Source organism: Cupressus sempervirens, chromosome 3, assembly GCF_028749045.1.
Source record: "Cupressus sempervirens isolate cs-2001-9-10 chromosome 3, ASM2874904v1, whole genome shotgun sequence".
Taxonomy (NCBI): domain Eukaryota; kingdom Viridiplantae; phylum Streptophyta; class Pinopsida; order Cupressales; family Cupressaceae; genus Cupressus; species Cupressus sempervirens.
The window spans coordinates 24624042-24696130 of record NC_143120.1 but is presented as its reverse complement, the minus strand read 5'-3'; the positions used below and the strand labels follow the sequence as shown (position 1 = coordinate 24696130).

Here is a 72089-nt window from a genome sequence, read left to right as displayed (position 1 = left end):
ATCATCCACTGTACAAGTCACAGGGTATGAAAGGCTTAAAAGAATATACATATGTAAAGATCAAGATACAACATCCTCAAATCCATGATACAAAGTACAGTAAAAATATATGAAACTATTCACCATACATGATACATCCATACATCCATAATGATAAAACATCTATCATAAAATCTAACCATCCATCATAATAATCCAAGAACATAGTGAAGATAAATGCCAATCATGAAAACTCCAACCATGGTGACCACGGAACGGATCTCAATGGGAAGAGTAAAAGCACTACCACCCGACCGCGTGGAACCTAAATGGTCCACTCCCACCGCGCTGAGGAGATAGTCTCAAGTTCCAAATAGGATAACAAAACCTATAATCATAAATACTCTCTAAGTCCAAGAAATCCTATAAGTATGCTAACTCAAGGGTTCCTAAAAAGATCGACATCTAAATCCCAGAGGTACCACAAGACACGTAGGAAACCTAATATGCAAGCGAAAAAGTGTCATCGCAAAAGTCATGTAGAAGTTACCCGAGCAATCCCTTAGGAATCCCGAGTCCCTACTGATCCTGCGGCCACTAGTATCCTCTCGTACTGACGAGGCATACTATGGAGTGCAAGGTCGTAACCAAGCGTTCTCTCTACCCCATCCTAGTCTATACTAGCACTCAAGGCATGGGAGAGAACATACAATTATCTTGTTAGGTTCATTTTCTCTCATTTAGTGTAAATGTTTTCACTTATTAAAAATGACTTACAATGGGTTTCTCAAGGCAGCCTCTTAGGGCTCCGACCCCCATTGCAAGCCACTTCCCGACTCTACACATAGATAACCTACCCTAGCTCATGAACTCGTAAATCAAAGAATCATAATAAAACCACCTCAGTCCTATACAAGCAACTGAAAAACATCATAAAAAGATAATCCACAAAATTACATCAGTTCTTCATGAGAAACAGATAATATCAAATAGTAATCATGTAATCACGACAGTTCTCTATCAGCAACTGAAGGCATCAATGATAAGTCACAAAATCCAATGGTTCTCTAATGAGCAACCAGAAAGTAATACAAGTATAACTGATCGAGACTCAGAAATGGTTATCAAATATAACTGATCGAGACTCAAAAATGGTTAAGTTAGGTATTCTCAAATACATACACCTCAGCTTCAAACAAGGAAACTGGAAAGCAGTAACAAACAGTAAACACAATCATGTCATAGAGCACTTCATCACATTACCATGGTCGGGTTAAGAAAGATCGAGACCAATTCATCATGACATCACATTTACAACCCCGAGCCTCTGGTAACAACCTAAACTGGTCAACGCTAAACCAACCCCAAAACATTCAAAGTACAAAGACAACATCAAAGTCTCAGAGATTGGATCGGAACGTATATTATTTGAGTTAAGGTAAGGTTTATGTTTCAGTTTAATGTCGAATTCAAGTAACTAGGTTTTCACAACTACCCTTTACGATTAATCCATTTCTATAATAACTTTCATTAAATCAATAATCCAAATCTATAATTTAGTCAAATAATATTCATTATTAATTAACTTAATTAAACTAATTTTAAATTAAATTAATCAATAATTGCCTGTTCTACTTACTTATCTTAATCTAATCACTAATTGTTAATTTATTAATTTTATACCAAAATTAATAAATTAATATTTACAACTATGTTTATGCATTTAATATTTATTTATTAAATATTAATAAAGTTAAAACTATTATTAATTTAAAATATATTATAATTTTATTAATTAAAAATTTTAAATAATAAAATTTGTTTTTAAAAAAATTAAAATTATATATAAAAACAAAAGCGAAATTAACAAAGTTTTATTTTTATTCAATCAACGTTTATAGCCCGTCGGCTTGGCCGCAGGCCTGCGGTCGTAGGGCCTGCGGCGGCAGGTACTCTGTACCTGTCATCGCAGTACCTGCGACGCAGGTACTATCAGCCCGCCGACCGTGGGGGTGGGCACAGGATAATTCCAATTAATTAATTAAATAGAATTAAATTTGGAGATTAAAATTCAAAGATAAATTTAGAACAGGATAATATTTATTTAATTTAATAATAATATATTTGGAGTTCATTTTTAAATAAATGCTAAATATTATTGTTATTTAAATTAATTAAATATGTTATCAATTAAGTTCTAAAATAAATTAAAAGTTGAAAGATATTAAATTATTAAGAATTCTAGATCGCATGATCTAAGCATGAGTTTAAATATGAGAATTAAATTAAAAGATTAAATTATAGAAATTAATAATATTATTTTAATTTCTTAAAAGTGCACATAAGATTAAAGTAATAAATTAATTTAAAATAGAAGTCAAGTGAAATATTAAATAAAGTTATTTAATAATTCAACTTAATGTGCATGAAAGTTGAATGCAAAAGAATAAGAAAAGATAATAAAGGTTAATTTGGAGTTAACTGAGTTGTGCAAAGAGTCTTCTCGGGTAAACGCAAAATTAGTGCCCTGAATTGAGGAGAAATTGCTTATCACAACTTTGGGGGTTCATTTTTGAGATATACGAAGTTGGACGGGAATTTTTGGGGGAAGACAATTTTTGGAAGCGAATTTCAGAAAGCTGATACCAAGAAAGTTTTCCAGAGGAAGGTTATTGAGAGGAGCGATTTCTTTTACAGTTTCTGGAGATTGCATAATAGCATCAGGATCAGGTAGGGTCTTGTGTTTTTTATTATCGATTTATTACGCAATTATCCTTTCCTATCTTCTTCGTGTCTGGGGTTTGTAAATCTGGAATTCTCTGTGATGAATGTTAAAACATTACGATATTGGAATTTATCAGATGCTTGTCAATAAACTTCTGTATACATAAGATTTAAATGGGAAGGGTTGAATCTAATACCGAAATTCTAAATTAGAAGTTCGTTTGGTTGACTATATTTTCTATATCAATTTAAAGAAGGGAACCAATTTTTCAATGCTTATATATATATATATATTCTTAATTAATTTGTTTATTAATAAAAGTCTTATTAATAACGAAATGGTATTCTTTTGTTTTAAAAATATAAAATATTATATATAAAACAAAAAGAAAAAAAATTATTATAAATTTATTTATATGTTATTAGTGGGGGGGAGGGAATTATCCCGTGCCCACCCCCACGGTCGGCGGGCCGACAGTACCTGCGTCGCAGGTACTGTGACGGCAGGTACAGAGTACCTGCCGCCGCAGGCCTGCGGCCAAGCCGACGGGCTATAAACGTTGATTGAATAAAACTAAAACTTTGTTAATTTCACTTTTGTTTTTATATATAATTTTAATTTTTTTTAAAACAAATTTTATTATTTAAAATTTTTAATTAATAAAATTATAATATATTTTAAATTAATAATAGTTTTAACTTTATTAATATTTAATAAATAAATATTAAATGCATAAACATAGTTGTAAATATTAATTTATTAATTTTGGTATAAAATTAATAAATTAACAATTAGTGATTAGATTAAGATAAGTAAGTAGAACATGCAATTATTGATTAATTTAATTTAAAATTAGTTTAATTAAGTTAATTAATAATGAATATTATTTGACTAAATTATAGATTTGGATTATTGATTTAATGAAAGTTATTATAGAAATGGGTTAATCGTAAAGGGTAGTTGTGAAAACCTAGTTACTTGAATTCGACATTAAACTGAAACATAAACCTTACCTTAACTCAAATAATATACTTTCCGATCCAATCTCTGAGACTTTGATGTTGTCTTTGTACTTTGAATGTTTTGGGGTTGGTTTAGCGTTGACCAGTTTAGGTTGTTACCAGAGGCTCGGGGTTGTGAATGTGATGTCATGATGAATTGGTCTCGATCTTTCTTAACCCGACCATGGTAATGTGATGAAGTGCTCTATGACATGATTGTGTTTACTGTTTGTTATTGCTTTCCAGTTTCCTTGTGTGAAGCTGAGGTGTATGTATTTGAGAATACCTAACTTAACCATTTTTGAGTCTCGATCAGTTATATTTGATAACCATTTCTGAGTCTCGATCAGTTATACTTGTATTACTTTCTGGTTGCTCATTGGAGAACCATTGGATTTTGTGACTTATCATTGATGCCTTCAGTTGCTGATAGAGAACTGTCGTGATTACATGATTACTATTTGATATTATCTGTTGCTCATGAAGAACTGATGTAATTTTGTGGATTATCTTTTTATGATGTTTTTCAGTTGCTTGTATAGGACTGAGGTGGTTTTATTATGATTCTTTGATTTACGAGTTCATGAGCTAGGGTAGGTTATCTATGTGTAGAGTCGGGAAGTGGCTTGCAATGGGGGTCGGAGCCCTAAGAGGCTGCCTTGAGAAACCCATTGTAAGTTGTTTTTAATAAGTGAAAACATTTACACTAAATGAGAGAAAATGAACCTAACAAGATAATTGTATGTTCTCTCCCATGCCTTGAGTGCTAGTATAGACTAGGATGGGGTAGAGAGAACGCTTGGTTATGACCTTGCACTCCATAGTATGCCTCGTCAGTACGAGAGGATACTAGTGGCCGCAGGATCAGTAGGGACCCGGGATTCCTAAGGGATTGCTCGGGTAACTTCTACATGACTTTTGCGATGACACTTTTCCGCTTGCATATTAGGTTTCCTACGTGTCTTGTGGTACCTCTGGGATTTAGATGTCGATCTTTTTAGGAACCCTTGAGTTAGCATACTTATAGGATTTCTTGGACTTAGAGAGTATTTATGATTATAGGTTTTGTTATCCTATTTGGGACTTGAGACTATCTCCTCAGCGCGGTGGGTGTGGACCATTTAGGTTCCACGCGGTCGAGTGGTAGTGCTTTTACTCTTACCATTGAGATCCGTTCCGTGGTCACTGTGGCTGGAGTTTTCGTGATTGGCATTTACCTTCACTATGTTCTTGGATTATTATGATGGATGGTTAGATTTTATGATAGATGTTTTATCATTATGGATGTATGGATGTATCATGTATGGTGAATAGTTTCATATATTTTTACTGTACTTTGTATCATGGATTTGAGGATGTTGTATCTTGATCTTTACATATGTATATTCTTTTAAGCCTTTCATAACCTGTGACTTGTACAGTGGATGATTGGGCATTCCGAATTAATTTGCCGAGAGGCATTCGGAACAAATGTATATTATGGACATGGGACTTTCTGATTATTCTTTCATATGTATGTGATAGTTGTTAGACTTAGAATTAATTAAATTTTAAACGTGACTCAACGTCTTGGGATCTTTAAGAAATGTAACTTACAATGTATGTTTGTCGATGATTACATGTTATTGCTTCCGCTACTATGTGTTTGATGTGTATGTTATACTTTCTTACTTTAAAAAAAAAATGTTTAGCAAACTTAGTAAAACTTTACGCTAATTCTTTTGGATCCCTTGGCGGGGTGTTACAGGATAAATGATAGAACCATCATTGCCCAAATTAATGAATATATAGAACAAATGGGAGAAAATTTTGATACCTTGATGACAAGCTATTTTGAGGATTTCAAGAAATCCATGAAGCAAAGATCGAGGATACCAACTTCCTTAGTGGAAAAACATACTAATGATATATGTTTCTTAGTTGACATTGATTTTACCTACATTCAAGTAGTAATACCAAGGGTAAGATGGCTAAGGCCATTTGGATATGAAATTAATATTGATGAGGCATCTGCAACAATAACTGCATTATTGGCAGAAGAAACAGATAAAAGTGCTCCACATTTTGGCACTTATGATGTGGTAAGATCAAAGATAAACATGGAATTAAAAACTGCTTCCACATTGAAGAAGAAAGACAAATTAATAAAAAAAATTAAGAAGAAGTTTCGTAAAGAAATTGAGGCTGGAGCATAAGAAGAAGAAGATGATAGTGATGATGAAGATGAGCAAGAACAAGGGCCAATGGAACTAACTCAAGGTCTTGGAGAAGACAAGGAGGAAGGTGCAGAGGAAGAAGAAGCCAATGAAGCACCAATTGAAGCTGAGCCAAAGAAGAGAAAGGCAACAGAACAACCTTCAGCTAAGCCCAGATCAAAGAAAGCTGCCACGTCATCACCTCAAAAGCCAACAACACGAGCATCAACAAGGGCCTCCACTCAAAAGGCCAAAGAGGAAGTTACCAAGAAGAAACAAATCAAGGAAACACAAGAAGAGCCGAGGAAAAGAAGAAGATATGTGGCTCAACCTGACATTGATGAAGAAGATCAATCTGAAAAGGTAAGCAATTCATCAGTTGATACCTTGTGTAAAAAGATTGGAAGTGGTGACTTAAATAATTTAAATAACGTTGATTTTAGTAAATTTACTAAAGAAGAATAGAATAAGATAGAAGAAATAGTTTATGGAATGATGACACAATTCAAGTACACTCCACTTGAACTAGATGGACAATTGCCAAAAGAACTGTCAAAAATTGTAGAAGACAAATGGCATTTTTGTTTGAAAATGGAGAAGGAGATGAGGGAATCAACCCTAGCAAGTGTATTGCCGGATTTGACTAGGGAACAAGTAAGGAAGGCAGTCAAAAGGCATAATAACAAGTTTACACCTAAATACAAGGTATTCTTCATATTCCAAAACAGAATGGAAGAGATTGTTCAAAGAACAATGAAATCATGGAAGAACTTGTACAAAAAGATTGAAGATTTTATTGAGGAAGAATACAAGGAAGAAGTTGTTGTACCGATAGAGGAGAGGAGAAAAAGGAAAGAAGAAGAAGAAAAGAAAAGAGAAGAAGAGAAGAAGGAAGAAGAAAAGAAAGATGAAGAGAAGGAAGAGACACAAAAATAGGATATAATGGCAACAACTGAGCAAGAGTAGCAACCAGATCAGAGTGTGCAAGACACACAATTGCCACCCCCTAGCCCTCCTCAAGCATCCATCTCACCTGCAGACACTATAACTATTACTGATGTTACAGATACTTCTGGTCAGAATATCAATCCATTAACTGTAGAAGATCTTAAAAGAATTCTTGACCAATCTACACAACAAACAATATTGTGTATAGATCCAGTATTGGTCGGTATAGATGAATTGCAAAAACTAGTAGAAAACATAGTCAAAGATAAGGTGAATCCACAAGAACCACCTACTATCATCTCTACAACTACTACTAGTCAATTCCAAATACCAACAAGCATAATTGATGCTACAAGACAGAAGCCAAGTGCAGTTGTAGAAAAAGGAACAGAACAAACAGGACAAACTATTACATCTCGTCCTACAACACAAACACAAGGTGCACTTCCACAGATTACAATAATTGATCATGGTAGACAGAAGGAGGAGGAAACAGTGAAAACCCCTAAAGAACAGGAGGCAATACAAACATTAATAAATTTGCCTACCTCAGGAACTCCTTCACGCCAGCCATTGCAAATATCTGTACTAACATCTAGTACTACCAGAGTTGCAAGGGTACTTCACTATGGAGACCCTGAATTAGATGAGGAGATAGTCATATTGAGATATGACTCAAAATCAATAACCATTGATCAAATCAATGAGGTGTAGGAAGCACTGAATAGGAGAAAAAGATAGGAGATACTCAGGAAGGAGTATAAACATAAGCAAACACTATATGAGATTAAGGACATCTTTATGGATGCCTTCAGTTTACAATCACCAGATGAGTCAAAGCATATCATAGAGCAATTAACAAATATTGTTGACCAGGTGACAAATGAAGACCTAGAAACAAATGCAAAACTTATGGAATGGTCAGAAAGAAAATTTCAACGGAAAGTGAATGAGAAAATATCAAGTCAAATTACACTTTCACAAGTTGAATTGGCAAAACTTATTGACAAAGTGAAAAAGGTACTTGAGAATATATTCTCATTGTACAAAAAGTTGTGTGATTTTTCATACTTCACACAAGAAACAAGCCAAAAGATACTGAGCTTGGAAAGAAATTTAAACATTTCAAGCATGCAACTACCAAATGATCCAGCTTAAAGTGAGAAGCATTTTGCTCAATCGCTTCACACTCACAAAGAAATAGCTGTATTAATAGCAGATGAGGCTGATATCAAGGCCAAATTAATATAGCTCCAGTCCTCCATTACCCCACATTTAGAGATACTCCATAAAGAGCAAGTATATGCTGAAACTGTTCTCAAGAAAGACCCAAATCTCTCTACATCAGATGGACTTATTCATCTTGCTGCCGAGACTGTTATCCAGCATAAGTCAATGGAAATTGCTTTGAAAAATTGGGATGCAGCTCTCAGGATGATTATGGAGGTAAACAACACATTTTTGGCTAAATATGGTCTTAACCCTTAAACATTCTTTGACATAAGTGTCAAAAAGGGGGAGAAAACAGATATAATAGGGGGAGATACAGATATTATGAGATAAATTAATGGGGGAGTTATAAAATGAGAAAATATACAAAGGAGGAGCTTGTTATATAGATAAGGCACAACCAACTCAGGGGGAGTTACAAAATTTTTGAGGTATATATTGTAAGATTGTAAGTTACAAATTTTGATCAAATTTTTCTTTAAAATCTGTACATACCAATCAAATTAGTAAATGTACTTATAAGGTTAGTTAAGTGTTTTTGTCACTCATGTCAAAGGGGGAGATTGTTAACCTCATAATGGTTTTTGACATTTGAGTGCCAACACACTTAATCACATTCCACATTGGAAGCTGAGTACACCATGCATGCCGAGTCACAAGAAGTACCGAATGATCTTCATGTGCCGAGTAGTTTTCAGATACCGAGTGAAGATCGGATACCGAGTGAAGTATAAGTGTCGAGCAACACAAGGTGCCGAGTGTTAACAAGTGTCGAGTAATATAAGGTGTTGAGTGATACAGTTTTGTTAAGGTGTCGAGCTATCCAGGAAACAACATGTGCCGAGTATTAGCAATACTTCAGGAGCCGAGTAACTCAGTATATCAGCATAAGAGTTTGTAATTGCACAAACTATGATGCAAACAGTTTTTACAGTCGACATAAGGTAAATTTTGAAGGATTTAATGATGAGATCGAATCTTTTATTTTTCCTATGCAATCTACATGCAGCCAATAAGAAAAATGGTGGAGGCATGCAACCAATAAAATAAGTGCAAATAATAAGCAAAAAATGAAGATTGAATATGGATCGTAGATCCATACCTAACCCTAAATTCTCAAATGTCTTTATAAGGAAGATGAAATTTCATTGTAAAATAAAGAAGAAGAGAAGACATACAAGGGTGCACAAGGAATTATATTTTCAGAAGCGAGGATTATCAGATCACAAAAAGGATCAAGATTAGAGAAAGCAGAACAGGTGCCTGCATTCAGCAATCAAGGATTGTAATCTATCAGGTTCATTGTACCTAATACTCTCTAGCAATTGTATTAGAATGAAAATACTATGGTGATAGGTTAGCTTAACAGCTATTTCGTAGATCCTTTAATTAGGTGATTAAAATCCTTTAACAGGGTGACACTTCATGTTAAGTGTTTGAAATCCTCTAACCAGGTCACTATTGACACAGTGTAAAGCCTTTAACATGGCAAACCATAAGAAGTGGTTGAACAATATTGCTGCAGTAATTTTCGTGGGTATCATCCCCACTCCAGTTTTACCTTCTTATTCCTGGAGGGTTTCTGGGTTACCAAATTCCAGTGTTATGAGTTGTTGATGCATGTGTGTTTTATGTTTATTTGATGTATTTACATGCATGCAATTTACTTTCAGTTAAAAGTTTTATTGGCTAAAGTGTGATACTTATGATTCACCCCCCCTCTCATAAGCACTCTTTCCATATTTGAATATTCCAACAACGTTGACATCATAACTTTACGAGCCTAAATTTGATGGCCATTTGATTGTCATTCCAAGGCAAATTTGAAGTACTATGACGACTGTATGACTGTAAAATTTAACCCCATTCTTTGCTGATGCAACCCCTCTCCAGATTGATTTTTTATTTTGTAGTCCAACTTTGGGAGGCCATATCTCAGTCATCCAGACGCTAAAATAGATACATTTTTTTTTGAAATTGGGTAAAATTTCTTAAAATTTTAAGCAGTGTAGCTCTTTTTTGATTTTGGTGCACGGATTTGTCAAAAAATTCATCTTTTGGTGACTGTACCTGCATAATCCTACATTTTGCAACTTCAAACGCTCTGTATGGGCACATCTAGAGTCGAAAATAGGTTCTATTTTTTTTGAAAGTGCATTATTTTTGTCTACTTTCCACATCTGTAGTTAGATTGTAGGGTTGTGTGGACAAAAGTGTCACTTTCAAAAATAGGGCTTTTCTTTGCTTTGTATTACTTCAAAATTGTTGTACATTGTAAAGTTCCAGATTTGTAATCCATTAAGAGGTTGTAACAAGCAAAATCAAAAGTCCACGAAGGCCAAAATTGGCAAGTGGCCATTGTAATTGCACTACTTATAAAGTGCCAAAAGCATCTATTTTGGGGGGGTTTCTTGATTTAGTGAAAAGGGGGAGTGTTCTTAGTGTTGTGTTCTTTCTTTTCTACAATTTTCTTTCATTTTTTGCATTGTGAGAAATTTTAAGTTTCCAAAATTAACTCCATATAACTATGCTACATGGTCCATCAAAATGTGGTATCATTTAATGCACAATGGAGTTTCTCAATATGTAGATGGTACTCTTCCTAAGCTAGTAGGTGATAATGTATCAGCAAGTGATATTTCAGCTTGGGTGGCAATGGATAGGAAAGCCCTAGGTGATATATGTTTGGGGGTTGATGATAAGATCATGTATCAAATTAAGAAGTGTTCTACATCCAAGGAAGCTTGGGATACCCTCGAAAACCTATATGGTAAAGTGTCTGAAGAGGATATTTTTAAAATTGAAGATGAGATTGTCTCCTTAGATCCTATGCCATTTGATTCAATACATGATTTCATCATTAAGGTGAATGAACTAAGGACAAAACTTACTAATTGTGGGAGTTCTATCAAAGATGACAGATTGATCTATCTCATACATAACAAGCTGCCATCGGAGTATTCCACATTTGTTTCTTCTTTTAACACCTCAAAAACTACATTAGGGTCTGCCTATAAGAAAGTCTCTTTTGATTAATATGCCAATCTGTTGGATACAGAAGAAAATAAGTTGAAAATAATGGGAATTCTCAATTCACCTAAGTCTAAAGCATTGGTGGCCAACAATGAGGATTTTCAAAATTCAGCTGGATAGTCTTCAAATAAAGGAACGGGTAAGAATAAGAAGTGGAAGAACAAATCAGAGGATGCAGAAAAGACAACACCACAATCCAATCAACAAGGCAAGTCTTTCTCAAATTCCAACAATAAGGAGGACAACAATAAGAAGAAGAAAAAGTGTGCCTATTGCAAGAAAATGGGTCATGAAGAACATGAGTGTTATCTTAAGAAGATTGATGAGTTGACCAGCATCATGAAGAAACATAATGTTCCATTGCCTAATGCTTATAAGGATAAAGGATCTTTTTTAGATTCAAAGGGCAAAGGGCAAGCACTCATGGAAAATTCAAACTCTTCAAAGGAATGGATACTTGACTTAGGTGCCTCTTATCACATGAGTTCTTCAAAGGAAGATTTTTCTTTAATGAAGCAGTTAAAGATACCGCACATCTTTGTGGGAGATGATACCAAAATGGAAGTTGAAGGAAAAGGAAATGCGGAGATGGAAAATGGAGAGTTTCAAGATTTTCTCTGTGTTCCAAGCCTAAGTTCTAATATCCTCTCAATTTACCAAATCACTCACCTTAGAGATGGACATACAGTTCAATTCCTTCTAGACTCAGTACAGGTGCATAGTCTTAAAGACGACTCATTGGTTGCAGTGGGGAAAGTGAATCATGACAAAAGGTTATATTCTTTCTCCCATTTTGTGCCCAAGTCTCCTTCAAAGGCCTTGTTATCACAGTCAAATTCTCAAATTCAATTATGGCATGAGTGGTATGGACATCTTTCCTTCCGCTACCTTCAACAACTTTGCACAAACATAATGGTCAAAGGTTATCCCCAAATCAACTTTTCCCACAGTGAATGTTCAACAAATTCAGTGGATATACATCGAGAAGGGAAGTTACAAAAAGGGAAGTCTTCAAGAGCACCAGGTGTTCTACAGATGGTTCACATGGTATTAGCAGGACCTTTTATAGTCAGCCAGGGTCGCTATATACTTACTTTCGTTGATGACTTTTCAAGATACACTTGGGTCTACTTTCTTCATAATAAGAATGAAGTGTTAGACAAATTTCTAGCCTTCAAGACTTGTGTTGAACAGAAATCAAGAAAAGCCATCAAAGTTCTATGAATGGACAATAGAAACATGTATGTGAACATAAGACCAAAAGACTTTTGCAAACTTGAGGGCATTGATCTTTAGAATCTGTCGGCATTTAGTCCACATAAGATAGATGTTGCAGTAGTGAGGATCCACACTTTTAAGTCTATGGCAAGTTGCATGATAAAGGTCAAGTCTCTAGATCCATCATTAGAAGTCGAAGCAATTAGCAGTGCCACTCACATTTTTAACAGGTCTCCTCATCCAGCCTTAGATGGCAAGAGTCCTTTTGAGGCATGGTGCAGTAGAAAACCAATTGTGACACACTTCAAAGTCTTCAGTTGTCCTGCATGGGCAAACACATCTTCTAGGGGATGCAAGGCACAATCACCTCGGCCTTGTACTTTCATTGGTTATGAAGACAGTTTGAAGGCATACAAACTATTGGATCCAGAGACACATCAAATCTTTGTGGAGAAGGATGTACACTTTGAGGAAAGTTCACCTAGCTTGTCCTCTAATCCTCTTTGCACATCATATCATGTGGAAACTGATAGTGACACCAACGATAGTGCTTCAACAGATTTAGACACCTGGGATTCTATCCACAGTTGCAACGAGAGGTCACTACATCAGTTTAGTCCACATGCATATATCGCTGTAGTGATAGATCCAACACAACAGGGTGCGTCCAGTCTTCCAGGTCTAGCTTTAGTGATAGATTTGGGGGACGATATTGATGATTTGCCTCTTCTTCTTGATGCAACAACACCTTCTTTAGTTGTCACAAGGGCTCCATTCGACCCTCTTGTTCATTCTCTACATGATCGATCGTTATAGATTGAAGTGATTGTGGATACTTATGATCAGTAGTTGCAGAAGGGTTCTTCATTAGCTAAGGAGACATACAGTTCTTTGAGATAGGTTCTTCAGCCAGTTGAGCAGGTTTCAGAGACATCACTTATCTATGGGATTCTTTCCACACACAGCAGAAGCATCTCATTTGTACCCTTGGTCTTGTTTCTTCCTAAGGGGAGGAACACCATTTTGCAGTTTTGGATTAGCCTCTTCATCGAAGTAGTCACTGGCAGACATTCTTCTTTGGGAGGGGGGGAGCCTATCCTATCTCTCTTCCTCTTCTCATTTTTCTCTTATGTATATACTAGATGCATGTCATAATGGGGGGATCTTGATTACTCCATCCATCCATACATTGTATGTGTTTTTTCATCTCTCTTTTTGGGGAAGGGTTTTTCCCATGAGGTTTTCCCTCTTTCTTCACTTTATGAGAGATTGCATTTCATTATGTACATGGGTACCTAACATGGCCTAGTAGCTGGGACCCATCATGCACTTCATCCTAGTTTTCATAAGCTTAAGAGAATTCCCCTAAGTTGCACTGGGAGGGGGGGGGGGGGGGGGGGGGGGGGGGGGTTGTTGGTGTAAATAAGTACTTACTATTTACAATTACTTAAGTTTACTTAGGTTATTGCATTGTTTTATTATTTATTTAGGTGAGACACTTAGGAGTTTGTGTACTCTCATGAGTTGTCATGTTGACAACACAGAAGTACACAACTCTATTTCAACACATGGTGTCTACAGCACTAGAGTATGCATCACTCACTGAGTTGTCATGTTGACAACACAGTTATTCACACTCCTAATTTAGCACATCTTGTCTACAACACTGATTTGCGTGATACACCATTGTAGGCTTATCCTCACATCATCACACTTACTTCTGTGCTTAATGGAGGATAACCCATATCTGGTGGACATGTGCCTGGTTGTATTGGTTATCATGTTGCTGACTTCTATGCATTCTAGAAGCTCTCGAGAGGCTTTTATATATAGGCACTTCTAGTGTACTTTGATATGGCATAATGAATGAATATATCGTCATTCTAATCATACTCTTTCTTTCTCGTTTACAGTAGTGCTTGTGTTTGAGTTCTTAGTTCTCGGGTGAATTCTACCCTAAGTCAAATTCTTACAAATATAAGGTTAAGATGCGATCTGTGTGGTGAATCATATGAACACAATTTATGTTTATGTTAGAAGTTGTTAAAAGTTTTATAGGTCTTGATTCAACCCCCCCTCCCCCCCCCCCGTGCATCCTACTTTCCTTATTAGATCTCCAACAAAGATTGTTTGGATAGTGGATCCACCCGTCTTCCATTCAATTCCTAATAGGGTTGAAATCTCCTAACAAGGACTGATATGCACTAAATGTATTTCATTGACTCTTATCAGGGTCCATCCTTTCATAAGGAACATTTTTATTAGTACATCATCTTGTGGGTACCATCCCCACTATGGTTTTTGCTAGTTAACAAATTAGGTGTAATCTTTCTGTGGTTATTGCATATACTGTTTATATATTTTTAAATTAATAAGGATACTAAGAGTTGTTTTAATTGCATAAATGATTCAACCCCCCCCTTTGTAGTTATCTTAGTAACAAAAAAAACTCTAAATATATTTATTTTATTTTATTTTGAAACATGTAAACAATAAATGCAATAACCATAGAAAGATAACCATGCACAGTAACATCATATATGTTAACCAGGGAAAACCTTGATTAGAGGGAAAACCCCAATGAGAATGATGCCCACAAGATTATGCAATAATATAGAAGTGTCTTGTAAAAGTATGGACTTTGTTAGGAGCCAATGAAATACAATCAATACATATGAGTCCCTATTAGGAGACTTTGAATCCTTGTTAGAAAATTCCAACTCTGCTAGGAGCTATGCCAACCTTGTTAAGAGTTGAAAGGAGGACAATTAAGCTCATTGTCCAAATAGCCTAAGTCCGTCTTCACTAAACAATCTTTATAAACTGACTAATCAACAACTTCTTTGCCAATATAGTTCCTGCAAAGTTCACAACACATCTTCAACATCAATCTTTGCTTTGATCAAATACAATTTCACATTCAAGCTTGCATAACCAAACATCACAATGCATATGTTTGCATATGATCTCACTGATGATTACAACCAAGGAAACAATCTTTCCTTTACACCAAGTCCTAAAACAAGTATTGATTCAACCTTGAGACTTTCTCAATTTACAATGGATAATAGAACATCATCCACACTTATGATGTTAGAGACTTCCACTCAACAAGACTTGATCACTAGCAGGCATATTTGGTGCAATTCAACTTCATAGTTGACCAAGGGCCCATTGACATCAACATACAACAACATTAGTTTTAGTTTTGGAAACTAGTGAAAATACAAACAATAGTGGGAGCATTAAATTACAAAGGAAATGGAAAGGAAATGAAATATATTAGAAATGGGTCCCACCATCTTAGATATGAGACTAGAGACAAACAATCCATCAAGGGGAGTGGGATAAAATAACTTGTGCTCTCTATAATAAATGGGTGGTTAAAAATGAATGACACTTCAACTTTGAATGTGTAACATATGAAAATATTCATATACAATATATTTTTAAAAATAAATAAATAATCTAAACTAATTATTTACAAAGACAATATTTCATAAAACCATACACTTCTTAATGAAATCCCAAAAGACTCTAAATCATTCCCTAATCTCTCATAATTAAACTTCATGTCTCCCTATTCTCTCAAAATTAAACTTCTATCTTTCCCTAATCTATAATCATTAAGGGCTTGTTTGTTTGTCGGCATAGGAATAGAAAATTAGAATGGAAAATTGGAATGGAAATGGGGAATGAGAATGGAAAAGAGCAATTCCATTCTTGTTTGGTTCGCTTGGTATTTGATTGGAATAGTTTAATTTATGTCAACATTTTTTTAATATATTCTACCTCAACCAACCACACCGCTGCCTTAGACTCTTCTATGCCTTGTCTCTCTCGTTTTCATCCTCCCATCCCAAGCAGATGGCTTATCAGTTGTTTGCTATTGCCTTCATCATTGTCTTGAACATGGCGGTGACAAGCCTCATATGCATGACCATTTGCCTCATTGTTCAGCTTCGGATGTCAGAGGAAGCATTAGATGTGGGAGATGCGTTAGATGTGGGAGACGATGCAGCTCACAGAGAAGAGGCGTACACTTTCTGGGGAGACGCTGAAAAGGTCCGAATGTTTGCCACTCTCCACCATTCCAAAACTTTCCAACTTGACTCTCCTTGCCCGATTTCGAACATGTCGCCGCCTACTGAAAACTCGTTTCATTGCCCTCGACTCTGCCATTTTGCTAAAATGAAAATGACGGACTTGAAATAATTGTCAAATTTTGAAAAGTAACATGTGGAATAGGAATGGGCCATTCCAATAACAACTTTTTTTTGGAATGGACATATCCTTGCTTTTGGGATAAAATTGGAATAGAATTCCGAATTCTCTATTCTGATTTGGCAAAGCAAACAGAGAATACCGAATCAATTTTAATTTTCTTATTCCTATTCCAGCAAACAAACGGGCCCTAAAATTCATTCTTCCATTCAAGAATGGTAGGTGTGTGATCTCTCCTAATTAAAACTTTTTTTCCATTTAACAATGGATATAATTGTTTTATTATTTGTCCAATATTTGAAACAAAATCAATACTACACTTATTGGAGGAAATTATAATGACCACATTTCCTCAAGTTTTAGGGCCCGTTTGGATCATGGATTTGAGGTGGAATTAGAATTCCGTATTCTAAAAACTTTCCAATCCACTGTTTGGGTGTGCAAAACATGAATTAGAATATGATAAAATTGGGATTCCGTATCCTCATTTTTACTCCATTTCGTGGATTTCGTCTTCCATCCAAATACTTGGAATTAGTGATAAACCTGTTTTAATTCCATTTTTTTATAAAATGGGCATACGATATTTATTGAAACCAATAATTTTTGGTATCCGCCAGAAGCTATTTCCTTTCCTGCTCGACAGTATCCATTGCTATTTCGTTTCTATCGAAGCTCCCAGATACTCTTATCAATCGGTTACGAGATCTGCTTGTAAGTGATTTTAATGCCGTTACATACATAAAATCCACTTCAAATAGATTTTCCACGGCTTCCAGGTGGACAGATTTAAGATTGTTGCAATAGTTTCCATAAATTGAGAGCTTGGACACACCTCCTCCGCTGCCTGAAATATGCAAAGATTTCAGTTCTTCTAACGTCACAACACGATCTAAACCCTCCAGATTTAGGCACCCATTAATGATAACCTTTTCGAGGCAACTCAACCCTTCAAGGCTTGGAAACAGTGTAAGATTTGGGCATTCCTCAATTTTCAGTGTCGCTAATTTTGTATAACTAGCAAAGCTCCCAAATATTCTTACCAGTTTTCTACAAGATCTGATTGTAAGAGACTCTGAAATTGCACTGAACCAAACAATACAGGTTCATGAGCATACTGTCTCTTTTTTATCGTAGTCAAATTTGTCAGATATGTTTTTCATTCGACGAGTTGGAAAATTGGCATGTGGTCAACCTAAGGCTTAGGAAATTTCGCTGCGCATTCTTACCATGTCAAGTTAAAAGCTCTGCACACTGACCTTTGAAATCTATTTTGAATTCTTGGTGAACCAAACGGGCTCAAATCGAATTCTCAAAATCGAAATCTGGATTTCAAGTTCTAGAATCCCAAATCAAAGATTTCGGATGCCAATTCTGAAATCATATTCCAGCAACCAAACGGACCCTTATCTAAATGGATCCTTCCTGAAGCACTTGATACGACAACGTGAAGCATCAATTTTTAGTGGCTCACACTCGTCCGCCCAGATCGCGCCTGCCAATCCCTCACCTCATATTTCGGACAGCTCGCAAAATCTAGCATTTACAACCCGCCAATTATCACAAATAATATTTGAAAACAACGACAAAATTCATGACGTCATGGTGGGCAAATATCACCCTCACATTCTCGCACCGCCGTGGCCACTTTAGTTAACTCCAGTCAAGCAGTTATAACCCAGGGCGAGTTAAAGCGGGGTTATACAGGGGGCTCGCTTGCTCACTGTAATCAAAACTCACTGTATGGCTCTGGTAATCTGTTAATTGACAGGAGTAGTAGAAAACGATGGAAGGTTCTGGCGCAGTTCGTGTGCCTATTTCCGTTAAGGCGGAGACATTGATAATGGAGGAAGCGCCATCAAGTAACGTGAACAATAATAATACCGGTATTGGAGAGTGGCTGTCGCATGGATCGAACCCGGGGCTGCCCGGTGGAAAAAAGCTGGATTTGGACAAGGATTTTTACTGCCCTATTTGCATGCAGACGATCAAGGATGCTTTTCTGACGGCCTGCGGACATAGCTTTTGTTATACATGCATTATGACTCATCTGAATAATAAGAGCAATTGCCCCTGCTGTGGACAGTATTTAACTAACAGGCAGCTGTTTCCCAACTTTTTGCTTAATAAGGTGAGTTTTATATCCTTTAACTTCTTTTTCTTTTTTAAATTTAAGATCCGGAGGTTGAAAGTTTGTGTTGAAGTTAAGTAGATATGCGGTGTTTATTTTCTTATCCACTGGAAAACTGCTTATTCTGTTGCATTTAAACGTCACTTATTGATTGAAATTTTGCGTTGAGTGAAAATGGAAAACTTTGTTTGGAATTGTGAAAATTGTAGGTATTTTTGCTCACTAATTTATGATTATTATCCTGGGCGTTTCTTTAATTAGAAATGAAAGAGTAGAATAGGTTGAAATTCTGTGTAAAAGTAAAAGAAATCATTACATATAAACGAAATATGCCCACTCCGTGTGCATTCTCTCGGTCCATGATATGTCTCCATTAGGCTTGATTTTTAACTACGGCAGTTTGTAGTTTTTCTTTTAGTTTAGAAAAATTTATCTAATTTTTCTGTCAAGGTACAGTTTGAGTGGCCAAAGTTTAAACTCCAAGTCATGCATAGAAAACATCCAGACATTGCCAAAGGAGTTACACAAAATTGCAGAAAATAAGCACTGGTCGATTTGCAAAAATGTGACCTTTCCATGCCAAATTAAAGGGTGTAGCCATTTCTTTGCCAAATTTAAGAGTTCAAGGGAGGAGTTTTCTGTAGGATTTCTAAAATGAAGTAACGTACAAAGCTTCTTTTCAACTTTAATCTGCCCCAAATTTAAGAACATAACACGCAATTTTTTTATAGAAACTAGAAAGTGTAAAAAATTGTAGTATGACAATTATTATAATAGTCATTATGGCTTTCTAATATAAAATTATAAACGTATCTGACCCTAAATCCCTATCACTTAACTGAAACTAAACTTCATGTAGCTAATAGTTAACCTAAAAAATGAATATTGACAAACGTCACTAGATATCTCCAGACAAGGTAAAATGACTTTAAACAAAGAACAAAAAGTAGATTGCCATATCGCACCTGTTAATGAGTATGAGTTTGGGTCCTTAAGATATTAGTACAAATTAGGGAAATATAGTACTGAACAGGTTTGTTCTGTGTGCATCTTGAGTATTTGAACTATAAATGGTTAAGTATTCTTCTAAATTTTAAGTCTCTCCAAACTCGCTAATATCTACGTGAACTATAAATAGTATTTGAACTATAAATGATTAAGTATTCTTCTAAATTTTAAGTCTCTCCAAACTCGCTAATATCTACGTGAACTATAAATATTTTATAAGTTACCAGATTCTCTCTAGCAAACCTCAAAGTCTGGTTCAATTCTGTACAGAATCTGGTCCTTGTCAAATTCTCCCCAAAGTTGCCTTTAGAGCTACAAATTTGCTGTTAATTCTGTTAGAGGAACCCGGGCCAGAATTTGGAGCGAATTTTGAAGAATTTGCTCCCCAACGGCCAAACCTGGGCAGAATTGGGTCTCAAAAATTTTTTTTAGATTTTTTTTCAGTGTTTGTTTGCATAATTGGTTTATTCGATCCTCCCAACCCTAAAAGTGACTACCAAAAAGACCATATAAGTTGGTTTATATCTTTGAACCCAGGGCTTAAACTTTGAAACTCAACTTTTGATCTAGCTTGTTTAGAAATCCTCTAACCAATACAAAATAAAAATTCAGATAACTGCACTTATCTTTTGACAATTCCTTATATTCTCAAATTGTTCCATTGATATGGAAATATGTTCCATGCGTGTGACCAAGCAAGTGAATCATGTTGTATGTATGACTAAATGATACAATTAATATCCTATTGAACTGAAACATAGATATCGTGGTGTATTTTGCTATGTTGCTTTACTATTACCATAGTAATGTATGGACTTATTTGTTGTTGCATATATATACATGCATATATTTTTATAAAAAAATGCATATGTTTTTGTACGACGAACCCAAAACGAATTTGAACCCAACCCCAAAATATTTTTGACGAATTCTGAACCCGTATCCCCGAACTGGGAACTTAGAAATTTTTAGTATTTTTCTAAATTGAGTCTCTCCAAACTTGCTAATATTTAAGGACTGACACACTAAATACACATAAAACTACAAGATTTCATTTTGTCTAGAAGTTGTGAACTTTTAAGAAGTGTGCAGTGGTGGTTTTGTCTCAGTTGCTTGAGATATGCTTAATCTGTTTGCATTACCTGTGTAGTTTAAAATGCCTACTAAATAAAATTAGCTTTATCAAGGTTCTCATTAGCGGGCAAGTATAATCAACTTGCATTTGTTGACTCAATGTACACATAAAATAAGCATGAGACTGAAATTCTAAAGTAGAAAAGTCTAGTAACTGCCGACTCCAACTTTTAAGTTACTTTTAGTTTCAATTAAGAGCATAGGACCCAATCTTTCTGTAAGCGTGCAAATTGAGACTTCGTAGCTTTGATTTTTGTATCCTGTTTCTATAAGAGAAAACTTTATGCGTATTGAAAGTGTGAAGTTTAAATCATTTGATATTCTTTAGATTTTGTTAAAATCTTCATTACAAATAAGTCTTTAAAACTGCAAGATACTCAAAGCCACACTTTAAGGAAGAATATACACACATAAAATGCTAATAAATCTACCTATGATTTCAATTTTGTAAAGATGGTTCTTTTTTGGTTTTGAAGTTTTCTGTAAGATTCAGGAAAGTGCATTTACCTTAACTCTGTTCAGTATAAATTTTGGAGACATTTTCCCTTGTTCCTCTCTGGGTAATGATTGAATTCGATGTCTGTGTGGGCTCCGGATCATCATTTTGCATGTTGATTTAACCAAATATATATGATCTTGAGCTGTTCTACTTATGAATCTTATAATAGCAATAAGCTTGTAGCAATAAAGAAACATTGATATCTTATAGAAATCTGTCTGACATACATGCACATGGCAGTAAAAAGGGGGATTCTTTGTATAAAATTTATGACAGCATTCCTTGGCATCTTGTAGCTTTTGAAGAAGACATCTGCTTGTCAAATAGCAAGTACCACATCACCGGCAGAACATCTTCGACAGTCTTTACAGCAGGTTAGTGCTGCTTCTGACTGCTCATTACTGGAATTCGTTTAACCATCTATCACATTCTTGCCACCTGTTGATTCATCCCTTTTATTGTTTAAGCTTACTTTTTGTGATGCAATAATTTTGGCATGTAGGTTTTTGTTAATTATTTGAATTTATTTGAGATCATTTAAAGAATAGCATCCATTATTATGGGCCTTACTTCCCAAGTTCTTGTTGCATCTCGTCTGAAGTTGAAGATTATAGTTCAGCAGTAGAACTTTGTTTAGAATTGTAACTAGAATAGGTAGGCTGTTTGAATGTTAATGTTGGAGCTTCAGAAGATTTTGATTATTATATTAGGTCAAAGGACGAAGTGGTAAATATCTTCATGAAGTCATTTATGGAGGGTAAATTCATCAAGTTCACAGAGTTGTTGTTTCAGAAAGCTTTTCATGGTGGGGGGCTACTGGGTTATTATCATGACATTCTTGTCTTTGTACTTTTTGTGTTGCACCAAATGTGTTGTAAATTCTCAATTTTCACTGAGGATTTTTCTCCCATTCATTACTTAATGTTGTAATAGTCTACTGAGTTAAAATTTAAGTCTGCGAATTTACTGCACATTAGCTGTATTTCATAGGGCATTCATCAAGTGACACTATATCAAAGCAAATGTTTTTAAAGTTGGTCAAATTTAAATTATTATGCATATTATAAATGATGTGTGCTTTTATCCTGCATCCTATTCTTGGACAATGTAGGTCCTGAGATCTTAAGTGTTTTTCTAACAGAGGCCTTTTTTTGTTGTATTTTTTTTTATGAAGTGTATTCCATACACATCTATAAAGTTAAGTCACCTAGAGATTTGGGATACATGGACAAGAAAAGAGGTGTTAATTTATAAGAGGGTACACAAGTATCTGCACGAAGGTACCGCTTATGTTACATTTAAATATAGTTACCAGGAGATGTGGGCTATGTCACAAGATTGGCCGAATTTTCGGCTACAAATTTGAAATTTGGCAAATTAGAAAAAATAAAAAATCATTAAAATTCGTATTAAGTTCATTGGAGTCTGTTGAGGAGGAATTTTTACGGCTGCAGCTAGTTGAAAAGGAAATGTCTACGGCTGTGGCTAGGGCATAAGAGATTTGCGGTGGTCCGAATGTGTCCGCTTAATAATGAGATATTATGGTCATGACATGTTCGTAATAATGTGTCCACGTAAATTTCTAGGGCATAAGAGATTTCTGGCTCTTATATCTGCTATTACGATTTGGACATCCCCTGTCTAGAGCATTTCAATTTGGACTGTCACAATGCAGACGACCAGCATATGAAGCTTGAAACTCGCATGCCATTCGTGATATTCGTGTTTGTTTAATCCGCTTTGGAGCATGCCATGTCATTTAAAGGCAACAACGATTTTATATATTTAAGCCGATAGGCTTCTCCTATGGAGCTAAGGCTCCAAAATAAATGCATTTAGTGTCTCACGCACAGTCAGTTGTCTCACGCAAAGATTAGAATGTGTTTGATTATGTCAGTAGATTTCCCCTCACCATCGCATATGCAATGTGCTGTGCTTTTTCGCCTTATTTAGCTCCTTGTTTACCTTCTGGTCATTCAAATATTCCGCAAATGACTAAGTCTTCAGATTCTTCATTTATGACTCTCTGTGTCTCTGACGCATCACTTAGCACATAAAACACATTTGTGCTCCCGCTAATGACTCAGTCTTAACGCCAAGTGGGATTCTCCACATCATGTGATGTTAGAGGAGTCCAATATGCAACTAGGTCACTAGAACCAAGGCGAAAAATCACATATGCATTCATTCAACAGTCAACTGAGTTAATTCTAGAAAGGCGTAGGATTCAGCGGATTGCTCCCTTTATACTCTCACAGTGCATTGCTATAGATGTCATGGCGGAGCATTGTATATGGGAGATGCATGGTGTGTCAAAAATGCCTAGTTTTGTCTCTGAATAGGGAAGCCTGTAACACTCAGTCTTATGCGGGCTCTTTCACATGCACTGGGTGTTTGAACGCCTCTCTCTCAGAATTGTAACCACACTAGTTTGAACTATTCAGAAAGACGTCACTATAAATAAACGTAGTTGCTTCTCCCTTCACCTCCACATTCATATTCATCTTCATAATCTAAAGCTGAGCATCACTTTCATCTTCATAAAATCGTCGCCAATATAGAGTGCGAGGTGCGCTTCCCGCGGGACATTTTAGGTTTGTTGTTGTTCTTGCTTACATCGACAAGAAGGAAAAATGGAATGATACAGACGCCCTTAGATAAGTTGATGATTCTAAAGAGCTTTAAAGATGATGGATATCTCTTAGTTTCATTCCTTTAAATCTGTAAGCAAAATAGGTTTTTAATGCTTTGTTTAAATAGAGAGTGTGGAATCGCAAGTGGGCTTTTTTCTTATAGGTTTAGATTCTTGTGCGGATGATGCAAATACTATGAGTCTGATTTCTATTGATGCATAAAAAATCGAGCTTTTTAAAACTGACGCATAAAGTAGTTTTAATTTTCTGCATACTTAGAATGTTTGCTGCTCCTTTCCACATATTTGATGGAAATTTGGTTTGTCAAGAAGACAAATGCGGAGGATGTGCTTCAACAATCCAACACCAATATTATTCTGAGGAAAGTTATAACTTATGAGTACTGATTCATTTTCTTCGTAGTTTTTAATTATTCGGTCTTTTTTAGGTGTCTTAGGTGAAGGCAAGTCTTAATTCTCACTCCAAACTTGTTAGCCGATAGGCTTATTACTGAGAGACTCGCCGCCCCCTAAAACTGGAAAATCCGTCAAATCATACACTGAAAAAGTCATTCACGGGTCTGTTCTGATTCGTCAGCTGTGTCTTACGCCAGAAAACATAATCAATGTCGATAGTCCACAGTCTTTTCCCTATAAAACCAAAATAGAAAAGGGATAAATATTGAATGCCTGGAGGATTAGAGTTAAGTGACAACAAAAAGGTCTAAATGTATGTAGGACAGAGAAAACTTGATGACGTTATAGGCAGATACTGACTGGAATAGATTTTTTTACAGATAAATTATGGTGATAAGATTCGATGTAGAATAATATCTTTGAAGGCTTGCGATTTTAAGTGTTTGGTTTCCTCATAAATATGAATATTGGTCTCTAAGTATTTTATATGATCATAGAGTGGGAACAATCATTTATCTTTAATTGTGCACGGGAAATGGAATCTGAAAATCAAAGAGGGGTGATTGGTCATTGAATGTTGTTTAAATAAATCAAGCAATTTAAAAAATAATCATCATAGATTGGGTCCTAGCCCGAGGTTGGTGCTGGCAATACACATGGTAATAAGATTTTGAATGTAGGTTTGGACATTTTGGGGTATGAAACATATTCTCAATCATCACACACTTCCTTTACCAACACACGAAACACATCTCCAAACAAGGGAAAATAAGCCAAAGAGGTATAGAGAACAGCTGATAAGAAGCAAATGATATCAGCAAGGTTAGGAAGTAGATGAAGGCAACGATTAAATCCCATGAATACATAGTTAAGACAATATCATTTGACCATCTGTAGCCGTCATTGATAAATTTTCTCAAAGCTAATCGAAAACTGGTTGTAATCGGTCGGTCATTCGAGCCCCCACACAATTCACCTGCATATAATGAATTCTAAATGTCTTCTTCCCAAATTGAAGCATTGCTAGGGTGGGTGAATCATTTATCCAACAATTAAAACATTTATCTTCCTTAAACAAACTTAACCATTCAACCAAAGTAAATAACAACCTCAATAAGATGCACATAGAAAATTACACTAGATATGTTAACTAGGGAAACCCTTGATCAGTGGGAAAACCCTAGTGGGAATGATGCCCACAAGATAATGTACTAATATAAATATTCCTTGTTAGAGGATAGACCCTATTAGGAGTCTATTACAACATTTAGTACATATGAGTCCCTATTAGGAGATTCCAACCCTATTAGGAGATTCCAACCCTATTAGGAGTTGTAGTACAATGTACACAAGAAGAGCCCACTGCCCAAACATGCAATTTCAACTACAAGAAGAGCTCACTGCTCAAACAAGTAATTTATTGTTATGTTCTTCTTTCTTTTATTTTGTCAACTAAACCAAATATTGTCAGACACGATAGATAAATCTCCAAATTGAAATGAATCTTATAAGAAAAACATATACAATAGCTAATTCGAGATTATAAATTCAATAAATCTCCAAATTGAAATGAATCTTATAAGAAAACATATACAATAGCTAATTCAAGATTATAAATTCAATTTTACTAATTTTTCACAAACATGGAAGTAAAAACTAATCCTGTTTGCCATATAACTTTTAAAAATTGAAGAAAACATTTTATGATCTATTGTAATATAAATGAAGAGTGAATCCTAATCAATGCGCACTATGATGGAGTGACTATACACTATTTTTGTTCACAATTAATTGTATAGAATTTAGAATGTTAATATTAATTTAGCCCATCACAATGTAGGATATTATAAATTTATAGTAATTTGATGAGCATATTTCTATAATCTATAATATTATTATTATTAGTTCTTTTTTAATTTCAATATCAAGATTAGATTTTATATATACCATATCATCTTTCAATGCATATCAAGTTTTGTCTTAATTACATTAATGAATAATATATTATTAGTTAATATTTTTTTAAAAATTAATCAATCATATAATAGGATTTTTAGTCTATTTTAGGGAAGATAAAATTATTATTCTATTTAAGAGAAGAAAACTAATTTTTGAACCATTCTATTATATAATAAATATAAATATAAATGATTGTACAGTTTAAAGGAATAAATTTTGGAGTGTAGGCATGTCTTAAAATTTTAGAATGAAGAGGAATTTAACTTTTATTTTCTTTTTCAAATCAATTTGTCTTCACAAAATTAGTATTGTAGTATTTTGGAGAAAATTCGAATTTCTCAATTTGTTTTTTCTAATTTCCCTTTTTCTTAACTAGAACTATACATGAATAAAGGAATTTTAATGAATCTAAATAAATAACTGACCTCAATGTTACAAATCATTTAAAATATTATTTTCAAGAAATTATTATTATCCAACGTGTCCTATTCCAGTATCCTTATTATCATTATTGAGATTATCCATATTTAATGGTGGGGACTTGTACCTTATTTGAAAAACTTTAAACATCCATAATAATTATACAATTAAAAAAAAAATATCATATTTAAAATACAACTTATTGAAAATTACAACTTACTAATTATAAAAGCAAAACTAACAATAAACCTTGAAAATGAGAAAATCAATGTAACTGCAATTTAAAATAGAATACAAGAATCACAACATAAATAAATATAGAAGAATTTCTATAAAAAATCATAAATGAACTAAAAAATAATTCATAAATCAAAGTAAATATCATTGTTCTTTTCTTTTACATTGTAAATATCAAGGAAACGGACATGGGTTTATTTGAAGAGAGAGGCGGAGGGGGGGGGGGGGGGGGTCCACGTAGCCAGGGCATCTATTTCATACAGGAAATGATAGGTTAGAAGATAAACCTATCTCTATTTAATCCTACCCCTCGTTAACTTTAACCTCTATTTTAATGTGTATCCTATTTTGTTGTCCATATATGTTGTAGCACATTTTGAGAACCATAATGGGCAACTATGCAACCATGAAGACTATAAATATCTAGATGGGATTCATATTTGACCTTCATTCAATTTTGAGAGATATCCCAAAATGTAAATTAATCCATAAATAAAAACATAATTATAACTATTCATTTCTTGTGTCACTTATGTGTTTATCTTTTCTTTTGTTAGTTTTTATTGTTCCTATGAAGATGTTTTATTTATTAATGAATAGACAGGCAGATGTAAGTAGGTTTAACTTTTGCTCAATATTAAGTCCTTTGTAGATATTCATTTTTGTATTCCTTTGAAGTGCATGTCCTCTTTTTGTCTTTCCATTTTTATATATTTTTATCAGATATCAAGCAGTGATGGGTTCTCGAGGAGATAGCTTTGTCGAATACCCATTTAATTAATGTGTCATAGGGTTTGATTACAGAAAACTAAAATCTTATTATCAATTTGATCTATGAATGTCATCTGGTGACAAGATAAATATATGTTCCAAATATCAGTATTATGTTTGCCTTTTTATTGCTAGGTTTTTCGATACTTAAAATCTATTTGCAATTCTTGTTATTTTACCAATGTGATAAAAAGCCCTTTAGGGCACAACCATAACCTTATTCGAATTGAACTTTCCTTCTTTTTTGAGCACTTTTGGAAAATGAAAAGAAAACCCTACAATATTATTAGAAAGAAAGAAGAAACTTGATTGCTCACTTTGATAAGGTACGTTTTTCATTTTCACTTCCTCTCTTCAATACACTTTTCCTTTCTTCAATTACCTAAACTAATAATATCATTTGTTTCTTGACAATTTTATCTACTTCTCTTTTACAGGTTCACTACTTGTAGTAAAGCGATGAACAAAATCATTTTGACTTGTCAAACACAAGATTTACTACTGAACTCCAAATAATTGCACTACTCAAATTTTATGGGAAATCCTACAAGTTTTACACATACAAAAACATTGTACTATCAGATTTGGCATACTTAACACAATTATATTGATAAACCACTATTCAGCTTCAAAAATACCATTTTTATTAAGCACTTTTGGACCACTCTAGCCATTATTGTTTCATGACCAACAATCCTATATATCATAAAAATTATGTTGAACCCTTTAGTTATTTATACAATTTCATACAATATTAATATCCATAAAATACTCTATCGGCTTATCCCTTGAACCTCTTATAGGTACAAGTGCTAGTTATATTGCAAATAGTAAAAGAATCACACATTGGTTTTTTTTTTTGGGTCGGTAATAAGTTATTTATTTATGTTGTAATAAAATATCAACATTACGTAAGTACTTACAAGCTTCTTTAAAGCTATCCTCTTTACATACTTCTACCTGGTAAGGTCCTAATACATTCCATACTTCCCACCCTATATCCCTCAACTCCTAAACATGATACAACCACCCTAAAAACATCTTAGCCATTCATAATTTGGCTTTTTCGAATACAACAATAAGACATAAAAAGATACACAAACCAAAAAATCATCATTGACGTTCCAAAATTTCACTTTTTTCTCTGTCAGTCGATCCTCTTTTTTCATGGCCCTCGCTCGCAGACATATTGTTCTTCATTCTCCGGGCAACACTGAATTGACATTGGATTTTATATTCCTTCTTGCTGGTCCGCTTCACTTTCTCGATCCCTTGCCCTTCACATAAAATTCAAATCCTTTACCTTTAGACACATCCGTTGATTTATCATCACAAAATTTAGACAAAATTGCCATGCCTCCCCTTCTGCTTCCTCAGTCTTCCACCTTATCCTCCTTGCACCAGCATTCCTCTTCTTAGGGTGATTTGTAAAGAAACCTTTGACCCTCTTCCCACTCCCCTCCAGGAAGCTCTGAATTTCCATCCTCAAATTTGCCCATGCTTGTTTTGCTTTCTCTTTATAGAATTCTTTATCCACTCCTGTCGGCCACCAAAGGGAACCCACTCTCCCTTTTCTCAAACCTCTTTCATAGTCTTCGTAGCACTCACTATAATCAAATCCTTTGCTTGACCAAGCCCACTCTAAAAGGGACTCTATCCCCCCTAGTAAATCATTAGGGAACAAATTTTTGACCACCCACTCCACTTCTTCAATCAGACATGCAATTTCTAGTCCCCACGCCATTACAATGGCCGCAATATCCACGTTGATCTTCCAGTGATGCGTGGAGTTTTGGAAAAGTTCTCCAACTGTCTCTTTCACAGCCAGTATAACTCTTGGCATTGGGCATTTCACCAGCAGTTTTAGCCGTTTATCCCGCACCGGTCCAAAAAGGGTTCCACATATTGGTTTTTAAATAGCAAAAAAATTAGTATTTTATTTATTTTTAATGTTTTTTACTAATAATATTTTAGTATTCTTAATTTCTGTTTTGTATTTTTAAAAATGAATTTGATACATTTTTAAATTTTTTTTCAAAATAAAATTTAGTGATTATTTATTTCATTTCAAATTTATAATGTTTTGAAGTATTAAACTATTTTGAATACTATTGAATATATTATTATATTTTCTAAAAATTTAATTTAGATTAGGCGAATTTAATGTTGATTTTCTTTCAATGTTTTTACCATGCTGAACTTTATTTGAATTTAATTGTTGCCGAACTCGAACTCGAATTTGAACCATGTGACTTAGGATGTGGGTATGTGGATAGGGTCCTTGCTCATGAATTAGTTAGTGTAAAATGATTTAGTAATGTCATGTTAATTTGTTTGAATCTGACTGTGTTATTTACTTGTTGGCTTGTGGGTAGTTGTTAGGATTTATTTGTTACTAGTTGTTTACAGTTGTGTTGTGCTTGGAAACTGTTAGGTATTATAAATAAACTTCTTGTAGTCAGGGAGTAATCTGATCCTTGGCTGATTATTTCTGGTGTACTTCTATGTGAGAATCTCATATGAATAAAGATATACATGTGTTATTCTATCTGGTTTGGATAGTTATTTATATTTATTTATGCTAGTTTTATTAAATAGAGAAGTAAACAACGAGCCCAAAATTTATTTTATATTTTTTTCAAAATAAAATTTAGTTATTATTTATTTCATTTCAAATTTATAATGTTTTGAAGTATTAAACTATTTTGAATACTATTGAATATATTATTATATTTTCCAAAAATTAAATTTAGATTAGGCGAACTTAATGTCGATTTTCTTTCAATGTTTTTACCATGCCGAACTTTATCCGAATTTAATTGTTGCCAAACTCAAACTCGAATTGAACCTTGTGACTTAGGATGTGGGTATGGGGATAGGGTCCTTGCTCATGAATTTAGTTAGTGTAAAATGACTTAGTAATGTCACGTTAATTTGTTTGAATCTGACTATGTGTTATTTACTTGTTGGCTTGTGGGTAGTTGTTAGGAGTTATTTGTCACTAGTTGTCTACAGTTGTGTTGCGCTTGGAAACTGTTAGGTATTATAAATAAACTTCTTGTAGTCAGGGAGTAGTCCGATCCTTGGCTGATTATTTCTGGTGTACTTCTATGTGAGAATCTCATATGAATAAAGATATACATGTGTTATTCTATCTGGTTTGGATAGTTATTTATATTTATTTATGCTAGTTTTATTAAATAGAGAAGTAAACAACGAGTCCAAAATTTTGGGTGATAATACTTTGAAGCCTCTAGATGACCTCAAGGTTAAGATCAAGCACTTTGGCACATTATATTGGATTCTTGTGAAATCAGCGAACATTTATGGTTAGTCTAAATATAAGTGCTTAAGATTCTGTACGCATCACATAAAGGATTGTAGTTTTGCAGTTTTATATGAATTCCTTCCCAGATGGAACTCATTACACATCATTCTAACATTGTTTGAAATAAAAACATGAAGCTTTTCATGTGGAAATTTAATATTCTTTAGCATTTTCGAATAATAAATAAAACATTCAAATATTGTGCTTAGATTGTTAGGGTTCTGTTTTTTCCATAACATTTATTTTGACCACAGATAAGAGTGCCCATGACCTAGAGGCTAGATCTGTTTAGTATTCATTTACCAACTGAGACATGGCGAACTCAGATTGAAGAGTTTTTGGAGTAGATAAAAATATAGATAAACCATCCAAATATTGTGGTGTACATTCATAGGGCTATATTTTTCCACTACATTCATTTTTACTACGGAATCCAGTGCATGGAAGCAAGATCCTTTTGGGTTCATCATAGAGACATATCAACTACCAAGACTTGTAGAACTCTAAGACTTCTGATCCAAACCCAAACTCTGTTGACATATATGATAAGTCATACCCAAAGCTAGAATTGAAAATCTAATGAAAATAAAAATTCTGACATCTGACTTTATTTTCATCGTCAATTTTACCAAGGTCAGAAAGTTGATTTTATTACCGAGATCTAGATGATGGGACAGCAATGGAAAATGGCAAAAAGAATCCAATAAACAAATCATATTTACATTCTTATAATTCAAATAGCATTTACAAATTATACCAAAGCTGAGGAAAACAAGTAAAATAAATGTATGCTAGTATGGTTGAAAAACCATTTAATGAGAATGTATAAGTGCTGATTAGCATCACATTTGTTAGTTCAATTTTTTTAATGAGAATTCTTAGACCGAACCATTTAGATTTTACATCTCTTCTGTCTGTGTCACCACAGAAAATTAGGAAATACAACAATATAGTATGATCCAATATCTATAGTTTTTTTGTCCATATTAATAACAAATGATAAATGTTATTATTTTCTTTAAAAAAATGGTATAGGGCTATCTTGCTATATCTGTTGTAACTGCATTTTTGAAACTTTTGCTTTCATTTCATATGATTTGTGATGTTTTCAGCATAGTTCTTTATTTTTTTGGAAATGCTAGCATTGGTACATTTAGTTTATTATTATATTGATATTTGATGGTTGTTCTTCTATTGCTTATATAGGGAGCAGAAGTCTCAGTAAAAGAGTTAGACTGCCTCTTGTCACTTCTTGCAGAGAAGAAGCGGAAGATGGAACAAGAGGAGGCTGAAACAAATATGGAGATACTTCTTGACTTTTTGCAACGTTTGAAGCAACATAAACAGGAGGAGTTGAATGAGGTACATATCTTGTGTCGGATGCTGTCAAATAATACATATTTCTGTCTTCTACTTGTTCCAATTGCATTGTGCTGTGCAATTGGGAGTTTTTTGGCTTATGTTTGGCATCAAACAATATCAAGAAGGGAGCATAATGATAGTTGGCCTCTAAGGTCCTTAATGTAAACCTCATGAAAGCTACGAGTGCATGTCGATGACAGATGTAGTCACAAATTACGATTGCAAAATCTTGGCAGACTTAAATTTGGTTTGAACATGGCAACTCAGAAAAACTTGGCGAAAAAAAAAACAGAAATCCTAAATTCCTTAAAAAAATAAATTGGCTTCCAGTTGCTTGTATGTGAGAAAATCTATGTTCAGCATGTAGGAACCCCAGGTTCCTGAATGCAGAAGAAATTTGGTAACCAGCTATATTCAAAACTATTGCGAAAAGACAAAAACCTGCTTATTTTCAGTGTTCTTACTTTTTTGTGTGTTCTGTTCTCGCATGATAGTCAAATCCTGCATTTGATGAGTCTATCCTCTGTTCTGTTATCAGTATAGTGAAAAAACTCATAAGCCAGTTTTTAGAAACTTGGTTAAAAATCGTGCGAGTTTGTGGCCAATTTTTTGGCCTGCATTTTTTTCACGAGTACTCGTTAATACTGATTGACAGCTTGTACTTTGCAAATTTGAAATCAATGGCTTTAGCAATTGGTTCTCTCTTGCAGCCATCTTTTTAGATATCTGCTTCTAAATTTGACCATGCATGGATTGCTTCCAGCTTCTATGTTTTTGATCATATCTTTTGATTTCATCTTCAATAAGACTATAACTCTTTGCATGCTAAATCACACTCTGGGTTCCTTTCTTTGAATTTATGAGAAGTCCCTTATTTAGAGTACTTCATTGGTTGAATATGAGAAAATATTTAATGTTCAATGTAAATACATTATATTATTATATGTTTATCCTATTTCATAGGTACAAGCAGATTTGCAGTATATTAAGGAGGATATATCTACAGTGGAGAAGCGAAGATTGGAACTGTCCAGAGCTAGAGAGCGATACTCCTTGAAATTGCGAATGCTATTAGATGACCCAATAGCCACTTCAGTAGGTCATGCTGCAGCTGATAATGTCAATAATCGTTCTACATCTTTCATGCATGGTGGGCAAGGTGGTCTTATGTCAGGAAGATTACAACAGAAAAGGTCTGAAATCAAGGTGCAATCTAGTTCTCAGGACATGCAAAAGAGAACTTTTTTTTGTGGTTCTGATTCCCAGGTTTTGCCCATTCCATCAGGAGTGACAATTGCAAGGAAGAGACGAGTACTTGCACAGGTAACTTACATTCATATAGGTCATTTCATTATAATGAAAGCAGCATTTTTATGCTGTATCATTTTTTTCCATCAGGTGTGGTGTATGCTTTAATTGCTTTCTAGATAGTTCTTAGTAATTGGCAATTTTGTTTCTATTAATCATTTTTCTTTAACTACTTTTCAGGACAAAGAAATATCATATAATATGCTTACTCATTTCATTTTATTTCTAAGCAATTATATTCCTAAGCAATTAAATGATAATACCTTGAGGCTTTGGCAATGGTTGAAAAATAGCTTAACATTAAGAGGTACTTAATAGGAAAGAAATCCCACACTTAGAGATTACTAATAAGGCAGGATGATGGTAATTCATGAACTATTTTAAAATTAGTTATATATTTGGAAGATTTGATCTAATGTTGGCAATCTTGAAATATTTTTTTGTTATATAAACAGAATTTCAGGAGTAGCATACTAATAAACATAAAATTTTGACCTGGAATTTATTATGCTTTTGTAATTACTTGTTGAAGGTGGAATAAATTTAATGTAAAATAGAACGATTCAGTTTAATCATCAAGCACGTAATGCTTAAGAGTGACATTTACATTGTGGCTTGCTGCAACAGTTTGATGATTTACAAGAATGCTACTTGCAAAAAAGACGGCATGGTACTCGCTCCTTGAGAAAACCATTTGATGGTGGTTTTCGAAAAGAAAGAGATGGGAATAATATTAGCAGAGAAGGCTATCATGCAGGCCTTGAGGAATTCCAGTCTGTTCTTTCAACTTTTACTCGATACAGGTTTAAATTTTTTACTTTTTTCACTAAGAATTGTTATTGGATTTCATTATGATTGAATATAGATATACAGGTATTTCTCCATTGCCTTGTTGCATTTACCCATATATGCTGTGCTCATCCCTAGTTGCTCATAGTCTATTTGTATTTTGTAGTCGTTTGAGGGTCATTGCAGAACTTCGACATGGGGATCTATTCCACAATGCAAATATTGTATCAAGGTGAGCAAGAATTGCTGTAAAGTTACTACTTATGGTGTGTTCTGCGCTTCAGTTATTGCTGGAATATATAGTTACGGGGTATATTCATATGTTAGAGAACTATGATGTTGACAATTGTAAATTACTAATAAACAATAATTTGACAATGGTTGCAATCATTTGTGTGTTAGAGGGAATGTCCACTGATAAACACAATTGTTAACATGGCCTAACTATATATGTGTATTTTGTATTTTAGCATATATCTCTTTCCATTTGTAAAGCTCTAAATGCAAAGTATTGCTGAGTTTCTTACCTGCTTTTGATGCTGAAAACTATAGATGAATGGGATATTTAATAGCTTTCTGCAAAAAGTAAATCACCTAGATCCATGTTTTAGATTTGATAAGTTGATAATGAAGACTCAATAAAAAATGTCCATGGTCTTCAACCTGTTGAATTCAAGGACAATGTAATTTTCTCTTATGGAACATGAAGTAATTAGGAGATAGTCACTCTTCACAAAAAATGATGTTATGACCCTTTTTTTCCTTAAGTTTTTAGGTTTTAAATTGTTGAAGCCCAAATAACTATAATTCCGGAGTCCATGGGATGCTGATAAAATCATGTGTACTATCATAGTTTATAATGACTTATAGTTTGGCATCCTTTCTTATATTACAACTTCAACGTTTTGTTATATCTTGTTATAATTAACATAGGCAAGTTTTTAAATTACATTTACAACTTTAGACCTTTGTAGTGTAGTCATTGTAGATAGTTTTCTTTAATCAGCCTCTATCTTTATTGTAGATGGGGGCTTCCACTCAGTCATGTCTCCACCGCCACATTTGCAATGTTAGGAAGAAGATTAGTACAACATGATAGTGCATAGCATGATGAATATGTTATGATGGGGTTTACATTAGATATGTTTAAATAATTAGTTAAGCCTGTTACTTTTGTATTGTTGGTGGATTGTTCTAACAACATCAACTGGGCTTGAATGGAATGAGGTCCTGGAGAACAGGACATTATATTTGTATAAATACCGTTATTAAGTATGATTAAAAGTATCCCAGTATGTGCAAATTAATTTATACTTCTACCATTTGGTATTGGAGCAGGTTGAGAGCAGGCGAGCATCTGTGAGGAAGACTATTGTTTTGATTGATCAAGGGGCATCATTACTGTTTCTTGATTGTTCTGATTAATGACAGCTTCTTGTATAAGATTTGAAATCAGTTGTAGAAACTAGAAACCATTAGTTCTAATTTGAGTTTTTTGTGTAAGTAGAATCTAGCTTTTTCAAGTAAATATAAAGGAGTGAGATTCAATTCTCTGAATGCTGGAGTGAGATGAAGATGAGTGCTGCCTGTAGGGTACAAGCATCAAAAGTGTTTGGTTTCAGCTTGTGACATCAGTATGGGAGAAATCGATGCATTAGAAGGCTTTTTGTTCAATTGGTAGTCTGTGTTATATTAATGTTGCCCCTAAATCAATCCCGAAAATTGGATAGGATAATTGGCAGTCAATGCAATGACAATCAATTTTTTTCAACAATGCTTGAAAAAATCACACAAAAAAGACAGATATGGAGAGTTGGCTCTGAAGATAGTGAGAGAATTTCGTATACACTTGCTACATCGCAGCTATTCAGTTCTCCCTATAGCTGCTTTTATTGCAGGACGATCATCTGAAAAATCCTGCTGCAAATGTAGGTGGACCTATCCAGCAAGGTCAAGTTTGGTGTCAACCATTTCCTGTAAATTTAAATGGACTTGTTATAGATCCATCCAAATTGGGAGAATTTGGAGTATTAAAATGTGATCTTTCAAATCATGGGTGAGAGGAAGCACGTGCGCTCGTACAGTGGTGCAGGGAAAATGGCATTCAAGTTTTAGTTTTTAATATAAATTCAATTTCAAAAAAATGTACAGTTGGATTTTTTCAGTTTGATTAATTTTAAAGTTATTATAAAATAAAAAACTTTGAAAAATAAGAATTATTATAATTCATAAAATATGAAAATTTAAAAGTGTTTCCTAAGTCTGAAATATTATTGCATCTCATAAACCAGGAGTATTCCGCTGTGTTTTTGACTCATTCTGTCAAATACCTTTTTGTCCTCTCCCATTATGGATTTTGCTCAAGCTCAATTAGATTTAGACATGTCACATTTAATTGTTTTAGTATTCTCTTAGAGGACTTTAGGCTTAAAATCTTGCCTGAAGGGATTTTATTAAATTCACAACATTTTATTTAGGAGGCTGATTTTGAAAAAAAACTTTTTATTTAGTGTAAAATGGTATTTTAATCTTCTGGCAGAAGCATTGCTTCAGCTGGTTTTAGCTGGAAAATTAAATTTTTTATCTCAAAAGTTCTATTTAAATTTTTGTCTAAACTTTTGAGGTGCATTTTCGATAGAGTCTAACACCCTCACATGCTTTCTAATTAAGGGGAGGATGCATGTTCTCATGAAGAAGATAACCATCAGGAAAGATGGCCTCAGGACTGTGAGCAAGCTTTGGGCAATTAATTCATGGTCTCTACTTTTAGGATTATTTAAATTGATTTTGCTAAGCAAAATTTGCAGGAGGTCAGAAGACTACAAGACAATGGAGGATAACTCCCAATCTCAAGTTTGCTGATACCTCAGAGATTGGATTAATTGTTTTAGTAGCATTTGGTTTAGAATGTTTTTGGTAAGGTCTAAACTGACTGAAGTCCATCATATACATCATGTGGTTGTCCATGTTGCACTCATTGTGAATAGTAGAGTTTGTTCATATTCATGAAGCTTCCTAGTTAGATCATCTTTAGCTAGTTTTGTGGGTCTCTAATCAGAAGGTGCTTTCAGTGGTTGTATGTGTCCCTGCTCATGACTGTGAGGCTTGTGTGTATTAAGCATAGTTTTGTGAGTCAGATCTTGGCCGAACGACTCATGCAACGTCTTACCACCAAGTTTTTGTGAAAAATTGTGGTATTTTTTCCTCATAACTTGCCAAAAGCCACCAAAACTCTTTAATTTTTCCATAAAAACAAGTGTTGACGTTTGATAGCTTCACTTGAATAAACCTATATATAATTATATATGAGATATAATTTATATATATATGTGTCCATTATATCTGAGATATAAGTTTATCGTTATATGAGAGAAATTTATATATATATATATATATATATAGAACTATGATATAAATTTGTTATTATATTAATCATCTGATTAACAAATAGACATGTCCCATGAAGGGACATGTCCCTTCATGGCTTATTCTCAATATAAATAAGAGATTGCTGTCATTCGGAAAACACATACCAAACATGGCAGTGCTTAGTACATTTGCAGTGATCCTGAAAAATAACATGGTATCAGAGCCAAACTGCGAATGTAAGGGAATGAAGAAAAATCAGCGATTGAAAAATGGAAGGATATGTCTGAAGATTCAAGGTTGGGTTGGTTGTTACTACACATCTGGATAAATTGTAATATATGGAATTGTAGGATTCAAGGATCTTGACAGTCCAAACAATATTGAATAGAGCCTGAGATTATAGGCATATGCAGAAGTAATAAATGGAAAAGAGCAGACAGAGCTTGGGAGTCCACATCATTGCTGGTCAAGTCCAATCGCACCATTTGGGGGAAAACATACAATCAGATCCCCGGCAGTGATAATGATAAGCCTTGACAAATGCAGAGTTCCCATTTAGATTCAAAGAATAAGTGGGGTCTTTGGCATCTACAGGCAGTAATATCAAATCTATGAATGAAAATATGATGGAAAAAGGATGCCCGTGTGCATACTAAAAGAAGTATATGATATAATGCCCAGAAATGAATCCTGTGCAGTCTGCAGATAAGCAATGATAGAATAGCAGATGCAGACAAAAATATCTGATATCGAATCAGAATAAGGGATAAGGGAAGATTAAAATAGATCGAGTGGCTAGAATTTATAGAACAGTTGGTGCATGCAACTGCAAGGGTAGGATGAGAAGTGACGTAACAACGAAAATGGAGAAGACAACAAAATCAGTGATAAAGATAATTAGAGATTGGGGACAAATATTCATTCCTACAGATATTCAGCAGATCAATAATAGTCAGCAAGTAAAATAATATCTCAACGAAGATCAATAGGAAACGATTAAGATTGTGATTCAGACAAAAGAGCTACGGAGGTGTCGCTTATCAAATCAGAGATACACAATCATAGGATATAAAGAGAGCAGAGCACAATATCATGCAAACAAGTAGAGAAAACAGATGAAGAAGACATAGTGAATAATAACAGGAAGCTATTATAAGTTCTTGCAGAGATGAGTGACGGGTGAATTGATAAAGGCGGTCCCACTGCATACCGAGCCTGACATAAAATGGAAATAAGGATGTAATGTATGCACAAGCACCTGAAAGATAATACAAATTTGTCGGAGCATTTAGGAGAAATCAGAAAATGCCATGTTACTCAATGACTATTGGGCTTTGTTGAAGACATGGGGCTATAAATCCTATTGGCATCAAATATGCTGCAAGCCACAATCTGATAAAACATAAGATAATAATTAACACCTTTTTTGGAGAGATACGATCTTTCATAGTAATATAACAAAGGGGGAGATTATAGTTTTGCCACCGTGGGAAGACCTATTAATAAAGGGAAAAGTACAAGAAGTTGGGGAATGAAATTGGCAGGTGTAAAGAGGGAATGACACCTCATATTATCACCAAAGCCACCTTGGAAGATATGAGGAGGTGAGTATTATAAGAGGATCTTAAGGTATGTGCTTGATGCCTATTTACATGAGTTGACTTTAAATTAATTATTAAATTTATAAATACGAGCCAACTCACAATAATATGTGTTATCATTTATAATGATTTATTAGTTCATTTATATGGATAGATATAAATGCACATATATGGTGATTATATATGTGTATAAAGTAATAATGTGTGAAAAGTTAAACTTAGACTAAATATATATACTTAGAAGATCATATATGTTCAAAGTATATATTTTAAATTAAATCTTTATGTATATTACATTGAAAAGATCTTATATTGAGTATTACTGTAGTCTTTCAATATGTACTATAAGATTTATTGGCCTTGATTTTTTCCGAGAATGTTCTTGCAGGAAAAGGTGGATTGATATCAGATTTAAAGGGAGTATGACACTTCATCAAAGACAACTTTGGTTGAGGAGCTTGGACGATTGTTTTTAAGAGGGAGTTCGAAAGTCCTTGTATGTGAATGTATGACCTTAATGGGCCTATCCCTTGTGTATATCATGAAGAAGTTATGACTTCCAAATGATTATTACTTGTATTTGCAGAAGTTATTGAAAGGTGACGATCTTACAATAGCTTAATTTTCTAATATGGATACCTTACGATGTCTATGCAAATCATGATAGATTATACTTTGCAAGGTGGATGCTTATATGGTATGCATTATGAGAATGCGTGTGCACATACCTTATAAACATTTGAGCACATGGTGAATGTTATGCAAATTGATCTTTTGGAGGCTATTACATAGAGTACTTGGTGAATATCACGCAACTTGATGTTCAGCATGCCATTACTCACAGTACTTGGTGAATATCTTGTATCTCGACATTTTGGAGGCCATTATTCAAAGAGTATTTGGTGAATAATATGTGTTGATATTCTGGAGGCCAATACTCATGATATTAGATGTGATATCAAACCTTATTGAGTACATGGTGAATATCATTTGTTGATATTTTGCAGACCATTACTTAAGAGTATTTGGTGAATATCATATGTTGATATTCTGGAGGCCAATACTCATGATATCAAAATGGTGGATATCTTTTGATCAATGATATCTTTAACATTTGTCATTCCTAATATTACCAATGGTGTAATATTTGTCTTGTGTTTATCCTCCCTAGCTAAGAGGGAGTGTTGATGTTTGATAGCTTCAGTTGGATAAACCTATATATAGTTATATATGGGATATAATTTATATATATATGTGTGTGTGTATGTGTTCATTATATTTGAGATATAAGTTTATTGTTATATGAGAGAAATTACTATAATAATGATATATATATATATATATATATATATGATTAAATTTGTTATTATATTAATCATTTGATTAACGAATAGACATGTACCTTGGGACATGCCTTTTCATGGCTTTGTCTCAATATAAATAAGAGATCACTGTCATTTGGAAAACACATACCAAACATGGCAGTGCTTAGGACATTTGCAGCGATCCTGAAAAATAACAAGTACAAAATCCAAGATTTGAAGTTGAACTTAGAACTTGAGTGTTGATATAAAAGAAATTTTGCTCTGCTTTGCTTAAAACTGTCATGCTGTACACAAAAACTGAATTCAGAAATCAATTAAATGGCACCAACAAAGAAAGACAAAAACACCATACTAAGGTTGATAGGAGCCATTCCCCACCAGCATTGAATATGAGATGTTAGACCGTGCAATGAATTGTGCACATCAAAAAAGTAGTTACAACGTACAAGTTTCCACCATTCTATTTGCAAAACAAGTAGCATCAATATTATCTTGGACAACTTCTTTGTGCCCATCTCCTCCTTACCAATCGCTATGAGCTCTGCCTCACAATCATCCTAATAAACCATGCATGCTCTCTGCTCATGCATTGGATTGATTTAAAATGGATTACTTAAGCTAGTGAGATCAGCTATCATAACTCTAAAGTGGCTCTCGTGGAGCTCTCTTATCTCTTAAACACTCGTTTTATAAGGAAAACTCCTGAAACTGATTGCAAATGCTAAGTCATCAGAGCATAATACTTGCAGAAATGTTCTGAGTGATTTGGACCGTATGAAAGCCAACATCATGATGAAACATAAGCATTGGTAATGTATCTAAACCTTACCAAGATTGTCTGACTAGTTTGACAGTTGTCAAATTTGTCATCATACAGTCAACCATGCAGAATGATTACATCTAAAACTAAAACTGTTGTAGAGAGGAATCAGAATATGTTGACAGAGTCCGCATAATCCGAAGGAGCTGAATTGTTTGAGATTTGAGTTCTTTTTTGGGGGAGACTCTTGGACTTTTCTTTGAATGGCTCTTAACTGATTTTGTATAATACCTCCCCAGTAAAATAGCTTTCTGTAGTTTTTGTTTGAATGGAGCTTATGTTGCCTTAGAAGAGGCAAGTGTATTTGGGAAGCTTAAAGAGTAGTTGGAATTTTGATAATGCTATCAGGGTTCAACTGTATAGTTTTTGAGTCAAACTCATTGACCCATGTTTCATGAGTAGTGGCTCACAAGAACCCATCTGTCATGATAATGAATGAAACACTTTACACTCATTGGATTTAGGTGATGCTCACAGAGGTGAAGCACCGGGACTTCACGGGAGGTCACCCATCCCAGTACTATTCCAGCTCAAGCGCACTTAACTACGGAGTTTTCTCCATGGTTAAAACCACTTTGCTTGCAACCCCATTTGCGATCAGAATCGTGGGACTTTTCAGGCGATTCCAGGTACGAAACGTACCAGAATTGGATTCTGAAATGAATCTCCTGTGGGTACACATTACTCGACCAGAACAAGTCTTTGTTTTGAATCCTGCTCATTGCAACGGCACATTCTGGTTCATTGATTCATTGAAGCAAACCCACATTTGGGATTTGTGTTTCTAAATGTCAAAATGTTAAGTGATTCTAGTTTGATCTTTTAGATATTTATAAGATCTACACTACTGATTAGCAAACTCTGAACTTATCTATCATGAGATTCTAGTTTGATCTTTTTGATACAGAATCTAAATTAGAATGATATGTTTCGAAGTGTGAAATTTTAATGGTTTAGTTTAGCATGTATTGGTATATGGCTTCTAAATTTAATTCTATATTTTAGCTACATATATATCATATGTGTGTCTATATATATATATAGTGTGTGTGTGTGTGTGTGTGAGAGAGAGAGAGAGAGAGAGAGAGAGAGAGTGTGTGTGTGCGCGTGCATGTGTATCTGTGAACGTGCCAAAAACATACCTAACACATCAAAAAAATCTGCCATAGTAGTGTTTCGTACCTATGTACCCGTACCTATTCCCATTTCCGATTCAGCAACTTAGTTAAATGTTATTGGGCATTGTTGTTTGTGCTACAAATGTCCAGGAATGCTTCAAGAAGGCTGTAGACATTTGTAGTAGATAATGAGATAGTGTCCCAAGGGAGATATCCTTCACTCTCATGGCGTTGTCTCCCATTTTGGTTTTGTCAAGGTCAAGTGCTATCGTATATTTCATTGTTATGTGTTCTTGCTCTCATATATTGCTAATGCACTCAACCTTTTATCTTATTTGGACCTGATAACATCATAATTGAGACATGGGTCTCCAGCATTTGGCACCAAGGACAACTTAATCAATTAAGCACATATGGAGAAAATCAGATTCATGTTGATGAATTATGTGGTCAATGGTCACATATCCCCACTAATTACTGAGGAGCTTGGGATTGGAGTAATTGTTTTTGGATTTCTGGTTTTTTTGTATGACCAAATTTGTAGATTTATGCTCATTTCTAGACTGGAGTAAAGTGGGAAAGTGGAGTTGATACGTTCACAATGAGAGAGAATTTGGAGATTGGATAGGATGAGTGAGAAGCATTGCATGTTGAAATGATGCTACATCTCTAGTTGGAGAAGATAGAGTTCTTAAGTTGGAAGATGGTCTTTAGAGACAAAGAGTAGCTTGATACCCATCTGAAAGTGCAGTTCTGTGGTGACTAAATTCTTGCAACAACACCTCTATGCAGAAACAATTTTAAAAGAAAAACACTTTCCTCCTCAAATTGGAGACTCTTTGCTACCATGATCTGGCATATCAAGCTGCCACTGTTCACGCAAATGCCGAGAAGCCTTATATCTAGCAATTTTTGAAATCTCTTGGGGGATACATTAAGTTCATAAGTTTAAAGCCATATTATAAAAAAACATATTGAACTGATGGATTATGACTCGCAAACTATACTGTCAGTCTGGGTGTGAATGTTTTTTTGATCAGGTTCAGTATCCCTGGGCTCAGCCATAGAATCTGTATATAAATATGAAAATTATATAAATATAAATTTGTTAGTAAAAGAGAAAACTATTTAATATTCCATTTCCGTATTTATAAATAGGAAAGATAAAACATATAAACAAAACTAGGTATATATGTATTCGAGGGCTATTATAAATTGCAGACTTCAGAGGTTACAGTTAGTTATTGATGGCTAAATATGAATGTTTTATGAACAAAGATCTTGGTTATCAAGAGATTGCAAAGTATACAAAAACTACAGATAGACATGATTTGCTCATAACAAATGGTATCAAGGAAACGCCAAAGAACTAAAGAACCATATGTAGATAAGTATATACTCTCTCTGTTGCTGTGTCTTCCTCATGGAGGCCTGAGTATGGTTGCCATTTGAGTATATTGCCAAATCATTATGTCTAATGTGTATCAAGTTGCACTTCTATTGAAAGAAAGATTGATTCAAGCAACATTCATAGGATATTGCTCAGATATGCCTAGGCAAAGCCCTTTCGCAGAGATTTATGATTTATGAGAAAAAAAAAACTGACAGAGGTTAACTGCAGATAATTGATCCTAAAAGTCTGTTTTTTAATAAGAAACTATTTTTTCCTAGGTTTCACATTGAGTATGCCCAGGGTTTGTCTCTAACACCGTGACTGTGTATCGCACATTCCTTGGATGAATCTACAGTCCTGGTGACAAACCTTGGGCGTGACCAGGAGGAACCAAATCTGGGACCCATAACTTGTCTAATTCTGCACAGGCATCTTCACATAAATGGGCAAAACTGGTGATGTAGCTTACAAGCTATGTTGAACCCTTTGGTTTCAGTTTTGGCAGTTTTGGATGATTGATAATTTAATGCCAATTGTCAAATGTTAAAGATAATAAAAAATTGTTTTTATTAGTGTAACTGTAAGGGAAAATTAATTCAAATCATCACACTGATCTTCATTAAGAGCATGAATATTATCAGCTGGTTTGTTAGAAAACTGTTATTTAGAGTATTTGAATCTTAATTAATTTACTTTTTGGTATAGGAAAATTGACTTTTCAAGGCCTCAGGTGTTTTTTCCCTCGATTTGTACCTGTGCAGAATTAGCAGGCCTGGGCAGCACCATGTGTTAACCCAAGCCAGACCTGGACCTGGACTAGGATCAGAGGAAGAGACTAAATAAGGGAGATTCATTCAGTTTTCATTTTGATTTAATAATCAGACATTTTTCTTCCACACATTCTAAGAATTGTGCATAAATTCCCTTATGCCCCACCAAGCCTTCAATCCATATTCTCTTGATTTTGGAGGCTGGATTTATTGGCCAGCTCCTAAATGTTGCAATCAGTCTTGTTTAAGTTTAATGGAGAATTTTTCATTTTCCCCATCATTTATCTGTTCTTTTTTCTTTTCTTTTTGATGCTATTCAGTTAAAATCAGTATATGAAAAGAATCTGTTTTTTATTTCCTTTTTAGTAAACCATATATCCATGACATCCTTGCTGTGCAATGTATTTTTATATTTTCATTTTGAGTTACCACATATTTGTTTCAACTTTTACTAGATGCTAAAATTTTGACAATGAATATGGGGGTTGCCTGTTACAGCATAGAGTTTGATCGAGATGATGAATTATTTGCCACTGCTGGTGTTTCTAGGCGTATCAAAGTGTTTGAGTTTGCTACAGTAAGTTTGTTCCTTTTACATAATTCGCAATATGATACTGTGAAGTCTACAAATACATTAGATTGTAATTTTCTAGATTTTTATCAAAGCTTCGGTGTACTGATAGCCAGATTGGTTGTATATACCCAGGTTGTAAACGAGCCTGCAGATGTGCACTGTCCTGTTGTTGAGATGGCTACTCGGTCAAAGTTAAGTTGCTTAAGTTGGAATAAGTATATTAAGAGTCATATTGCAAGCAGTGATTATGAAGGAAGCGTTACTGTTTGGGATGTAAATACACGCCAAGTAAGTTGTCCTTTCTACCGGAGCTGTATGTACTTGCGAAAGAGTGTATGTCCATAGTTATCTCTAAACTTTCTTCTCGTAAAGTTGTTGAAGTCCTTTTATATCTTACAACGTGGAAATGTTCAACTTTTTGCAGGCTGTTATGGAGTATGAAGAACATGAAAAACGGGCATGGAGTGTAGATTTTTCACGCACAGAGCCCACAATGCTCGTCTCAGGCAGTGATGATGGCAAGGTCTTTTTATTTTCCCAGAATAGAATTTTAAAGGCTGACTTTACATTATTTTCTTGTGATAAGACGTAGAAGGTAGGATGGAACGTACCTTACTAGCAGTAGGAATTCTGGTAGGAGGTGGTTTTGTATTAGGTTGCATAATTCATGCAGTCCTCATTGTTTGCTTTGCACAATAATAGATTTTTCCCATTGTTGGTGTTTATTCCATATCTTACCTTGGTTTTGGCAAAGCAAATTTTGACATGTGATTTTTTAAAAAATGATCTCTGTATATACAGGTTAAGGTATGGTGCACAAGGCAAGAAACAAGTGTTCTCAACATAGACATGAAAGCAAATATTTGTTGTGTAAAGTATAATCCAGGCTCAAGCAATTATGTTGCAGTAAGCTTCTCCAACAATTTCTTCCGTTATTAGCTTCATAATTAAGTTGCTAAAAGTATATACGGCTTAAAAATAGTATTCTGTTTGGCAGGTTGGTTCAGCAGATCATAACATTCATTATTATGATTTGAGAAATATCAGCGATCCATTATATGTATTTAGTGGTCACAGAAAAGCAGTTTCATATGTCAAATTCATATCAACAAATGAACTAGCTTCTGCATCAACAGACAGTACATTGCGATTGTGGGATGTTAAGGAAAATAGCCATGTATGTAACATCTTTCCTTCTCAATACCTTGTTTCGTATTTTTCATATGTAGAACACTAAATCGTTCTTTCTCCCCACCCAAACAATTGGCATCAGCTTCACTTGGTTTTTGTTGTCTTATGTACATTTTTTTCTTGAACTTTTTTGATTGAATGTGCTTTTGTTGATTCCTTATATTATTTCAATTAAATCGAGAACTTCAAAATTTTTAAGTAGTGTAGCACTAAGGATGTGTACCACATGCATTGGAAATTACTTGGTCTATCAGGTAAATGGAGTTAATCTTTAATTATGTGAGTGTTGACAAACCATCAAGACTTGTCAAGCCTGGAGACTCCCCACCAGTTTCAAATTAAAATCATGCAAGATTATTTTATTTATTCCATTTTAATTTTAATTGTTTTGCGAAATCAAATGGATTGAGCTAACTTATTTTATGTTTATCCAATGTTTGTTTACAATCTGATTAAAATCAGTAACTGAACCACAAGAATGAATGTTCATTAGTGGTTCAGTCATTGATAATTTGATACACACAAAAATGAATGTTCTTATTGTTGTTTCAGTCATTGCCACAAGATCTTAAAAATTTCAATTTGATGTCCTCGGGAAGCCCTTTCAAAAGATCCACCTCCATAATGATACAAACTACAAAATAATAATTTTCCTTGTAGATCACCTTTTTTATATGTATCAACAGTCTCCTTTCTGTAGGTGCAGGGGAAGAAAGGGAAGTCTAACCTAGACTGACAATCTTGGAGGAGTTTCTTCAAGAGCATCATAGGGGCCTAGAAACCAAGGGCAACTCCAAAATATCATTATCTTTAACCTCTTTAACAGTGGAGCTAGGAACAAAGACGCCTCTCCACCTTCAATCTCCATTCTCTTTCAACCAAGTGCTCCAATGTTTTTAGAGATGGCCAAGAACCTCATAATTCACCCACCAATGCGAGCTCACAGAGAGTAACGAGTATTTTGACAATTTTATATTAACTATAGGGACCTCCTAACATCTTTTTACAATGCACAGTCCTTCCCTTTCCTTCACGGGCTTACAATTTGCTGTGGAATCTGGATTTTAGGACACTAATCTTTTAAGTGTAAGAGGCCCTGGAGAACCATATTGTTTTTGAATCAACCTTCATCTCTTGTCTGGATCCGCAACAGACATACCTTCTTGCCTGGTAGTTGATTCCTATGCATTATACAATGAACCCAAATGTGTGCTGAAAATATGATTAGTGGTTAAAAACTTTTATTCTCATTCATTTAGTCATCTGTTTTATTTCTTTTTTTATTAAATATGTTAAATGATGTAAATTTTTAATTTTATGAGCAAATTGTACAGCATAAATTGATGATAAATTAATGTTGTATGCATTCAATCAAGTATGCTTTCACCTTCATGCCATTAATCTTTTATTGGATGTGAGTTCCAAATTGTATTGGGTTCTCCAACATGGCTAAATGATAATTTTTTCTCTCAGGTACGGACGTTCAAGGGACATGCTAATGAGAAGAATTTTGTTGGGCTTACAGTCAACAGTGAATACATCGCTTGTGGCAGTGAAACAAATGAGGTGTTTGTATACCACAAGGTGTGTCATATTTTTGCATGATGCATGCTACTTATATGCACGAGCTATATTGATATTTCCCTTCTTCAATGGTCTGATATAGAGTTGGAACTGCAGGCTATTTCAAAGGCAGCTGCTTGGCATAAATTTGGCAGTCCAGATCTGGATGACAGTGATGATGATACATCATATTTTATAAGTGCTGTTACTTGGAAGAGTGAAAGCCCTACAATGTTGGCTGCAAATAGCCAAGGAACAATTAAAGTCCTTGTACTTGCACCATGACCTGCAAATGTCTTTCGTGGACTTTTGATTGTTGGTACTGTGATGGGATGGCTTTGGAACTCTGTGAGAATATCATAGGCTAAGCTTCTTTTTGGACACTCTCTGGACTACTTCTTGCCTGCAAGTATTAGGAGAAGAAGCTGATATGGACTGCATGCAACTGTCAATATTTTTATCATGACATTTTTGTGATTTTTGCTGTTTTGCTCGTCTGTAAGAAATTATCCAGACTAGCTTTCAACAGTGCAATATGATTTTTTTGGGCGTTCTCTAAAGCTCTAACTCTAATCTTAAGATCTCTGTGGCTTAGAAGGGGAGCCCAGAGGTGAACTTTTATACTATGCAACCATTCTTTGTTCCAAGGAACCTCATACAAATGTCACTACCATATCTCGGCATCATTAACTGAGTTACTTGCTGACTGCAGTGAAAATAATTTTATGGTCACACTGAGCTTCGGAAAGAGTTTCAAAAGATGGGCAGTGCAGAGAAAATATTCTGCAGTGATGGTAAATGTATTATAACTGGCTAGCAAACATCTTTGTAATCTTTGCCAGCCATCATCAGTTTTTTTGAAGGCTTGTACAGTTATAGGTTGAGATGTAAAGAATTGCCCCACCTGATGGGCTTGCTCATTTCAGCATTGGGAGCTGCTTTTCGACATTATAAATATATAGTAAAATATCAAAACATTGTCAAATCATCTTTTACTACTATGTAAAAGATTGTATCGCATGAAAATTATTGCTCCTCATCCATGTTGACAAGTCTGCTAACAGGTTTTTGCAAGTTTCATAATCAACAAGCTATGTAATTATAATTGATTTACATTTTAAATGATTCTGTATACATATATTTTTCAAAGAAATAAAAACTAGCAGTCTTTTATGTTGAAGGGTATAACTGTGATAAAAATGTGATAATAAGAGCCAAGCTTCGCTTCTAAAAGTGAGATACTGACAGAATATGTTTTATTATATGCCTGCATCTTGGATCAGAGAAATAAAGCTTTACTCAAAACTAAAATTTCTTAAATTTCTAATTCATTAATTTTGTAAAGTGCCTATGGACTATAATTTGTGTATGCTGTATTGTACTAATCAGTGAGCTTTATAAATAACGGTGACAGAGAACTGAAATCAATGGTTGTTTAAAACAGATAGCTTTTACTGGCTATCCTTATTTGTCATCTTAACAACTGCACAGTGATGTATTGTACTCTCTGAAGGTTGGTTCTTTGTCATCAGAAGCATGGAACATGTTGTAATGTTCCCTGAAGGCTATGTTTATTTTTTTGAAAAAGCACGGGTCATGTTGTAATGTTCTCTCTGAAGGCTATGTTTATTTATTATAAAAGTTGTAGTGCAACTCCTTATTGATGCAAGGTTTTAATTCTTGTTTCTTTGTGCAAAACACTATTTGTTGTTTGATTCATTGAAATTGACACCATAGCAGATTCTTCCTTTTTGAAAATTCAGTGTTAGAACTGGTAATACTAATTACAATGTCAATGTTGGAAACAGTGCAGCAAGGTGTTTGGAATAAAAAAGTAAAATAAATGTAACTATATAAAAATATTGAGAAAAATACATTTTTATCTTCATGGATAATTCTTCAGTGTACATGCATGAATCCCTCCCCTCCTGCTCGCTGCGCACATGCACAAAGGCATTGAATTTTACAGGAATAGTTCATCAAGTTTCAGCTAGGTGATCATGGCCAGTGCAGTCTATGATTTGAAATCATTCGCTTAGCTTCCTCTAGATTTAGTTGTTCTTTGTCCATTTGACATTTTTAGTACTGGCAGCGCCACTTGTATAGCTAGTAAGGTCAACTGCCGCTGGGTGTATATTTGGTAGTTGATATAATTAAGTCTTCTTTCACTATGCCTCTCCAAATGTTAAGTCGTTCAAAATGTTTGTCTAGCTGCCAATCAGATTTGACCACAAGAGCTACCAGAGCAACCCTAAGAAAAGTGTTTGATACAATTGAAACAGGACAAGATAAATAACATTTTTAATAGATGAAAACGGTGGAAGAGGAAGCCAAAGTGAAGAGACCGGTACAACTGGAGGGCATCGTTAATGCCAAACAAGGAGTGACCAAGAATTAATACATTGTGGGGCTGAAGATGATGATATGCAAACATATCTAAATACGAGACCTAAGCTTCTAACTTGAGCTTGTTAAATATCTTCATCTTGCCAATTGCAGATAAGAAATTCAATACAGGCAACAATTTCAAAGATTATTTGGCAGGATATTACTGATTGAAAAATGAAAAACTAGAAGAAGAGGTTATAGGCTGTGATTTCTTTCTTATGGTTGGATCGATGGAATCTTTGAAAAAATAAGTGAAGTTTTACCATGATGTGTTAAACCTTCCGAGGTTGAAGATCTATCATAGGTTGAAGACCATGGAGACATCCATAAAACAACAATATATGTCATAGCCTTAGTAAATATTGAAGACTCTTTGTTATCCAAGCGATAGATAATTGTAAAAGAAAATCAAAGTGGGAAGATATCTTTGAAAGGAAGAGATAAGATACTGACTACAAGACATCTACCTTTAAGAGGAGTTCTTGAACAAGTATAGCATCTTCAAGACAAAGAGGGGGAGATTAAAAATAATACACCCTTTTAACCTTATATTTCGAGGTGAGAAGGGGACTCTTGGTAATGGATGATGCCTTCTTAATTAAGGAAGAGTTTGCAATCAAGGATATCCACCTCTTGCATAAGAGAGCCCTAATAAATCCATTTAAGAAAAGATTGTCGAATGATAAACAAGTGTCAATCCACCAAAGAAAGTGGATCCTTAGTAAGGAAAGGAAAATGAACCATCTTTCCTCATAATCATAAAGGCAAGAGAAATGATAACATGTTATGCATACCAAGTTAACGATCAATTGCAAATGTGTGATCCAAAGTTGGATACTTGGATTTGAGGTTCGTAACTTGCTCTACAAGGTCTAACATTGATTGGTCTGGTTGACAGGATAGAAGAAAGAAGTTACAATACAGTGCACACAATTATTCTGCAAGGAATAGTTGAGAGATTAGTTGGATAGTAACTTCGGTGATCTTTCCCCATAACCTGTTTGGATAGTGGGTTCTTCTATCTTCTACAATTGCTAACAGGGTTGGAATCTTCTAACAAGGATTCAAAGTCTCCTAACAGGGACTCATATGTACTAAATGTTGTAATAGACTTCTAATAGGGTCCATCTTCTAACAAGGAATATTTATATTAGTACATCATCTTGTGGGCATCATTCCCACCGAGGTTTTCCCTTTGATCAAGGGTTTCCCTAGTTAACATATCTGGTACAATTGTCTACGTGCATCTTGTTATGGTTGTCGTTTACTTAGGTTGAACGGATAAGATTGCTTAAGGTTGATAAATGTTTAAATTATTGGATAATTGATTCACCCTCACCCAGTTATCTTGGTGGACTATTGTTTTTGACAAAATGTCTTCTCGAGCTCCTCTTCATATTTTCTCCTAGCATCAATGGATATTTTGTATGTCTGGTAGACTTGCTCTTCAAGCATATTCATTTTTCTCTTCACCATCAATGATGTTGTATTCATCAAACTGTGTATTTGGTCACTAGAGAGAGTAGTGACATTCCATAATATCATATATCCTTGGGACAAGTCCCTTATTTCTATAAGAGTTGGTTTATCAGATTCAAGAGCCATGCTCCAAACTACCATTGTCCTGCTGTCTATATTGAATCCTGACTCCTGCAACTCTCCAACAATGGTGGTCTCCTCAAATGCAACTAATTTATCCTACCTTCTGATTTGATCCAACATAAATGATGAGCTAAGCTCCCATCTTGGAAAGAGTAGCATTCCGCTTCTTTGCACTAGCTCTTTGGTTTCATCAACAATGAGTGTCTCAATGTTAGGGTCATTTCTTGCAATCTATGCACTAGTTCAGTAGTTTTTTCAGGTGAATCTCCTAGTTGCAGTTGTTGTGTAAGTTCATTTTGTTTGAATTTAAACATGAATAACTTGAACTCCTCTAAATGTATGAAGTTATCATCCTTCATAAAATCTTGAGCCCAAATTATTCTTTCATTGAACATTTCTATTTGTAGCTCAGTTTTATTAGGGATTCATTCATGTTGTCCAGCCTATTTGGTCAAAAAAATATTTTTGATGGTATCAAAATACTGTGACCCTTTGGGCAATATTTGCAATGCATTTTCTCTGGCCTTGTCAGGGATTTCTATCAATTTATTCTTTTTTCTTCTTTGAGCCCATGAAGAACTTTTATGTTGATCATCCTCAACCTCTATTTCAATTACATCCTCCTATTGAGGGGATTTGGGCTCTACTTTGTCCTTTATCTCTATAGGCTCTTGGGACATTATTTCATCAAAATTATCTAGGCACTTATTGTACCTATCCAAATATTTCTCTTCATGGTAGAAACCCTTCAATGAGGGATTTGATGCCTTCATGGCCTTCTCTATCCTCATGATCTCACTCCACCTTTGAGTCTAATTATGCAATATTCAATTTCCAGGCAGTTCATTATTACATCCTCATCCCAACAAGGTTTTCTATTTGGGAAAGTGTAATTCCTCATTTGTTTGAGGTCATGCCTCACAAAATAATTTGGGTCATAGGTTCTAGCAAGGGCTGTGGGAAACATAAACTCACTAATACATGCATCTATTTATTCTGTTGCATCTTTCCCTATTACAAATTCCCCAAGTTTTGTATTCCTAGAAACAAAGGAACCCTTCTTAACAGTGGGACCTAAATATTGCTTATTCATCATGATTAACTGCCAAAAGAATTCTAATTATCCTAATATTTCTAGGATATACCTAGGCAATACATGGGGGGGTTGGGGACATCAAAAAACTCGTATTAATGAAAAATTATCAAAATGAAATAGACTAGCCCAATCATGGCTAAGTCTCCTATCCCCATTTGGGCAAGTAGGTCTTATCAACATTTTTACCCCCTAGGAATGCTTTCAGTTATATCAACCAACATTTTATAAATAGGAAAAACAAAATCATTATAAAAGGCAATGCCATTTGAGTGAGGATAAAACCTCTACCAGAGTCAAGTCCACAGCTACACAGGAAAACTTTCTCCAGTCTCTTCAGCCGCTTCAATGAAATCTAGACTGATGTTCCTTAAGTTCTTATACAAAATAATGTGCATCAACAATGAATAGTGGTGGAACTTGAAGTTCCCCATATCTCCTTTCTAGGCAACCACAAGTGTAATGTGCATCACATTAATTATGTGTGTCACAAATTCATATCCAGCATTGTGGTGTGAATCTTGGATATCCAGAGCCATGATATAGATGTATCTGGGAGCATCCATGGTGCCATCTAATCTAATTACTTTGCCAACCCTGAGTACTATTGACAATTGGCTATATGTAGTGATGTAGAGCCATGATGTATATGTATCTGGGAGCATCCATGGTGCCATCTAATCCAACTACTTTGCCAACCCCATATACTATTGACAATTGGCTATATGTAGTGATGTAATTATTTTCATTAATGGCAACACATGATGTACTTACTTGTAGCAAACCTCAAAAATAAAGATACTTAGCTTTTGGTACTCAAAAAATTGTCTAAGTATGAAATTGTTTTACAATAGTACATTGTTTTGTAAATAAAATGTTTCTGATGTCATATTATGACTAGTGAAATTAGATGGAGATAGTATACATGTTGATGATGATGTGTATAATCTCATACATTAGTACGGACAGTGCAGAAAAAAGATATTCATATTTTACTAATGAAACGGAATAGCGGAATTAAAGGAAAGGAATTATTTTGTTCACAAAATAATTACTTGACCAATTAGGGCCGACATCCTAGATGTTTAGTCTAAGTTGGAAAAGTATATTATGGTCTTAGCCGACCTAGCAACAATTTGTGAAAAAGCATGGTATTTATGTGAAGGACATCTTGTAAAAAGAAGTGTGCAATTGTATTATAATAAGTGATATACAAACTTTATGTGAAGCGATATATGCAAAGTTTTGAGAACCCGATTTTGTGATCTGCGATCAAGTTGAGGTCAAAGATCAGTTGAGAAAGAAGATACAACACCTATATACCTGAAAACTAATTACTTGTTTGGGCAGTAAGCTCTTCTTGCATCTATTGTACTATAACTCCTAATAGGGATTCAAAGTCTCCTAACCGAGACTCTCTATACTAAATTTTTTGATTGAATCCTAACAGGGTCCATCCTCTAACAAGGAACACACACACACACACACACACACACACACACACACACACACACATCATCTAGTGGGTATCATCCCCATTGGGGTTTTCCCTTGGCCAAGGTTTCCCTAGTTAACAAAATATGGTGTTATGAGTTCTCTTTATGCACGATTATTATTACTATTCAACATTACTTGTTTACTTTGCTATGCATGGTTCAAAGTAATTACTAATATCAAGTTGGTGAAAAAAGTTTGTAGAATACTAATTCATCCCCCCCTCTTAGTATTCCCTATTTCTAACAATTGGTATCAGAGCACAGTTAATTAGAAGAGGCTTAACAACTTGAGTAAGATCCCTATGGATATGGAACGGTTGATGAAGAATCTTGAAGAGGCATTTGAACAAATTGATCTCCTTACTAAAGAAAGAGATAAGTTGAAAGATAGATATGAAGACTCCAAAGTATAAATTGGACAATTGAAGGACAAGAATGAACATCTCAAATCCAAGCTTGAATCTACTAAATCTAAAACTAGTGATGATGATTATTCAAACTGAAAACAAAGTACATGATCTTAAATAATGAATTGAAGGTTACCAATTTAAAGTTGAGTTTGAGGAATGATCCTAGCAAAATTGAATCTAATTTGAAGATTGAAAATTTAGATCTTAGAGCGAGTCTGGCGAAGAAGACATCGGAATTTGAAACATTGAAAGTAGATTATGAAGAACTTCATAAGTACAACACTATTGTGAAAGGTGAACTAATTCAATGCAAGAAACAACTTGAAAAACTTTACATTAGCAGAGAAAAGCTTGATGATTCTATGTCAATACAAAGACCTACCTATGATAAAACTAGTCTTGGTTATCTATTTAACATGTTTGCAAAGAAACCTGAAAGTAAATTAGATTCGAAAGAGAGAGATAAATTTGATGATAAGATTTAATCCACTCAATCTTCTGATAAATCCAAAGAAGTTGAGAAGGAAACTGTGAAATTGGATGAACCTAAGCAAGTGGAATCTCCTAAGGAAACCAGGTATGAATGTAAAGGTAAATATTTTTCATGTAATGAAATAGGTCATATGAAAAGAGATTGTACAATATATCATTTAATCATGTTACAAAATTTTACTGTCATAATTGTCATGGTACTGGTCATAATGCAATTGATTGTAGGAAACCTAAATATGATAATGATAGAAGAAATAGTAGAAAGTCTAGAAACACTAACCATACAAATAGAAGAAAATCTAATGAAATGACATAGGAAGAAAGGAAGCAGATCGTGTGTTATAAGTGTAACAACTTTGGACACATAGCCCAGAATTGTCAAGCACCTATTGATCAACAAAATCCTAGAAGCAGAACTCCAGTATGTCATTTATGTAACAACTTCAGACATACAACAAAATATTGCAGAATGGACAAAAGTAATAATGGAAGGAACTTTGAAAATGATAGAAGGAACCATGGAAGAAACTTTTGAAATAGAAGCAATAATGGAAGGAACGTCGGAAATGATAGAAGGAATCATGAAAGTAACTCTGGAACTAAGAAAGACAATGAAAAACAAACAAATGTAGTCAGTGAACTTTGAGAGGAATTCAATGAGGCATTTCAAAAAGGATTATATATCTTAGAGGAAAAGTTAGATGATGGTGAGATAGGAAAATTGAAGTCAATAATCGAGTTTGATTCAACCAAGTTGAATTAAGCTTGTTTACAACACTAGAATTGGAAACTTCATTTAGAGATCGAGCTACTCGTAGTGAGGTTGAGAGAAGATGTATCTTGATGAGTTTGGACTGTAGTTGAGCTCGCTTGCAATTTAGGGCTTATTGGACAAGTTAGGAAGGAATAAATGTTACTCTTATAATAGAGAAAGTTTACCATATGACAGAAGATGAAATATATGTTTTTACAGCAAATTTTGTGAAGCATTTTCATGATGAAAGGAAGCTATGGTGAACCTTAGATAGCATTCGAAGATTGGACAATTGATCTTGAGCAAATACTTTATTTCATAGCGAAATAAACAACTTTTTTTATTGAGTGAAGTACACAATTAATGCAAGTTCTAGATGAATAAAAGGAGTACAAACTTGATTATTTCTACATTGTGATCATCTTAGAAGCTTAGAACACCTAGAAGAAATTATGCAAAAGTGATTTTGAGCTAAACCTTACTCCGGAAAAAGTATTTTATTGTTCTCCACATAGAATTTCTTTGACAATTATATTTTTGATGCAATCATAGATATGTCAGTTGTTCAGAATGTTGAGAATATTGAGAGATCCAAATTAAAGGTTGCTCCTATGAAACCTGTAGAGAAAAACCCTAATTTGTCTTTGTCAATTACTCCGAACAACGTAGTGTTATTGGAAAATATAGGAAGCTATCTATGTAGTAAGTTTGAAACCATTGGAAGTGAGTTTATGAATAGAGATATGGAAATTGTTTTCAATCATGATATGACTATTAAGCCCATATATGAGCATCTGAAAGACTTAGACTTAGTCAGATATCATTTCTACCATGAACTTGATACTGAAGAATGGACACAGATCATATTAAGCATAATTCATAATGGAAAGATTTGGATGGGAGACAATGTAGTTGACATCTCTATCGACCTTATTCAAGAGGTCATTGGTCTTAGCAAACAAGGCAATGCACCTATTGGTGAGAAACTACTTAAGAAGAAGGTTGAAAGTTATACTAAGACAATTTACATTGCTAAAGATATGGTGATCAACACCATCAAACAACATGATGTGAGATTCTTGACCAAAATTATTGCATATTCTATTTATGCAAGTTCTAAGAATGATGAGTTGTCAGAAGGATTAATTTATGCAACTTATAAGATATGTGTTGAGAAAGAACAAGTGAATTTAAGTGAAATTCTAAGAGTACAACTTATTGAAAACTTAGAGAAGATTAATAGAACTACGAATGGTGTATTCATATTCCAGTCTTTGATTAATCATATTTTCTTTCATGTACTTAAGATATTTCTATTTTTATCAGTTACTAATATTATGAGCAGTGAAAAATGCATTATGGAGAAGATAAGAGATGTGTGCAGAAGACATCCAGTAGAGAAATCCTTGGATAGTGGAAATTTGATTGTGAGAACATTTCAGAATGAAATGAAATAGAGAGTCAGAATTGCCCCTAAAATTGTTGACAGATTTAAGAATGATATATGTTTTATGGTGGATGTTGACTTAACCTATATTGAAGCAGTAGAACCTCGAGAAACATTTCTTAAGCCCCTAGGTTATGAATTGAGTGATGATATAGCTATCAGGTATATTGATTTAATGTTGAAATTCGATATAGATCAAGCATCACACAAATTTAGAATGTATGAGGAAATAACCCATTCAGCCTACTAGGCATTGTTAGAAAATGCATCTCATACAAAGATTGCATTTGTAATGAAGAAAGCACTATTTGAGGCTGGTATATTAGAAGAAGAATCTAGCTCAGATATAGCTCAGATATACACCAATTTTGAAGTTTAATAAAAGAAATACAATGCAAAAAAAGATCTATTTTTGAAAGTGGTATTTCTATCCACACAAACCTATAATCTGATTGTAGATCTGGAAAGTAGATAGAAAATTATGCACTTTCAAAAAAAATAAAACCTGAATATGTGTCCAGATGAGCTAGAACTAAGCCTTTGAAGTTATAAAAATTGGGATTTGTGATTTGCAGAAAAATTGAGTAACAGAGATCTCAAACATCTTGCACCAATGTGTAGATCATGAAATTCTACCCCAAAACAAAAAAAATAAATTGCTCAGAAAAAGGAGTTTGTATGAGGGAGATATTGCTATTTGAAAATCACCTCTGCAATTATTTTTCCTGAATCACCGCCATTGCACCTCCAAAAATCAATTAACTCTAGATTTCACCTCAGATCTCTGATTTTGATAAAACAAAAGTTGATTTGGGATGTTTTTTGACCTTCTAAATATGATGTGAATATCTGATTTGCACCAGCAAACTCCAATCTTGTCCTGCAAAAAAATCTCTCCTACTAGCTTAAAAGGCCAATTTCTTCATAGAATTCTAGAAATAAAATGCAAATCTGAAAAGCACAAATGCAGAGACGCAAAAATATTTAGATCTGAAAAATTAATTGCACAGATCTAAAGATATCATACCGATTTTGCAAATCGGGCCTTTAGGTGCTGGTTTGCAAAAAAAAAGCCTCAAATTTGACTATGGCCTAGGGTAAGCAAATTGACTATGGCTCTGGATGCAATGGTGAGGTCTGTTGTGGCTCTAGATGCTCCCAATGACTATGATACTCTAGATCTAAATCGAGGTCCTCCGAGAGGTGAAGCAAAAATGGTCTCCAATGGCTATGTGAAGAGAAGCTCCCTCAGCTCTGATAACATGTAAGAATTTGTCTTAGGGAAAAAATCACCCAAGATCAAGAAGCTCAAGCACTAGCACAATATAGACTAATAAAGTATGATCAGAATAACAATATGAAATTGAATTGATGTACATACTGTTAGAGTAATTAATTAATTAATTATTAATTATTTATTCTATTGCTTAAGCTTACTTAGGTTAATACATATAATTGAGGTTAATTGTTGACAACACGAGAGTTTGTTCCCTTTAGCATACTTATCTTTTCCACCTTTTGTGGATGTGTGCTTAGTTGTCAACCTTATCTCCTACCACATTCTAGCTTGTTCTACAAGCTTCCATGAGGCCTTTATAAGCAGTCTCTCACTCATTGTAAATTCATTCCATTTTCCATTTTCACATAGCAATTCTAATTTCCTATTGTGAAATATTCTTGTGTGGTATTTGCTTCAAGCTCTTTGCTCCCTAGGTTTCTCTTCAGCAAGCTATTTGCACTGTAGGTGATCTTGGCACATTATCAAAGTCGGATTCTCAACTCCTACACATACACACTAGGAGTGCCTGAATATAAAGGCCTCTAGAATGACTAGGAGTCAATAAAGTGATAAGACTCACAGCTAAACACATGTCCACTAAGATTGGATTATCCTCCATTGAGCACAGAAGTTAGTGCAATGATGAGAGCATAAGCTTACATAGGTGTGTCACGTAAAAAGATGTTGTAGACACCATGTGCTTAATTAGAGTTGCTAACTCTTGTTTTGTCAACAAGACAACTCATATGAGTACACATACTCCTAGGTGTATAACTAATAAATAATAAAATAATGCATTAACCTAAGTAAACTTAAATAAAGTGTAATAATAATTAATTAATTACACTAACACCATCCTCTAACAAGGAACATATATATCAATACATCATCTAATGGGTATCATCCCCACCAGGGTTTCCCTTGGCCAAGGTTTCCCTAGTTAACAAAATATGGTTTTATAAGTTCTCTTTATGCATGGTTCAAAGTAATTAATAATATCCAATTGGCGACAAAAGTTTGTAGAATACTAATTCACCCCCCTAGTATTCCCTATTTCTAACAAATACAGTATACTAGAAGTATTTATAGAAAAAACCCAAAGGCATAAAATCTTTGACCTTCTTTGGTAGCTCATCCTTTTCCTTCATAGCCCTATGGATGTGTCTTCTCATGACTTTACCAGTGAAGACACTCTTCTGATTGTTGAATGTCCCACTCAACTTTTCTTGCTCAATAGGCCTTGTCATGGGTCCTCCAAGGTTAAAAACTTCAATGAAGGTTTCCCTATCCAACTTGCACAGGATACTCATATCCTTCCTATGGAAACCATGGGTGGCAAGATTATAAGATTTTATCAATGTTTTCATTAGGTCTACATCTGCTATGACCTCTGTCATGATCATTTTTGCTAAGTTCCTAACCAAGGGGCTACATATTGGTGGCTTCTTGAACCTATTATATTAGAAATGCAAAAATAGCTCATTCTCATTTGTATCAGGTGCAATGGCATCCCTACAGAAGCTATATGTATCCTTTAAAATATAAGATTTCATGGTTTGTACATGGGATAAACCTGCGAGGAAGTATACATATTCTTCAACATACAGACTAACCAACTTAGATTTGGATTGCTCAACACTCTATAAAGCTTCCTCTACATCAACCTAAGAAATTATCTTTCGCTCTTCTTGTGCTATTGTTATGAATTCAAATTCCCAAAAATCCTTACAACTAATAATTCTACAAACTCTGAAAACTCTTCACACTCAATCTCTTGGCTCTGAATTATGTGAATGTTGTAATTAGAAATATATTATGTTGGCTCTTTAATAGTAATTTGAGCAATAGAACAACATTTATGGTGTCTTTATGTTAGCATGCATGGGAATGCTCAAAATCTCCAAAAGTGTCAAAATTTGCTTCTACTACCAACCTTTTGAAATCTTTCCTTGCACTTTTTGATAGTACATGTCTTTTTAGTAATCATGAGCTTTTTAATAGTCACTTTTATATTAATAACCTATGTTTGCAACCCGGCAACCACTACAAGCTACTTAGCTTATTCGTAGCTTCGCAAGGCCCTTTTATCATTTTATGTTTTGATCTACAACTATGTGACTACCTTTAATCATTGTTTTGCAGTCTGTCTTTTGGTTTAACCTTTTGAGCCTGTGACCCAGTGATCACTGCTTTTAAGCCCTTATTGTTTCTTCATAGCTTATTTCATGCTTTAAGCACTTAACTGTGTGGATGAGCTCCTTCATAAACTTTGGTACCTTCTACACTACATCACATGGTCACGCCTTAATCTTAACAATAACATTTCTTGTTCACAACCATAGGAAAACCTTTTATAACTCAAAAGTCACAACATCACTACCTTCATTCCTTTTTATCTTTTATATGCATGACCAGGTGATCATGTTACTATTGTGAACTTTGAACTATTTTTTTAGGACGCGACTTCATTTGACTTTTCATCTCTTAACTGTGTAACCGTGTGACTAAATCTTTTGCTTTCCTTTTAAACTACATTTCTTGATCGCGGATTAAGTTTCTTGTTACCACTTAAGCCTTATGACCACGTGATTGAAGAAAATCTAACAAGCTCTTAGCCTTGTTGCCTAGTTGCGACTTATTTCCTTTGTTATCTTCTCAACTGTATGACTACGTGAACAAAGGTTTTGACATTCTGATCTGACATTTTGCCCTTTTGCAGTCACCTTTGAATGCTTTTATTTTTAGGTTTTAATTATGCAATCATATTTTTTTGCATGGTCATTTCTTGAACTTTTAACATCACTTTTAACTGTGCAAAATGCATGAACATTACTTCCTTAACTGCTTTGCTCGTTCATTGTGTAAAGTATCCTTAAGAACCTAACCATTGAGACCAAGCGATCAAAGGGATTTTAGTTATTTTGTGTAGTCACACCATAAAATTATAAGGGATGAAGACATGATACAACCATGCAATTGCCTTGGTCACATGGCTGTACCTTTAAAAAAATTCAAAGGTTCATTTTTGAAAGTGCAAAAATAATTCAAATTAAGAGAAGGGGTTTTTTATTTAAAACAAGGGTGCAGGTTATGAATTAGGGTTTTTCTAAGGCAACTTTCTCATGATAATTTGAAAAAACCCTAATTGTTTAAGCCAAGAGTTGGGTGTTCACAGTGAATTTTCATGATTTTAGGCCAGGTGAAAACACAAACCAACAGAAGCCAAGGACAATCAGATGGTAGATCTATCTTCGTAGATCTCCTTTGGAAAAGACACAATGCAAGTTGGCATTGCAAGTATAAATGTAAACATCACAGAAGATCCTTTCAAGGATCTTGGGCCAAACATTGTTGGAAATATCACAAATTACTCTAGTTCTGATGAGGAGGAAGAGAAGAGGAGGGTTGAGGCCAAAGAGAAGAAGAGGAAAGAAAATGAAAAGAAAGAAGAAGAAAGAAAGAAGAGATAGAAAGAAGAAGATGAAAATAAATAGAAGGAAGAAGAAGACAAAAAGAAGAAGGAAGAAGAAGATGTGAAGAAGAAGAAGGTAGACGAAGATAAGAAGAGAAAAGAAACAGAGAAGAAGGAAGTAGATGAAAATAAGAAGGAAGAAGAAGAGGAAAAGAAGAGACTAGAGGGAAAGAGGATAAGGAACAGAGGGAGATAAAGGTAGAAAAGGATGAGAAGTCAAGTGCTCCTAGCATATCTCTCACCTTAGCTACTCTTACATGTTCAAATGATGATGATCAATCAGAATTGATATCATCCCTTAGAAAAATAATCAGTAAGAACAAATAGTTAAAGAGTTTGCAGAAGACTCTCATGGAAGGTACAGATAAGTTGTAGGGAGTTATAATGGAAAAATCACTATATGTGATTCAATCATTTAATGTTGAATTCATAAATTTGACAGAGGTTGCAACCTTACAAGCTCAAGTGAAGCATGATGCATAGATGTTTGACACTGTCAATCAGAACATCAGGAATGACTTATTGACTCTTGATACTTGTATCAAGTCATTAAGGCAGTATGAGCTTGAAGGAAAAGATCTATATGTGAAGTGTGCAATATTTTAGTTTCACAAAAGGCATTGATAGTGAGCTTAAGGCCATTTGTGCAGGGGTGGAAGCATTGGCAAGTCACCTTAGTCAACCTGGTGTGTAGATAGAAGTAGTTGAAGCATAGGTTAGCAAGGCCTATGATGATATGAGTCTCATTGAAGATAGGAAATCAAGGATAACCAAGAGGTTCTCACTTTTGAGAAAACACTTATTAGTGAAGTTGAGAACATTAGAGCATCAGTTGGAGGAATGTCTATCAGTTAAAACATCTTTTGACAATTTTGTACACTCAAATTTGAATGCAGTAGAGATAACATCTTATGGTTTGTGTGCTTTTCTCAAAATTTTAGGAGTCAAGGACTCATGGGAAAAAATATGAAGATTCTTGAAATCATTATTGGTGATTTTATGTCGCACTTATCAGCCTAAGAAGAGGTAATGGAACACATTTTTGATATGTAAATAGATTTTGACACCTTTGTCATTAATGTCAAAGGGGGAGAAGAAGGAAAATTGTATACATATGTAAGGGGGAGCTTAGATATGTATATAGGAAATTATTGTAAAAGGAGAAATAAGGAATGATGGAAATATGATATATAATGATCCATCTAGACATGACTATGAATAAAATGTTGAAGTTTTTATTGTTATTTTGTATAACATTTTGGGACTTAGCCAATTTTACCATATGTTGTCATTAATGCCGAAGGAGGGTATTGTTGGAAATATGGCTAGGTAAGATGAGTTATGGTTGTCATTTATGGCAACATATATTTCAAGATTTAATAATAACATATACAACTGAAGATATCTACAGTCAGAGATGGAAAATTGTCTAAGCGTTAGACAATTTCACTAGCAGCACAAAGATTGTTTTTGGTATAGCGAAGGCCACAGAGATATTTGGCATGTGTGAAGCTAAGGGAAGGTATATTAGAGTGTCATGATGACATACCTAAGTGTGTAGGTCAATACAGATAGTAGAGACAAAGTTACAAACCAAATACTAGTAGGAAAAGTGATGTAGTGCAAGGCAAGAGAATCCCCAAAGGAGATGTCCTAGCCCCCAAAAAATAACCACAAAGCAAAAACAAAAAATCATTGTAATACAAATGCCAGATCTAATACCAAATCACCACTCTTTATTCATAGATTTAATTTTTTACATGCAATATGCCTGACTGTAAAGCCTTCCAAGTTAGGGCCAAATACAAAAGCAACTACAATAATAGTTTTGCAAGATCCAACAAGATCCAACTTACAAACCCAATCCCAACTAGTCTAGATCCATAACCAGATAAGAATATCAAGAAGAATCCACATTTATACCCTCAGGTCTACCAAGTAATCCTCTGGTTCTCAACCTACAGCTACTAGCTCTTCAAAGTTTGCATCTACCCTTCATCCTCTTCTCCAAGTTGGATGATAATGCCTAAAGACTCCACAAAACCCCCACTTATACCCAACTAAGCCACAAGTCAGCCCAGTTCATTAAAAATTAAATTAAATCCCTTACATTAGAGATATTGAGCCACAAGTTGGCTACAACACAAATTAAATACCCAAAGTTGGTTCATAGACAACTCGGCACCAATAGGAACCAAGACCAAGTCAAGCGTCAGAAAGACCAAGTTGAGCATCATTAAATTCCCAAGCATTGTCGAGCTCCTAATATATGTCAAGCACCAAAGTATATGCCAAGCTCCCTTCAATGATTGAGCTAACTTGGGCAACACTATTTTCGAGCTCCCAAAGCAAACTAAGCTCCCAATATCTATCGAGTGCCCAAGCTTTGTCAAATGTCTACATTAACTGAGTCACTCGATTAACACAAGAACCAAACCAACTCAATATCGACCAAGTCGCACTTTATTCTTCAATCAAGTTCCCAAACTTCAAAGCCAAACCACATCATCCTGTAGGATTGCAAGCCAACTAGGGATGCTCCTTCATAAGTTGAAGAGGAAAAGTCAAGGTAATTCTAGAGGAAAGGAGAAGTAGAATAGCTTAGTAAAGACTAAACTAAGTGTTGAAGGTGAACCAAAACCTATTGATCAGAAGAGAAGGACAAGTGGAATTGGGTTTAGTGGTAATTATTTTAGATGTGATGAAGAAGGGCATATATCTTTTGAATGTCCTCATGGTAGGAAAGTTGTTGTTGTGAATGAGGTTGCAGTCCAAGACAATCAACCTAACCAAGGAGAAATTTTTCTATCTTGATGAGTATTGCTTGGTCAAAGGACACTAGATTATTCACAGAGGACTAGTTTGTTCAAGACCCATTGTAAGTTTGGTGGTAAAGTCGGCAAGGTGATTGGTAATGGTGGTAGTACTGATAACCTTGTTGTTGAGGAGATGGTTTAGAAACTTGGTTTGAAGAGAGTAAGGCATCCTTATCCTTATAGGATTGGCTAGTTGTAAGTCGAGCATGCTTTGGAAGTAAGGGAGTGATGCCTTGTTGATTTCTATATTGGGCAATATAAGGATCAGGTAGTGTATGATATTGTGCACATGAATAGTTGTCATATGTTTCTTGGTAGACCTTGTCAGTATGATTGCAGGGTTGTGAATGATTGTGTCAAGAATGTGTTTAATATTGAGAAAGGTGGCAAGAAGTATCCCCTAATTCCTTTCTAGAATGAAGAGCTCGGTAGAAGAAACCTGAGTATTGGCAGCCAAGTTGAGTTGAGCAGTTTTGAGAGGGTTGGAGATCAGCATGGAAAACAAACCTATAACACACCTAGGATGGATGTGAAGAAGCAAACGAAGAACAAGGGAACGAGTGTACAAGTTGAAGACTTTGAGGATATATATGTGAAGAACTAGTTTGGGATTTATGTGTTGAATCCTAGAAGATGTTATTCCAGCTATTAAGAACATCTTTGCAAACTTGGGGTGTATGATGCAGGAGCATCTATTTTTGGCTTGCAATCCAATAGGGTGGTGTGGTTTGGCTTTGGAGTTTGGGAACTCGGTAGAAGAATGAAGTGTGACTTGCTCAATACTGAGTTGGTTTTGTTGTTGTGTTAACTGAGTGACTTAGTTAATGTAGATGTTCGACAAAGCTTGGGGTATTTGGAGGATACTAGGATCTTAGTTTGCTCTTGGAGCGCATCAGTAGTGTTGCCCAAGTTAGCTCGATCATTGAAGGGAGCTCAACATACACTTTGGTGCCTAGCATGTACTGGGAGCTCAACAATTCTTGGGAATTTATTGATGCTCGACTTTCTCTTTCTAACGCTCAGCTTGGTCTTGGTGCCGAGTTGTCTGTGAGCCAACTTTGGATATTTAATTTGTGTTGTATATAAATTATGGCTCAAAATATATTTAATGTAAGGGATTTAATTTAATTTGTAATGAACTAGGATGACTTGTGTCTTAGTTGGGTATAAGTAGGGGGTTTTGTGGAGTCTTTAGGCATTATCATCCAGCTTGGAGAAGAGGATGAAAGGTAGATGCAAACTTCGAAGAGCTAGTAGCTATGACTTGGGAAATAGAGGATTGCTTGGCAGACCTGAGGGTACAAGTGTGAATTCTTCTTGGTGTTCTTATCCATTTGTGGATCTAGACTAGTTGGGATTGGGTTTGTAGGTTGGATCTTGTTGCATCTTGCAAAACTGTTATTGTAGTTTCTATTGTACCTGGCCCTAATCCAAAAGGCCTTATAGCCAGGCATATTGCATGTAAAAAATTATATCTATGAATAAAGAGTGGTGATTTGGTATTAGATATGGCATTTGTGTTGCATTTTTGTTGTGTTTCCATTGTGTGGTTGTTTGCAGGGGGTTAGGACATCTCCTTTGGGGATTCTCCTACCTTGCACTACATCAAAAAGAGATATAAAATGTTAATGAATTGTTTTGGTCGTGATATAATTACTTATGTTTTTAGGGACGACATCTTAGATGTTTACCCTTAACTAGTGTAGCGTGTGTTTGCATCAAACCAACTACACAAGAGTTTCGTGAAAAGAAATAGTATAAGTAAAGAGTTACTTTATGTGAATTATATTGGTGTGTGATATGTGATATATTTGTGAATGTGAAGTTAATGATATATGTGTGAACTATCTATATGACATGGAAAGTTATATGAGAGATCTCTGATGCGAATTTTGATGTCAAATTAGGATATGTGAAGTACAATAGGCAATGATAAAGAGGTTTTTGTATCAAACTCTTTTGTATAAAGGCACTATATTGTATAACTTCAAGTTAGGGAAGTGGGCTCTTCTTGCATATAGTTGTACTTGTAATACCAACTCCTAACAGAGTTGAAGAAACTCCTAACAGGGTTGAGGCTTTTAACAAGGCCTAGTCCTCTAACAAGAACCAAGACACTATATGTAATTCACTAACTCCTAATAGGGTCAATATCCTTACAAGATTCTTTTGTTTAGTGGATCATTTTGTGGGTACCATCCCCACTGAGGTTTTCCCTTGGCTAGGGTTTCCTTAGTTAATGAATAATGGTGTTATGAGTTCTCTTTGTGTATGGTTATATTTGCTATTCAACATCATTGGTTTACTTTCATATGCATGTTGCAAAGTAATTGATAATATCTATTTGTGGGAAAAAGTTTGTAGAATACTTGTTTACCCCCCCCGCCCTCGGTATTATCTATTTCTAACAAGTTCTTGTGTAAACATTTTGCAGGTTTCTACTAATTGGATCCAAGGAAAAAGTGTGGTGTCACCTCATGTATTGATGAAACATGGAAGGGATATGTCATTATGTAATGTATTTGAAAGGAGGAACTCCTCCCCATGTTATTGAATATTGCATTATAAAGTTGAATCCTTCATTTATGTCTTTTGTGCATTGTATTGTAAAAATGAGATCTTCATTTCATGTACATTATTGTGTAGAAAAGATTCATGAAGTGAATAAATTTGGACATTATCATATGTACTTGTATTGAAATATTCAATGTCATGCATTTAGTTTAATTGAAGAGAAAAGATTGATTTATCATAGTAGTCATAAATGGAATATAAAAGAGATTCATTTCAAAGGATAGTAATTACTTTTGGATACTCAAGTAAGGAACATGAGAATGTATAATTGCACTCATTTTGGATTCATGAATCAATATAAGAAGATGCATCTCACAAGAAGGGTTGATATAAATAATTTTCATTTTCATTAGTTCAATAAGAATTGTCAATTTAAGTTATATATATTGCACCACATTTGATCTTGTTCAAAAAAAATGCTTGTGTTGAATTTATTATTATAAGTAGTTTGATAGAATCACTACCTAGAAATTTCATTGGAATGTAAGAGAACTATCAAAATAAAAACTCATAACATCATAGATACATAGAGAAAACAATCAATAGACAATATGACATAAATCCACCATAGGAACAATAGCCTATAAATGCAAAATCATTTTTCTAGATTTTGTATGAGAGTGGAGAAGAATAGAACACAATCAAATTATTATTACAAACCAATATAATATTCAGGGAGAATATGCTTAGAATCTCCCATATAGAGTATCAGTAAAATATTACCCTAACCAAATGCCAAATATGAAAATTTTGAATCTATACCTAGTCTAATCGAATATGATTTACAAAGGAAGATAAATAAATAAACATCCAAGTACATCTACCTAGTAATCACGTGCTTAGAAAGGGAATCAAGTCAACTAAATAAATAAATCATAAAATTCCCATGTAAGAGTCGACTTAGGAATTAAGAGGCACATATAAATATAATAATTTGTAGTTGTGTTTTTGCCCTATAAATTTTGGGCATGACAAAACTCTAGAGAAAATTTTAGAGGAACTTGTAATGAATTTTAGTTTCATGTTATGTATGAAGATCTTTGAGTTTGTATATTCTAAAAAATATAATAAAGAATACTTTTGTTCATATCTCCAAAATTTTAGAGTTATGATTACTAATTTATCGTATGCTAAATTAGTAATTATTTTATGCATTCATATGAATCATTTAGTTTGGTGCAAATAAATACATTCATCTTCTGGTATCTTGATTTGGATGTGCTTGTATAGCTTATCACTTTGTATGTTGGATCTTTCATATTGCTTTCATTGTCTTTACATTTATGTGTTCAAACTCCGTTTGTAAATTGTAATCCTTTTAGAATTTCATATACTATTCGTATATCTAGTTTTTGAGCTATTTCATCTATTCATTTGATTTTGTGTTCTATCCTTTTGTACTTTTACGTTAAAAGTATATAAAATCAGAAAAATCCACATCATGGGAGGGAGCTGCCCCTCCCAAATGCAAAGGAAGATTGCAAGTTGATATTGATCACCTGCAATCTCTCCAACTATTGGTACAGTTGTCATTGTTCACAAGGCAAACGAGGTTAGTTTTAGAGATAACCTCACAATGAAAAATCTTTTTACCAACACCAACACCAACACATATAAATTGTTAAGATATATCCACTGATATAAATATAAGCCCATGGAACTATGTTCCACAACCTTTGACCTTGCTAACCAAAATTGCCTCTATAACTCTAACTATCATAATTAGAAAACATATATATTAGCATCAATGAAAAATCAAGTGATGAATGCAACACATAAGCTCTCAATCATCTCTCCAAATATACTAACAATATTCCCAAAGGAATTCCTTTAACACTCATGCTAACATGTTCTTATATTTTTAGTTGGTACAAGATTTTATGATTCTAATGTGATAGTTTGGGTGGTTTTCTCTTTGGATGGCTTTTATGTATGTCTAGTGTAAATGCCATACTAGGAGGTGGGATCATTCGTGTTCAAGATACTTGATAATTTGATTTTTTTACACGTACCTAGATGGAGCACATGGTGTAGTTTGATCCATGATGGTGAATGTGCTAGGAGGGATTGTTTCCTTGTTCATTTATGTGGATACAAATTATTTTGGAAGCTACAATTGGAATAATTGTTATAGTATCATTGATGTCAAATCTTATTGGTGAGACAGTTTCTACCTAAGTAGAGTTCCATATAATTTTATTAATATAGAGGATTTGAAAAGAAGAGATAAAAAGAAGAGCTAGTGGAAAGGTTGAGTTATGAGGAATTACAATGAGCACTTGATTAGTTGTTACTTTGATAAAATAATGTGTTGTTTAATCATTACACTAAGTGGAGAAGACAATTGAGTTGAAGACTATTTGAGATTATCAATGAAAGACCAAGTGCATAGGCTAAACCAAGCAAGAAAGAAGAAGATTAAGGAACTTATAGTTGAAGTCAAGCTATGCTAGTGTCGACCGAGTAAATAGTAGAAGCCAAGAAAATATAGTGTCAACCAAGTATTAGTAAAGACTGAGTATAAGAAAAGTCAAACTAAGAAAATATAGTATAAGCTGAGCAAGATAGTTAGTATTGACCAAGTTATCTAGTGATGACTAAGGCCGAGGAAAGCAATATTGGTCAAGTGTCAGCATTTGATTGTTTTTGAAGGAATTGAGATCCTAGATGAGACAATTGAATTTTTGGATTGGTCAAAGCACACGAAGGATAAGTATTGATGAGATAAAGCATTTAATTCATGATAAACCATGTTTGGGAATTTCTAGGCAAAAGATAAGTTTTGAGAAGTATCTAGAAGGAGGAAATGAAATGATGGAAGGATTTGATGAATCTAACCTAACCATAAGATCAACAGTGATGTTTAAGTGACAAAAGATCAAAGTTGCCTATTTAAGGAGGCAAGAGGATGACCTAGAAATGTAGGAGCAGTTGTCGATTCTATTTATTAGTGAACATAAGCATAAGGCTTGAATAGCTCAGTAGAGTTGAAGTGTGATTGCTTGAAGGGTTTCCAAGAAAATTAGTGATGGAGATAGTAATGAAGGCCAGTCAATGAATCAACCGATGAGCTACACTATGATTTGTATTTACAAAGTGAGTATTCTTTATCAAATCAACCTATTGTTACTTTCTAACCATTTTATCAGTTAAAATCCTTTAATCAAGGTTGACCTAAAAATCATTTGTAAATCCTTTAATTAAGGTGACATTATAATAGGATGTATTAAGTCCTCTAACAAGTCCACTCCTAACCGGATGATTAAATCATTTAACAGGGTCACATCTAACAATGTGTACTATAACTTTTAATAGGGTTGGCTCTTAATTGAGCTCACTTCAAAAGAGTAAAAATTTGGTAGCATCTTAATGGTGGTTTTTCCAAAATTGGGTTCCACGTTAAATCCTGGAGTCATACATATGTGAATGTTATTTGGGATGTTCTATTATTTAATGTTTTACATTATGCAAGCAGGTTACTATTGGACAATGAACTGCAAGTTTATGTTACTGAATGTTAAGTTGATACAAAGATCGACTTGTTTAAAAAAAAAATCTAAGTTGTTGAAAGTGGTTAAAAGTTTAATTGGTACATCTAGACCTAAGGATAACTAATTCACCCTCCCCCCCGCCCAACCTTAGTTATTCTAAATTATCCTAACAAATGTATCCTATGCAATGCATACAAGAAGTGGGAGATTGTAGAGATTATGTGTGTTGCATACATTGCATAATATTGTTTATAATATTTTATTTTATTTTATTATGTAGATGGGCATGCAACATGGAGAGATTCTCATGAGTTTCCTAAGGAGTCTAAGTAATTATTGCAAAATACCTTGCTAGATCAGTGTGGTAAAAAATTGAACTTTTTGTACTTAGAAAAATAGTATATAAAACTATGTTTTTATTATGAATAGAATATTGAAGTATATGCTTGATTATAATTTTTATTTGTTGATTATTTAATAAAATAATATTGTTATGGCTCTAT

General features: G+C 34.4%; 1 protein-coding gene and 1 non-coding gene across 3 annotated transcripts; both read left to right on the top strand.

The window, feature by feature from the left end:
• Window positions 1-18094: 18094 nt before the first annotated feature.
• LOC149564575 (E3 ubiquitin-protein ligase COP1-like) lies at window positions 18095-49452 on the top strand. Of its 2 annotated transcripts, none has more exons than XM_089818121.1 (13): window positions 18095-18684; window positions 21622-21699; window positions 32296-32451; window positions 33415-33774; window positions 34387-34562; window positions 34715-34780; window positions 45443-45521; window positions 45651-45806; window positions 45943-46041; window positions 46320-46424; window positions 46516-46695; window positions 48183-48293; window positions 48390-49452. In XM_089818121.1, the coding sequence occupies exons 1-13, from the start codon at window positions 18340-18342 to the stop codon at window positions 48555-48557; spliced, it is 2079 nt and encodes a 692-aa protein (XP_089674247.1). In that variant the 5' UTR covers window positions 18095-18339; the 3' UTR covers window positions 48558-49452. The 2 variants fall into 2 exon arrangements, with proteins under 2 accessions (XP_089674247.1, XP_089674246.1); XM_089818120.1 differs by having other exon boundaries at window positions 18219-18684; window positions 46501-46695.
• Window positions 24134-24209, top strand: LOC149564576 (small nucleolar RNA SNORD36). Its single transcript, XR_016363038.1, has one exon. It is a non-coding gene; the product is annotated as a small nucleolar RNA SNORD36 (small nucleolar RNA).
• Window positions 49453-72089: the final 22637 nt, after the last annotated feature.

Bases quoted from the DNA above. Each gene is read 5' to 3' on its own strand.
- LOC149564575 (XM_089818120.1), top strand. From the start codon at position 18,340: ATGGAAGGTTCTGGCGCAGTTCGTGTGCCTATTTCCGTTAAGGCGGAG. The intron at 33,775-34,386 runs GTAACTTACATT...TTGCTGCAACAG, and splicing joins AGAGACGAGTACTTGCACAG to TTTGATGATTTACAAGAATG. The intron at 45,807-45,942 runs GTAAGTTGTCCT...AACTTTTTGCAG, and splicing joins GGGATGTAAATACACGCCAA to GCTGTTATGGAGTATGAAGA.